The sequence below is a fragment of the Chanos chanos genome, chromosome 9 (genome assembly GCF_902362185.1).
Source record: "Chanos chanos chromosome 9, fChaCha1.1, whole genome shotgun sequence".
Classification (NCBI taxonomy): Eukaryota; Metazoa; Chordata; class Actinopteri; order Gonorynchiformes; family Chanidae; genus Chanos; species Chanos chanos.
Window position 1 is genome coordinate 2,762,972 of NC_044503.1, and position 72,089 is coordinate 2,835,060.

At 43.8% G+C, this 72,089-nt stretch overlaps 3 protein-coding genes across 3 annotated transcripts; all 3 read right to left on the reverse strand.

Annotated features, from left to right (window-relative positions):
* Positions 1-14,580: 14,580 nt before the first annotated feature.
* Positions 14,581-17,255, reverse strand: LOC115821186 (mpv17-like protein 2). Its single transcript, XM_030784949.1, has 5 exons — positions 17,039-17,255; positions 16,713-16,874; positions 16,224-16,300; positions 15,012-15,140; positions 14,581-14,814 (listed from the first exon to the last, which is right to left on the reverse strand). The coding sequence occupies exons 1-5, from the start codon at positions 17,223-17,225 to the stop codon at positions 14,725-14,727; spliced, it is 645 nt and encodes a 214-aa protein (XP_030640809.1). The 5' UTR covers positions 17,226-17,255; the 3' UTR covers positions 14,581-14,724.
* Positions 17,256-18,391: 1,136 nt separating this feature from the next.
* On the reverse strand, positions 18,392-21,264 carry ifi30b (IFI30 lysosomal thiol reductase b). The gene is made up of 7 exons (XM_030784234.1): positions 21,121-21,264; positions 19,930-20,118; positions 19,592-19,660; positions 19,381-19,470; positions 18,839-18,991; positions 18,617-18,685; positions 18,392-18,451 (listed from the first exon to the last, which is right to left on the reverse strand). The coding sequence occupies exons 1-7, from the start codon at positions 21,262-21,264 to the stop codon at positions 18,392-18,394; spliced, it is 774 nt and encodes a 257-aa protein (XP_030640094.1).
* Positions 21,265-25,212: 3,948 nt separating this feature from the next.
* On the reverse strand, positions 25,213-50,924 carry mast3b (microtubule associated serine/threonine kinase 3b). Its single transcript, XM_030783549.1, has 27 exons — positions 50,822-50,924; positions 50,572-50,663; positions 48,360-48,448; positions 47,747-47,819; positions 46,357-46,435; positions 45,081-45,238; positions 40,987-41,062; positions 40,173-40,382; positions 36,618-36,719; positions 36,368-36,500; positions 35,922-35,992; positions 35,500-35,591; positions 35,033-35,241; positions 34,653-34,791; positions 34,310-34,442; positions 33,044-33,209; positions 32,190-32,291; positions 31,951-32,073; positions 31,653-31,765; positions 31,296-31,486; positions 30,960-31,081; positions 30,091-30,291; positions 29,095-29,315; positions 28,677-28,799; positions 27,929-28,065; positions 27,008-27,204; positions 25,213-26,476 (listed from the first exon to the last, which is right to left on the reverse strand). Exons 2-27 carry the CDS (start codon positions 50,652-50,654, stop codon positions 25,431-25,433), a joined length of 4,389 nt encoding a protein of 1,462 aa, XP_030639409.1. The 5' UTR covers positions 50,655-50,663; positions 50,822-50,924; the 3' UTR covers positions 25,213-25,430.
* Positions 50,925-72,089: the final 21,165 nt, after the last annotated feature.

Genomic DNA, 72,089 nt, shown 5'->3' on the forward strand with positions numbered 1-72,089 from the left:
ATGGGTCTGGTTCCATTTCACACTCATTCGAGGCGGAAACACCACGGTCACACAGCACAACAAACAGACCTGGAATCAAACAGGCAATTAAAGTATAACTGAGGCCGCGTCCCAATTCTCCTCCCTGTTGCCCTTCCTTGTGACCTTGCACTCCTAATTAACAGAACAAATAGCAAATAGTACACACAAGCACACGCACACGTACGCGCGCAAACACACACACACCACGCACACACAGACACACAGACACAGACACACACACACACACACTTTCTGGACCAAGTGTCACAGAGAACAAATCCATTCTACAGAGGTTTTAGTTCCCTGATGGTGACAGGCTCTGTTTATTGAGGACAGGCTTCCCAAAAGACTGATGAGCGTGAAGTAGAGCTATCGACCCTCTGTCCGTCTGACTTTACCATCAGGCGTCTCGCGGGTTACTCCTCTCGCCGGGCTGTCGTTCCGTATCGACGTTCTGCCTTTATTTTAAAACCCTCAGACCCTAGCCGTGCGGTGGTGCAGGAGTGCAGAGTCACTCCGCTGACTTTCCCATCAACAGCCAATTACAAGGCGCCTGTTCTGGGAGCCCCTTCACAGGCAGTGAGTGTAAAACGACCTGTTACGATTCTCAAACAGAGAGGGCTCCCAAATCGTCCGAATGAGTTTATTTAGAAACACGACAAAGACTGTGCTCTGACTCCACACGCGAACCAAAAACGCTGGTCAATGTGGCTGTGTGACTGACGCCAAAAACGCTGGTCAATGTGGCTGTGTGACTGACGCCAAAAACGCTGGTCAATGTGGCTGTGTGACTGACGTGTTTGAGTTATACTGATAGATTACAACAGGTAGAGAATTCAATCAATAATCAACCAGTACTAGAGGAAGAGTCAGTGCAGTTTCTGGGTTACGCTGTGTGTTAAACAAACACACACACACACACACACACACACACACAATCTTAAGTGCTGTGGAAAGAGGCAGTATAAAGAAAGTAATTTTCGATATGAGCTGTTGTAAAGTGTCTGAAGAAACAAGACTCACAGTGAGAATTTTTGTTAATAGAATTATCGGCATTGAGCTGAATGTGTCATAAAACCACATGATGACGGTAACACATGAAAGACAGAAACTCATCTAACGCAGATGTCAGACCTTTCTCACCAGACTGAACAACATGCAGTGGCAGCAGGAGAGAGAGAGAGAGAGAGAGAGAGAGAGAAAGGAGAAAGGGAGAGGGATAGAGAGAGTGAAAATAAACAGAGATAGACAGAAAGGGACAGAAAGAGGGAAAAAAGGGACACAGAAGAGAGGGATGGAAAGGCAGAAAAATAGAGCTAGAAAGAGAGACAGAGTGAGAGTGAGAAAAAAAGAAAGGAGAGCAGAGAGAGAGAGAGAAAGTGAAAGAAAGAGAAGAGAAGATAAGAGAAGAGAAGGAGGGAGGAGAAGAGGGGACAGAGAGCGAGAGAAAGTGAAAGAGAAGAGAAGAGAAGAGAAGAGCAGAGAAGAGCAGAGAAGAGCAGAGAAGAGAAGAGATGCAGGGTGGAGAAGAGAGAGACAGAGAGAGAGACAGAAAGAGAGAGAGAGAGAGAGAGAGAGAGACAGGCGGTGACAAACACGATGATTAGGACCAGTGTCGCTGCTTCCAAAGCCCCGGGCCCCTCACGCTGTGTGATTAACACTAAAACGCCATTCTCAGCATAAAACTGTCACTCCTGCGAAATGGGAGCGTAGCTGCTGCCACGGGGAGTCGCTCGCTCCGTAACGCAGTTAGTATTTCAAACGCGAATGAGGGGGCTGATGCCGAGGGGGCCATCTCCCCACGAGCCGCCGGCCGCACTTCACAAGGAACGCTTAGCAATTAATGCCAAAACCCCTCTGTGACTGGAGAGCAAAACAAACTCTTCATTGATGTGATAATGGCTCCCTCTTAATAATCACAGCCTGAGATGATCAGAACAAAGCAAATCTCCCCACACCCACTTTCAAAAAATACAAACGCAAATCAGACTACATTAATATTAGACTCAACATGAGTATTTTGTTTATGAGTTAGCGCGAGGTGACTGGAGGGTCTAAGCTAATTAAGTAAAGCAAAATGATAAATCAAGCTACTTACTCCAAAAAAAAAATATATATATATATAACTGAATGAAGGGTATAATGAGAACAAGACTGAAAATAGAGAGAGGGGGAAAGAGAGAGGGAGAGAGAGAGAAGGAGAAACAGAGAGGAATGGAAAAGGAAGACAAAGACTTAGAGAGGGAGAGGTTTATAACAGTGTAAATCAGGGTGTGTGTGTGTGTGTGTGTGTGTGTGTGTGTGTGTGTGTGTGTGTGTGTGTGTGTGCATTCAGTGGATTCCTGGCTTTGACCTGGCTTGCGTTCCGTGGTCTCTCTGTCTCAGTACAGGACACACACTTCCTAACAGGCCTGCTGAGGAAAAGCTGTCAGGACCAGGGTTTGGCAACAGGAGAGCTGTCCACACTGTCACACTGTTCCATCTGTCAACTCTCCCATACAGGCATGCTCACACACACACAGAACCACACATATATGCAAATACATGAACGCAATCACACCCACACACACCCACACACACACATACACACACAAACTCTCTGTCCCTCCCTCTGTCAGACACACACAAACATACACATACACACACAAACTCTCTCTAACACACACACACACTTTTAGTTTCTGTCTTTCTCTCTCTCTCTCTCTTTCTCTAACACACACACACACACACACAAACTCTCTGTCCCTCCCTCTGTCAGACACACACAAACATACACATATATACACAAACTCTCTCTCTAACACGCACACACACACAAAAACATACACATACATACACAATCTCTCTCTCGAACATGCTTTCATTTTCTGTCTTTCTCTCTCTCTCCCTAACACATACACAGACACAAACATACACATTAGCAATCAACTAATTGTCAAACACACACACACACACACACACACACATTATCAATCAACTAATTGTCTCTAATCAGTCTCTGAAAATTAAACAAATAATATTCAAACAATGAAAAGCCACATGTAGCAGCTCCCTCACACCCTCCCCCCCTCCCAAAACAATCCTCCCCCCCTCCCAAAACAATCCTCCCCAGGACTGAAGGGCCAAAATCCTGCTGTTGTTAATATCAGCCAACTGCTGTGGTCTGTGATTGGCTCAAGAGTCTACAAGCCTGCTTTCCAGCAAAGTCCCAGCCTGTAATTATGAGGCGAGGGAAGAAAAACCAGTGGGAGACTGAATCATACAGGGCTTGCTTCAGAATATCTGAGTACTCAATTCTTTCCTAAAGCCCAGTCGTTCCCACCGCACTGACGCTTGAATTGTTTCCTCACTTGTAAGTCACCCTGGATGAGAGCGTCAGCTAAATAAATGTACTGTAATGTAATTCAATTTAACCCATGTCAGAGAGAAGACAGAGCTGGACTACATAGAGAGAGTCAGAGAGAGATGGAGAGAGACGGAGAGAGAGAGAAAGAGAGAGAAGAGAGGAGAAGAGAAGAGAAGAGAAGAGAAGAGAAGAGAAGAGAAGAGAAGAGAAGAGAAGAGAAGAGAAATGTCTATCCTTTCATTTCTTTGGTCCTATTGGGAATAAAACACAAAAAGGAAGTTAAAAGAGGACAATGGAATCAGGGTCCCTCGAACACACAGAGTGAATCTTTAAACCACCACCACATACAAGACTGAACGGCCACCCACTATCATCAGTCAACCAGTTAAGCCCAGGACAGTTACCACACACTCTAACTGGTCAAACCGACAGTTCAGAGATGGCAGTCAATGGAATCACTAAATATCTTCCATTAGACATCATGTGTGTGTGTGTGTATAACAATGTCACAGACAATGACATGACACAGCTATTATTCTATTCTAACGCTACGACCCGTACTTGTGTGAAAAAGTATTCTTGGTATTTATGGACTGGGCTTTGTCCCAGTGGCATTATGTTCCTCTTCTTCTTCACTGTTCTCCCGTGGAGATTCAATTGTAACAGGACCAAATGTGTTGAAGCCGTCCTCAAACAAACCTCACATGAATGCCTTACAGAGACAAAGACAGTATCGCGGTTTCCCTTACGCAGTAAAATCAGTGGCCAAGGGAGCATTGTCACAAGGGAAGGGAACATTGAAGAGTATTGGAACGGGACCAATCAGTCAAATACACCACACAGACGTTTGTCTTAGGTGTGGCCTGATTGGGCTGTCCGCCAGGTCGACTCCCACCTGCCAAACCACTAACCTAGCATTCTATTACCCACAATCCTCAGTGCCCGTTAAATCACAGAACAACACTGTTTACTATACCATCTTATAAATACATTAAATCCTCTGCCTTTAATCTGATCTTAGTTTTTCTGCATTCAAATTATAAGATGAATGTTTGTTATGTATGTTTGTTGGTTTTTTTGTTTTTTACTAAATACAAGTATGTTGCTAAGCCATCTTCAAGGAGACATTTTCTGTCTGTTTTCTCTTGGGGACCACTGACATCATATTAAGGGCTTTTGCTGTCTCTGTCGTATGTGTGTGAGAGACCGTGTATGTATCTATGTTTATGAATTTGCGAAGTTGTGTGCATGTGTGTATGTTTGCGGGTACTGCGCAGTTGTGTGTACGTGTTTATGGATTTGCGAAGTTTTGTGTATGTGTACGGGTACTGCGCAGTTGTGGGTCACGGCACCAACGTTACCGCTCTGCGCTGTGCTCTACACTGGGCTCGAACTGGCGACCCTCGGGATGGGAATCAGACGTGCTAGCATGGAGGCTAAAACCCACGGGCGCTAACATCAATCGCTAGCGCGCCTCTTAAGGTGTTAGGGGAGTGAGATATACTCACTGCGTAGCACTCTACTCGCTCGCTACCGTTACACGCACGTTGTGTGTATATGTACATGTTTACGGGTACTGCGCAGTTGTGTGTATGTGTATATGTTTCTGGGTTTGCGCAGTTGTGTGTATGAGCATGTGTGACTTGGGGCTTTGCAGTATCTCAGTTAGCACTGTTGCCTCAGAGCGAGAAGGCCCTGGGTTCGAATCCCAGCTGTCCCACATCCTTTCTGTGTGGAGTTCACATGTTCTCCCCGTGTTTGCGTGGGTTTCCTCCGGGTACTCCGGTTTCCTCCCACCATGTATGCTAGGATTAATACTCCTGTCAGTGACCTTGACCCAGGAACTGGCAAAAAGACCTGGAGTTGGTCTCCGGGCACCCGCAGCTGCCCACTGCTCCTAGCTCCTAGTGTGTGTGTGTGTGTGTGTGTGCTCACTGGTGGTTAGGATGGGTTAAATGCAGAGGCTGCATTTCACTGCTCACTGCTCTAGTGTGTGTGTGACCATCAAAGTATTTCTTCTTCTTCTTCTTCTTTTTCTTCTTCTATGCGTGTGTATATATATACATGTGTGTGCGTGCCAGTGTGTGTGTGCCTGTGTGTGTGTGTGGCCAAGGTAAGAAGCTCTTCATTAAGTGTCGGAGAGGAAACCGACAGTTTTGATTTGGAAACATCACAGAGGAACGCAACAGGCGTCAATACCAGAGCTCACCAATGTAGAATGTTCATTCTTCTTTGTTGATTTGAGACAGCGTTTCCTAATTAAACCCCATTCTGACTCAATCCCCTATGTCTACCCTTGATTGATCTGAAATATTCTCACACTCACACATACCCGCGCGCACGTACGCACGCAAACACACGCGCACACACACACGTCTCCTGAAAATGATTCACTTTTTCTGGTTTTAGTGGTATAAACATTTTATTGAAGACTATAAAATATGCATGTGGTTTTTCCCCCCCGCTGGGCTTGGTCGGGAATTTCATAATATAGACGTCGAGGATGGAATGGCATCCCTGAGGATTGTCATATAACCCCGCTTGCGCTCACAGCGTGGGCTCTCGCGTAATAACCACGGACTCTTAACCGTCTCCACTCAAAACAAAGCCGAACCCGTGAGAATGCACTAGAATGAGTAAAGACCATTAAAGTCAAATCCACTGAGGGAGAGGTCACACTGTTTTCTCCAATAACCATTTATGGGCATGGACCCACTGCTTAACACACAACGTCAATTTCAACGTACTTCAAGCTATAACATTTGAAATGACTCTTGAAAAGACTACTTATTAACCAGTTTGTCAAAGACCGCCGGAGAGAAAATGAACACTATTTGAGAAGTATTTAGAGAAAATGAAGGCAGAGTGAGATATCTTGACTCGTTAACGACTCTTTTCACTCCTTTCACACTCACAGATAATCACCTGCTTTCTCCAGCAGCGATAATTATTTAGTGGGATTCCGACAACCTTCATACTTCAATCAGTATATTCTGATAACGCATATCAGCATATTCTGATAATAACAATAATAATAATAATAATAATCATTATTATTATTATTCTGTGTGCACCCGCTTGTGTGTGTGTGTGTGTGTGTGTGTGTGTGTGTGTGTGTGTGTGTGTGCGTGTGTGTGTATATAAGTGCGTGTGCGTGCGCATGTGTTCTCATGGCAATACTGGCCTATATTACTACTGCGTGAAAAATGTCCGGGAGCCTGATAAGCATTTACAAGTCACAACCTCCTCCCTGGGCCACCCGTAAATACTATTAAAGAGCACAGTTGTAAAACAATTAAAACATAAAAAAACCTGAACGTGCACTACAATGAATGCAAACTTTGCAGACGCTGTGAAATTAGTGCTAAGCCACGACTGAGTTACTGCGCTTATTTACTCTGTTTGGTATTAAGAGTTAATGTGGTCATTACCTCTACCGACACCCGGGACATTGACGCTGAATCTTCGCTCCCTCTCTGTCGTCTTCAACTGTCACCGCCTGGAGAAAGCCGCTGGGCTACAACGGATAATAAAAGATCGGGTTTAGATGGAGAACATCGTCGTTTATCAGTTGAGAGCAAAAAAAAAACAAAACAAAAAACAAAAACAAAAAAAAGCTCCGACTGTCCTACTTGTCATAAAAAAAACAAACAAAAACAAGCAAACATGTGTCGTTGGCAAGATCATCGCAGTTGATTTGTCAGTACCACAAATGGCCAATTACTCATGTTTAATGATCTCATGATGCTCTCCTCTTTCAGTTTTGCTCATTGTGAGACAGTCAGGGCCTATATGCATCAAACTATGTAGTGTCACGCTGGTGATCTCAGATCAGCACCCTTTTGTCCACACATTGTGTTTATTGGGATCATTAACTGGTTCCAGCTGGTTCCATCTTCCCCTGCGGGTTACGCAGAGAGCAATAAGGTAAAGAATTCGGGTCAGACAGCTTAAGAGTTGACCAGTTTGGCACGTCTATCTTGTCATAATTTCTGTGTGCATTTTCCACAGACTGCTCGTGGTTCTCATTGCGGTTAACTCGTCATATCACGTACTTCTAACGAAGTACGAGGTTATTTATCTTGTCAAACTAACTTATCTCAGGCTTTTAAAAACCTCGGCATTGTGTTCCCTCTCAAATATTAACCCTCTCTGACTCTAAACCGTGTTACTATACTCCACCGATTGGCACTTATCAGTCCCTGCCATAAATGTTGACTGTACAAAGCTTTGAAGTGTCCTGCGCTCTGACGCAGACTCTTAACGGTGTCCTGCGCAGTATAGAAGTTTTAGATTTTCATGCCTGTAACCTACGTGTTAAAGTCCTTCTGTTTATGACAATAAGCAAAGCCAACGTTGCAGCCAATCTTGAAAAACAAGTCAAAAGTCCAGATCAAATCGGCATTTTTTTTTCGTTTCCTCTTCTCTTTTCTTAATGAAACCTGGCTCTGTTCTGTCGGAACGTCAGCGTCTGTAATTCGGTTAATTCAGCGCGAAGTGTTTGATTTTTACAATGGCTTTAAATGTTAATGTTGATCCCGTCACACCTGATGAGAGATATGAAGGATTTTCTCCTGTTTTCTAATGACTAACCCACTGCTGTGCTCAGTCAGAGGCCTTGAAGACATAAAATAAACGCGCTGGACCATTCACATTGCCAAATGGGTCAAATCTTAAATGAGTGCAATGATTTAGAACACGTTATAGCCTAGACTCTAGCCAGATTCGAATGACTTTGTATTAAAGTGATATTTAAAAAATAAAAGCAGATGTACCATCTGAAAAAAAAAGTCTCACTCTCCTTTGCAGAAGAACAAATGGAAACAGAAAAATATAATAAAATCTCATGCGTTCATTTAATTTTGTTATTTGTTGATACATCCTGTTTACATATGCGTGGTCACCCGTCAGAATCAGACGCCACCAAACCCCCCTAAACATTTTCATGTTCCATTAGCAGCTGATGGCCTCACGGACGGTACTGGTTGATTTGGGTGCCTCAAATGTTTACGAAATGTTACGAAAATTAATCTTTTGTAATAACAAGAAAATGAGACACCGTGCTGAGATATGCCCTAGTCAAAAGGAGAACGATGAGGAAGACGGTCGTCACGGAGCTTGACTAATTTCATTTCAAAGCTGGGCAGACACTGACTGTACTTTACGAATGAATCCTGAGGACAAACGATAGAAATCTAGACAATGCGTTCAATAATTGTATAATTTTATGCGCTGCAGTTGTATATCTGTACCTCTTATGTTCACAGTGAAGTCACGTTTTAGCTTAGGGCATCGACCTGGACATCAAAATTCCTCTGCTTACCAAAACATACATGACAGATTTAACAGATTATCAGACCAAACGGGTCCTGCTGGTAGAGACGACACATTTGTCTCTCTCAATCATTCCTGTGCTCACTTTAAAGCATTGCTCTGTTGTGGGCTGTTTTTCACAGTAGGCTTGTACTGTAACTAATGATCCACAGTCATCTGAGTGAAGGCATATTTGAGAAGAGATTAACATGTTTTTGACGGCCTTGTATTGGCAATCGTGGCCAGTGAAACTTAGTTTAAGTGAAAATGGGTGTCAATTTGGCTACAGACTAAAGCGATTTTGAGTATGGTAGGGGATGAAGCCTCAGTCGATCGCGCAAGTGATACATATCTCGTTTTTGTTTTGGGTTTTTTTTTTTGTTTTTTGCGGTCAGTTGGCTATCTACCCACAGGTCTGCATGCAAGGCAGCACACGCGCTTTTGCACCTTCAAAGCCATTAACAAGCTGTCTTTCCGTTCGAATCACCCGCAGGATATCCGCATCAAGAACAGAATTGGGAAATTTGCCAGTAATTTGTAAATGAAACACATGGGAGCACAAAGTAGAGGTGAAGATGTCGTCCGAGAGAGACGTTGGAGAAAAGATGTGAAAAGAAAGATTAGACAGATTCTGAAGTTTTTAAGTTTTAGTTTCGTCTTACATGCGAATATTGTCTCTCAGCTGCGCGTCCTCTTTCAGCTGTCTCTGAGGCTTGGACGAAATCTTGCTGAACTCAGCGGTAACAAAACGGGTTGACACACAATGAAAGTCATACGCGTCTGAAACACTCGACTGGCTTTTATTTATCACAGCGGCCAGTACTATTTCAAACTCTTAACCATGCATATTTCGTCATGTGTGACGTTGTTAAGTCACATGGCAGGAAATGCAGTTGGACATAAACATTGAAAGCGTGCGTTGAAAGTTGGGGCAGGTCGTGTCAAACAGAAGGTCACGAAGAGACGCGCTCGTGTTTCGTGTGGTTTGCGTTATATATGCTTTTGAGTCTGCTTAAACAGAGGATAAAAATGGTTCACGAGACCATACTGCTCTCTTAGGAGGTTGCGTGTGAATATTAATTTATCCTTTAAGACGCTATTACCGATTTAACACGTATTAGACTATGTCCTTCGCTAATTTACATTATGTAATTTCATTGCAGTTAATTTAGTATGTTTGACTCTTTGCACGCGTGTGCTTCAATAACATTAACTCAGCAGTATGTGCTACAACAGATGTGTGTATAGCCATACGCAACTTTGACTTGTAGGTACGTTTTTCCCCATGAAGATTACGGTGCCCCCTATTGGTCCTGCTGAAATTGTTATTAAACTTCATGTTAAAATCTCGGGATAAAACGGTTTCTTTAAATTTCACTGTTGTGAAATCCTTTATTTCATCCATCAAAATGTAATCGACAAAAAATGATGAACGTTATTGAAATGGTTTATTCTTAGTTCAGGTGGCAGCCACAACACACATACAGGTAATCTATTGCACGACAGGTGACGTAGAAGTAATTCAAAGAACAGTAAATCTCTTAAGGCATGTCTACATTACAATGAAAAAAGAAAAAAAGAAAAACTTTTTTGGAAACCTATCAACCAGACACGAGCCATAAGGTTCATAGCAAAAATCCCTCCCGCCAGTTTGGACTGGGCCGAACAATCGTTTGTAAGCATTCTGGTTGTAAGATCGTTTATGTAGTGTGGCATTAGGTGTACGTCTCATGAATTTCTCAGTGTGCAGCAGTCTCAATCAGCCCTCAAGCGCTAATAACACGTAAATAAGGTGCTCTGCTGGAACAGCTCTTGGTACAATTTACGAGCACACCCAGAGCGGAATGTTTCTTATTCTCTGTCCATACACCAGTCAAAAATCGTCTCAGCTGTGGACTGAATAAATAATGAAGACGAGTCCTCTTGAGCTCTCGCACCGGATTCACCGATTTCTGTGTTATTTTGGAGGGTACCGTGCAAATGGTGCTTCCTCAGTCATCCCGCCCTGAAATATTAACGAAGCAAGGAAGAAAGGTAGGAAAAAATGTACCACCGAAGTTCCAACTTAACATAACAACCGACCAGGAAAGAATAATGGCTTTTATGTACACAAAAGACGATGTGTAAAAATATAGGTGCAGGGTGTGAACTAAGCAAACAGAAACTCACCATTGGTAATTCGTCCAATCTCTCGAAGTGTGCGCCTCTAGAAGACCTGATGGCTTTTACTATCACAACGACCAAAAACAAAGTCAAAATTATACCGAAAATACACAACACTGCTACGAGGCCCGGGTTACTGGACAAGTCGTTTCCCAATTTATCGGCAAAACCTGGAATGAGAACAGCATAATAAGGAACAGTTGCACGTACACGCATTATGTTTATGGACCATTCAGAATGAATTAAGAAATCCAAGTTATCTTTAAAAGCTAACTTATTCATAATAAAACATAATGGGAGATATGCGGTGCCTCCAGTGTGTTCCTTAACTAAACAAGACACAGAAAGAGTATCAGACAAAATCCACCAGTCTAAGATCTAAATTGACCTCCTTCAGCCTGTTTGCTGATAATAATTTTATAATTGTTGATCTAGAACGATCTTTGGTTGACAGAAAAAAAGTTCTTTTCTATAATTTCTCATTGTTTGAGAACCGACTACCTGCGTTTGTCGTGTTCTTCTCTCCGTTTATCGTATCAGACGAGGTTGTGGATGCAAGAACGGTCGAGGCCCCGGAGACCCTGGTCGAATTTAGCGGTGCTGCGGTTGACCTTGGCGTGCCGGTGTTTGCGGTGGTGGATTTTGGCGTGTTTGTCGTGTTTGCTGTGGTTGATTGGTTAGAGCTGATTGCGATTTGCACTGGCGTAGTGAACCCGGCCGTGTTGCTTTGTGATAGGTTGGCTTTTGAGGTCTGAGTATGCGGAGAACCTGTTGGGTCTGACTGAGTTCTGTTGTGACTGGTGGGTTCGGGTTGGTGGCTTGCTGTAGAGTGTTCCGTAATAGCTGTTTGCTGAGTCGTTTTGTGCACCAGTTCGGCTGTAGTCTGGGCAGATGTTAACGCAGTGACCCGCGAATTTGCTGGGCTCACTGAAGAGTTAGACTCTGTAAGGGATCACAATAAAATTAGTCTCACAAAAGGCTATGACCATTCGCTACAATCATGAAAGTGATGAAAGTTGCAGTCTATGAAAATATAAATCAGTTGAGTTAAGTTTGACCTTAAAACCACTACCACTGTAAATTTATGTCTGAAAACCCTCATGTCACTGGCATGGTTACCTTTATTAGGAACATGGCTTTGACCATAGACACAATGCATCTAGTCAGAGCGCTTGGTCCTTATAACAATTCGTATATAGTCTCAACAACCCCGTCAAAATGCGCAGGACGGCGGCCCTATGGACAAAGCTAATGGGTTTGATACATGTTTGCAGCTAAACGTCTATAATTTTGATATTATAATAATCACATCAACATATAATACAGAATCACCTCAACGTCAAATACCTATCTTACGTCACAGCCTTAAGTGAACAAGCAAAAGACCCCCCTCAAAACCATCCTCAGGAAAGGTAACACTGTGCATTCAGCAATAAATGACAGATTATAGTCACTTTGTCGTTTATACACTTCTGGCCAATCAAAGGAGGTCAACCAGTACAACCAGTCTACCCTGCTCATTTCATTTGCCTATATTTACTTTAGAGTTAATGTCTCACCGTTGGTTATGTAATTCCAGCATTGAATCAATCGAAATGTTTTTCATTTTCTTACCTGGAGAAGCTGCTGCAGCAATCACAGAGAGAAAAGCTATGAGATGCTTCAGAGAGGCCATAGTGAAAGGAGGACAGAACGCTGCAGCGTTGAGAAACAGAGCTGACTGATAAAATGCTCTCTCACAAACCACATCCTCCACAGCAGGATGTAGAGAGCTGACTGAGGCGTGGTTTCATCATCGCCGGGCTATCAGGAACGCACTTAGTCACTGTTTGAACAAGAGCGTACATTCGCCCATAAAGCAAAAAAAAAAACAAAAAACCACAAAGGTTATATTGGCATAAATTACGTATGGATAGCGTACTCTTGAAAATGAAGCTCCTCCTGGCCAAGCTGTCGTCCTGATTGATTGAGAAAAAGAAAGGGCCAGGGTTTCCTTTAGATCTCCGGTGTCTCTTTAGATTGATGGGCAGAAGAAAGAAAAGAGAGAGAGAGAGAGAGAGAAGAGAGAAGGGGTAGAATCCTCCGTTCCTCCTGAGTAAGGCAAGTCTCACAGGTTTGTACTCTGACCACACACAAACACACCTGAAACAACTGACCAGCACTCTGAGGCCTGTCTACTGCATGGGCTCAGGTTTGCCCTGACGAGGACGGTTGCTCAATCTTATGGGACTGAAGGAGGACTGCTGACCCCTGCTGTAAGGGACGGGACATGGTTTTTTTTTTTAACTAGGCCAGGCACTTAGGGTGAGGTTTGTGGGCCAGACCAGTGCAGAGAAGCTAATGGACTCTGGCAGTGTTCTCTTGGCCTGAGCGTGTTCCATTAGCCCCAAACTGACCGCGGCGAAACTAGAGACAGGGAGTAGTGCTATGAGAGAGGCTGGTGAATTAAAGAAACAGTTCAGAGAGTGAATATATACGCGCCGCAATTCTTCCTTGTTTATTCAGGACACATCTGACACAGAAATACAAATACAAGAGAGAGAAAAAAAAATGGGTTTTGCAAATGAATTTCTTCAAAATAATTATGCCTAAAATTTAAGCCAACAGTGGAAAAAAAAAACAAAAACCCAAAAAACATAAAAGGAAACGATGTTTCCTGAAATGTCAGTATTATAAAATGTAATCATATAGGCCTCATCAATATTCAGTAAAAACAAATTGTACAAAAGTTGGAATTATACAGAAAATCAGAGTCATTTATTAAATAACTTCATACATAATTTTTTTTTTTTCCACTCAATCCAATTAAACATGAAAAGCACCAGGGTCAAGCCACAGCCTGTTCACACTGAGATAAATCAGTCAGACACAAAAATATAGGTTTCATATTTTATTATAAAGGCACTTGACCCGTACCTCCTACTGAGTTTTACCTCTGCTTCTTAGTCATAAAAATAATCAGGATGAAATAAATAATCATGACAAAATAAATAAGAATTGCTGTCATTAACATCTACAACAGATATTAGAAAAGACTGACAGGTTAAAATTTAAAGCTTTATCGGCAAGAATTTCTTTTTAAACAGAGATGTCCAGTGTCCGTCTGGAAAGCTTTCAATGAAACAACAGGCAAAAACCAAATTGTTAAAACATTACATTTAAGAGGAAACATTTTAAATCTAGACGACTTATAGGGATAGATATGTTACTTAGTGCAAAGATATTTAGATTTTATACTATTATTATTTTTAGACTTTTTTTTTTTTACATTTTTTTCTACACAAGATCAGTCTGACTGAATCAAATTTATCACGGCTAATATAAAAGTACACCGTCAAACTTAAAGGGAAACAACCCTGAAGTTTCTGAGACATTTCCATTATTTTATAGAAAATAACAGGCCTACATAATTACAGAGATCTTGGCTGAAGAAAAAGAAAAGTAAAAAAATCAGTCAAAATGACAAAGTAAAATTTAATCTGCAAAAAGACAAAAGTCTTACATCATGAAAAAACTAAACAAAATAAAAGTCGAACATCGTCAAAAAACAAAACAAAATAAAAGTCTCACATCATCAAAGAAAACAAAACAAAATAAAAGAAAACAAAACAAAAGTCTCACATCATCTCTGGAGTGACAGTAGTCTTGACAACCGCACCGAGGAACCGTGTGCAGGAGAAATACGACTAGAAATGTTCTGGGAAAAAAAAAAAAAACACGTTCAGGAGATAAAAAAAAGTGACTGATCGTCAAAAGACCCCGTGAGCCTGGCTGTGCGTTTTCAAAAATTCTTCCAAAAACTCTTACGAAAAATAAGAGTCCAGAGAGGTGACATTCATTTGAAATTTTGGGAGTTTTCCCAAAGTCAGCGCAGAGAATGGCTAGAGTTTGTCGTCCAAGTTTTTCACACCGGGAATGGGCACCACGGTGGCAGGGCTGTCCATCTCCACCTCCTCCACCTGTTCATCCACCTGCCGAAAGACACAGGGTACACAAACACTAATGACATTTGGAAAAAAATGAATCAAAGAATAAAGACAAGCATTTTGCATTTACTGTGATATAAAACCATGACCTGACTGTGGTGGTAAAAATAGAGTGACAGAAAAAGGAGAGGTAAGAAGAAACAGTAGAAGTGAAAGACGCTGAAGTCAGCTGTCTGTCTCACCCTGTGTTTGAGGTACGACAGGTACGTGTCCCATCCCAGAGTGATCGTGTTCACGTAGAGCACCCGGAACTTCGCCGGCACGAACTGGAAGTTGATTATCTGAGCCGTGGGCCAGACACACCAGTCTGCCTGATAGAACACATCACACACACACACACATCACACGCGCATACGCACACATCACACACACATCACGCGCACACGCACACACACACGCACATCACAAACACACACACACACACACTAATAAACATTAACACACAAACCATCACTCCGGCACACGCAGGGCTCCTAAACGTTAAGGAGCAGACTGAGGACAGGTTGAGAGACCGGATGCTGCAGCATAGTCAAAATAACTGGTTAAATGGACCTCATGACACATAGAGCTGGTTTATGAAGCTTTTCTGATTGACCAATCAGAAACAATCTCAGTATATGCAAGTCTCTCTTGCTCTCTAACACACACACACACACACACACACACACACAGAGTAGGATACACTGGGAATTACTATATGGGGCTCATTTACGTTATTAAATGTTGAGTATTACTACTGAATCATTAACCAAACATCAGAAATACCAGAAAAGCAAAGCTGAGGAAACTGCAAGAAAAACACAATGTTGTGTTTGCATGTGAGTGTGTGTGTTTATGTGAGTGTGTGTGTGTGTGTGTGTGTGTGTGTGCGTGCGGTAAGAGGAAACAGTAGAAATGAAAGATGCTAAAGTCAGCTGTCTGTCAGACTCACTTTGTGTTTAAGGTACAACACACACACACACACACACACACTAGAAGACACTGGGAATTGCTATATGGGGCTCATTTACGTTATTAAATGCTGAGTATTACTACTGATTCATTAACCAAACATCAGAAATACCAGAAAAGCAAAGCTGTGTGTGTGTGTGAGTTTGTGTTTGTTTATATGTGTGTGTGTGTTTCTATTGATTCACTAGTGCTCTGGTATGAAAAGAGTGGTGTGAGTGGTGTGGAGTGTGTGTGTGTGAGTGTATGTGTGTGTTTGTTTATATGTGTGAGTGAGTGTCTGGAGTGTGTGTGAGTTTGTGTTTGTTTATATGTGTGTGTGTGTGTGTGTGTGTGTGTGTGGTGTGAAGTGTGTGTGTTTGTTTATGTGTGTATGTGGAGTGAGTGTGTGTGTGTGTGTGTGTGTTTCTATTGATTCACTAGTGCTCTGGTATGAAAAGACTTACCTTGTAGAATTCCCAGAATTTATCTCTGAATTCTGCACAACCTTTGGCCACTGAGTGTCCTTCCAAAACACCCATGCCTGTGAAACGGACGGTCATTTTTTAAGATTACATATCATCCGTTATTTCACAACAGAGCCATAGACAGACTCCCAAAAAAAAACTACAAGCTAGTGGCCATGCCAGAATCTCTATGGTAACGGTGTGTCTTAACACAGTATTTCAAACCAGACCTTCGTGTCCTATTTAATAGTTTACATCATGGGAGCTTTTTACCCACTTGTAGTTCAGCCTCTTACTTTTTCTTCAACATTCTTATACTTGTATCTGGTCTAATACTAAACTTGGCTGTCACACTTACACAACAGACCGATCCTTAATGGCTATTAGCCTGGTGTGTATTCTGCCTGTCTTGGATAAAAGCGTCTGCTAAATGGCCATGTAACGTAAATGTAATCATCGAATATCCCATTCAGTTCTCAGAGCCAGTACCTATGAAGTACCACGCTCCAAAGAGGGGTGACGCAACCATCTGGTCAATGAGCACTTTCTTGGCCACAGTCTTCAGCGCTTGGCCGACATAAACCCCGTCCAACCAGTGATACCAATAATGCAGAAAAGGACCCATGGTACACCCCACAGCGAACATACGACCTACGAAGAAAAAATACAGTTCCGTAACAATGATATTATGACATTACGAGTAAGTCGGTATGAACTGTGTTTCACATGAAACGTCAGTGATTTTGTAAAAGGTCTATGGCGCCATATGAACCACAGTGTTTTTAATACGTTGATACGATCCGTATCGGACTTACCTGTCCTGTACCAGTCGTGACGTTTCTGTGAATCTTTTCGCTTGTCTCGGCTCTGTTGGATAACGTCTCCTAACGCAAGCATACCACCGCTACACACAGTATTAGTTACAATCAAATACTTGCCCCCAAAAAGAGGCTTCCAGTAAAAAGATATCCGCACAAGGAGGTCCTTACTTCGAGGTATCATCTTGTTGTTAAGTCTAGTGTAGACGCAAGAGACGCAATAAAACAAACAAACAAACAAACAAACAAAAAAACCCGAATATGGTAAATTAAGAAGTTATCTGCGGCAAAGTGAACTTATCTAACTTTACCTTTCAAGAAGGAACATGGTAACTGAACAATCACCTGTATGAGTTATACATCAGCTTCTAACTCGCTACCCTTCGGTCAGTCTAATCTTGTGACCTCTAACTGTCCCAAAACCGAAATGACGCATTACAGCCAAACTGTAACACTCAGATCTTGAAAAACTGATGACAGTCGAAAAGCTCATCCACTGTGCCGACTACCATTCAGAAATGTTCGAAGGTCAAAGTATTTTATATCCGGGTCGAGACGTGCGAGATATCTGTCAAAATTGAAGTCTCCCTCAGTTCGGTAATAAGAAGTTCGAAACTAACATTTCCCCACTCCTAGTGATGACAGTCTAGATGACGGGTGTCAGACTCTCGCGACACAGGTTTTAATGCAATCGCGCATATCACCAGCTAGTTTCGCGAAGTGGCTCCCCTCCTTCGTCCTGAAGGTTTACTAATTAGGGAAACCAGGTGACATAATTCATGGTTTGAGGCCTGTGACTGCCCGAAGGCCGATCCGTGCCGCTCAGGAGGCCGCCAAGGACGGAAGTTTAAACGTGGTCAGAGAGAATGGGGTGGAGGCGCGAGGTCCGCAAAGGGTCCCAAACGAACGTGACATGAGCTGTACTTATTCTGAGTTTAGGACTTAAAAAAAATGTTTGTTTGCTAGTTTGTTGAGTGAAAAAGATGGCTCGGTAAAGTAACGCTGCCTTTGTTTAGTAATACAAGCGGCTAAAGCTCATTAATCCCAAACTACTAGTTTGGCAGCCCGTGGTCTTATGTGTAACCCGGTCGCTATAAGGGTTTAATTATTGCATTGATGCGTGTCCCCCCCCTCCCCTTTCACTAATGACTAAAACGATCACTTATGAACACAGTAAAACCACCACTAAATTTCCACTCAAATAACACAAAGGATATTCAGATTTATTGATTAAACAATAACAAGAAAACAGTATGTACTATTCTTTTATGGCAATTAGTCTATTAAAGGCAATAGAAAACAAATCAATAAGCATGACAACATTGATGTATTTAAACATGCGTAAAAGCCTCAGCAAAAACTTCGGTTCAGTTTTTTCAGAGCTCCGGTGCAGGCGGGCGGCTTGCCTCCCTACGAGAGAGAGAGAAAGAAATCAGCGGAACATGTTAGATCAAATGTGTGAGTTAGCAGCAGAACAGCTGATCAGACACGGCAAGGTGAAGTGCAGCTTAAACTTTAGGAAACCCTGTAAAACGCACACCTCACCGGACTGTTTCCAATGATAAAAGAACGTACTTTATATAAACTGCAGACCAGATTGAAGAGAGTGGACATTGCTCTATCTTCCCATTCTTGAGAATATCCCTGAGGGTTTCAAATATGAGAGAGAAAAAAAAAATAAAACAAAACCAGGAAAAGTCAGGACACGAGCATTTATAATCCATATTTATCAACGGAATTTCTGCATTTAAAAAAACGAAACAAAAAACAAACAAAAAAACAGCCCCCCTCTCTCACCCCATTGAAGGTAACCCATGGCACGTGGGTATGAGCGGGTCTCAGTGCCTGGGTCTTCAGGGCGTTCGCATGCACCAGGTTGTGGCCTGCGTTTCCTCTGGAACACGACTCAATGGTCTCCCACTTCACCGAGGACGTGTGGAGCTGCAAACACTACAACACACACACACACACACACACACACACACACACAGAGAGAGAGAGACAGACAGAGAGAGAGAGAGAGAGAGAGAGAGGAACCAACACGAAGGGATGGTCTCAAAGCATGAAGCAATTAATCACCTCAAAAACATCAATTAGTAATGTGTAATTTTAAGTTAATTGGAAATTCTTTTTTTTTTTTTTTTTTGAGGCAACCAGCTGCCTGAAGTTGAGTCATCGTAAATTGTTCAGTTTGCACTGTATCAACCACTCACCCCACAACACCCCACAACGCACAGAAATGCTTCACAATAACTGATTAAAAACAGGACCAATGAAATGATACCAGTGAAACACTGCAAAACACTTTATATTTATGGGACAATAACAGCGATACACACAGGCTGGGCTGCTGCTAAGACATCAGAGGATGACTCCATGCAGTAGATGATGGGAAAGGCCATTTCGTTTGTGGCGTTCAAAATGCAGGCCTGGAAAACACGATGATAGCGGCCATGAGTGCACCCGTAAACCTGTCAACGCCCTCAGAGGAAAGAGCAGACCAATCAAAACAGGGCGAACGGAGAACCAACACGCTCCGTCACTGCTCACCTCCATCAGGTTGGCCAGGCACTCTGCTTCCCCGTGCTGGCAGGCAAAGGAATTCGAACCTGGAATTTCCTGCAGCCAGACAGCCAAGACAACATAAAACGAGTCAGATTATTGAAGTAGGGTGAATTCAGGTATATTGGGACATCAGGTAAATTGGAACAGAATTACAATATAGTCCCAATATAGCTGAATTTACCCTATAGCCTGTCTGGTTGAACACCGTTTGATGAACGGACGAGCTTAGTAAAAAAGTACCAGTTTTATAGTTTTAAATGTGAACCTTAAAACGTGCTAATGATAAGAGTTGCAGAGTAACTTTATAAGAGACTGTTGTGTACCTTTGCATTGCCGTATGGCACCAAATTGACGGTCATAATGTCGCCGAGGAGGATCCAAGTCGGGTACAGTTGCTGGGTAATGAAAGCCCTACAGCCCGGACAGAGAGACTCGTAGTACAACGTCACCTCCACTGGGGGCACACTAGGGTCGGGTCGCGTAGCGTTCAGTTCCATACACTGCTTTTGAACCTAATGACGCAAGCATTTAACACAGAACATTGCCAATTCATGAGACCTACCGCGTGAACACCTGTATGGCCACAGCCAATGGCCTTGACCCAATATTAACCTGTGTTTTAAACACCGCTGTCTTTAGGGCAAAGTGTTTTATAAATCAGAGTGTTCCTTGAAACTCTAGCATAACAAAGGCGCATCGAACGGTTAAACAAAAACGACATGAATTCATCAGAGTTTACTTTGTGAATGCGGCAAAAGGGGAGTACGGCAAGGCGAAAATGAGCTGATAAATTTGCTTATCCGTAACTGATCACTCATCACCATTACACGTGTATGCTTGCACACAGAGCGAGATGTGAAAATATAGAGAAACACCGAACCCTTACAGAGAGGCTGCCGCGCAACCGTTTCTCTCTCTCTCTCTTTCTTTTTTTTTTTTTTAAAAAGTTCATCTTAATTGAGAGCGGAGGGATACCACATGCTCGTCACAAATTGGGAGCATACCGTTTTTTACTTTGAAAAGCGTGATCCTTATTTAACTGGGGGCAAACAAAAGAGTCTTTGAAGGGGGACGTTGAAGCTAGAACAACGGCTTCTGCTATCGTAGCGGAGAATAACAAGGCTTGTTAATTAAAGTACCATTTAAAGACTGTAATAACATGTCCCTAAAGAAATAACCTAACGTCAGTTTGAGGGTAGATAAACGCGATTCACAGCGAGTGCCCCGAGGTTGTTGCATTCGGCTAAGGCGAACAGCCTTGGTGAGAAGTTTAAAAACTGTGTGAAAACTGACCTGTGTCTCACGTAAAGATTGGAAACTAAACACATTGTAATATAAAAATAAATTTAAAAATTAGTTCACGCGAATATCCCAACACCTTTTTCCCCCTGAAAATAATCAGAATACATTGTAATTGATCTCAGTTAACATTTTTATTCAAACAAGCAGTTTAATGAAAACATAGACTTTGATTTTGGCGTAAAGAGACAAATAAATAAGTAAATTGTACCTACCCCACATTCAATTGCAATCTCCAGACTTCTACACCACTGAGATGGAGGGTAACCACATGATGGTTTAGGATGTGACTTGCCCCAACAATATCTTTCAGATATTAAAGACAAGACCACTAGTGTTAAGAACCTCAGTGAATCCATACTGAATCCCAAAAACACTGACAAACGGCACAAAACCATCAGCATTACGACTGGACAGGCTGTAAAGAGCAAGGGGACAGAGCTCTGAGGCCCCTCCTCCCCGCACGTGTATGTGTGTGTGTGTGTTTCCTCGGACCTGCAGCAGATGATTCAGTCATTCCTTTAAACAGCTGCAGTGTCCTCAAGTTTTCTTCAAGGCCTGATCCAAGATCAGTTTCCCCATCCCTAATAAGCACATGCTCTGTTTGAGGGGTAACCTCAAATTCTGCTCCCAGAACCTGTGCATCAGCCGTAACCTCCGCTTAAAACTTTGGGCAAACTTCAACACCTTCCCTCTGATGGACTCGAGAGGGGACCTTATTGCTTGCACCTGTGTCAATCCCAACGAATCAGCGCTCATTAAAACTCTTTATTTGACAGGGTTTGTTTGTTCAGGAGTGAAATTGAGTGCTAATGTGCAGTGTGTAGGAGTCTTCGCTTTTCTGGAGGAAGAAATAAAAAAAATACAGTGATAATATTATCACTGAATTAAGCTTCCTTTACTAATAAAAGTGATTCAGAGCTGTCTAAATGGGCTCAGATCTAATCTAAAACTGAACCTTCTGCATGTGTCTCTGTATATAGAGAGGACATACATGGTCTCATTGTTAACATAAATGCTTAAATTAATCTATTCGTAACAGGTTAAGGTCACATTATGGATCAAGAGTTGCATTTGTGAATAAAAGCTTTTATATAAAATCAAACAAGTCTTCAGGGCTTTATTTGCCAGTGTACAGTCAGCTGTCAGCAATCTATGGCACAGAATGGGTCTGTCAATCAAAGAAGAGATAAACAAACTTGGTACACATATTCCAGTGTTTGGTCCAATGGAGCATGTTTTATTATAAAACACTGATGGGAACAGCAAATAATAACAATAATAATAATGATGTTAAAAAATGAGAAGAAATCGAACAAAATGACCAATAAATAAACTTCACCAGTACTGTCATAGACGAAACTGCCAAAAACAAAGGCAAAAAAAATGATTCACCATGAACGGACACCATGAAAATGTCTAAACCCACCAATGTGAAGGAGAATAAGGGAAGGTTAAGTGGACTAGCTGTACGAATGACACTTGAACTCTACAAATGTGAACATTATGGTCCGCGGAATGTAATGTTTAAGGTGCTAAATAAATGAACTGAAAACAAATGCATCATTGGAAACGCACTGAAACAAACAACCAAAAAAACAAAAAAAAAAACAGCAAGCCTGTGTTTTGTTGTTGTTGTTGTTCTTTAACCCTCTCAGAGAGCTGCATGGAAAATGATGAACTGCACTGAATGATCACAGGGACAGGAGGCAAAGATTAACAGGCATAAAAGATTTAAAAAAAAAAAACAAAAAACAAAACTGGATTAGACAGTTCTGTTTTTCACAGGTAATAATCTTAATCTGGTCTAATCCAAATAAAGTACATCATTTTTGCCCCTGAGCTTATGAAATGGAAAAAAAAAGAAACATAAGCCAAAATGAAAAAAAATAAATAAATAAAAAAACAAGAGAGAGAAAAACAAACAGTGAAGACAAACAAAATGAGTGTACGTCTGACCGTGATATAAGGTAAGTGATACAGGTTTAAATTTGTGTGTGTGTGTAAAATTTTAGTGCATCACTGGACACACGCTGGAGATCACGGCACATGTCAAAGAGCTCATCACATCATGCTCCATCAACATGCAGCATGCAGAACACACACCACATGAACGAACACACCCACCCCCCTTACACACACACACACACACACACACCCCTCTGTTAAATCACCAGGAATGTTTTAAAGTTCCAAAAAGTACTCATAAAACCTCCTGAATACTACAGCAAGAGACACACTCACTCACACACACACGTGCGCGCGCACGCTCTCACACACACACACACACACACACACACACTGTAGTACGGCAACCACATTATTACAAAGTATCAAAGCAAAAAAAATGGTTTTAAGTAGAAATACCAAGCTTACAAAAAAGAGAAACGTTTTTGTTGAACCTTACAAAGCAGGGGCTTTTTCACAAAAGATCAAAAAAACGATGTAAACAATCGTCGACAAGCCCTAAAAAACACACACACAAAACATTGGTTTATAATCTTATCCCATCATTTGTCTCGTCAAGTTTGAAACGGTGCAATTCCATTTAAAAAAAAAAAAAAAGTCCTTTTAGTTTCATTGGACGTTTGGAAGTAACTTGCCTTTCTTTTTGCCCTCAAAAGAAAGATGGACATGTCTACATATTGTTACGCTATTGTACATCGCACGGGTACACACAATGAACACAATCACTGTACGTCCCATTTCTGTGAAATTCATTTCGGTAAATATACAGGACCAATGAAAAGATCCACAGGTTTCCACCGTATTGACTCTGAATGAAACGGAGTTTTAAATCAAACGGAGCTCACGTCCTGGCTCAAAACCCATAGGCAAGACCTGGAGAGTGCATTATTCAGAGCATCACAAAAAAAATAATAAAAATAATAAAAATAAACAGTATTAAAAACAATTATCCCGTCACATTACGACGCCTACGTTGTATATATATAAAGAATCAAGAGAGTAGGTACAGACGTTAATCCGAGTTCATCCATAAATACAGAAATGCAGACAGGAGGAGTACAAAGGGATATAAAAATAAGTTCTGTAAATATGGGAGTCGAACTCAGTTGTGACTACACTACTACACTGGGCATTTATAAGTAGCTGTTTAAAAAGGAGAAAAATAGAACGAACGTGTAAACATTACCCCCATAGAGGACACTTTGGACAGAACAGAGGTGACTGGTTCACCAACACGTCAATCAAACCCTTGGTCACCATGGTGACATAGGAACGCCATCCAAGACACTGGCAACGTTTTGGTGTCAGCGCAGACACGCAGAGGAATCCAGGTTAAGCGGTTACACGCCGCCAACGTTGAGAAAAAACGCAAACGGTCGTCAGCGTAGCAACTCCAACGGAATACGCTGTATTCGCACAGTTTCATTTGCATAATAAAAGATAAACGCAAATGAAAAACTGAAATGCATTCCAGTGAAACGATTAGGATAAAAAAAATCCTCTGTTATTTAGCGCGTTTGCTTGGTTACAAGACTGTGTAATTAAAGTACACGCAGGAATTGTGCGTTGAAGCCGCTTCGCTGACCCGTGTCTTATGCTAGTCTAACTTACAAATATGGCTTACATATTTTATACCGGCGGCTCACTGGTGCATGCCAGACATAAGGAGACGGAGTAGTCAGGCATGCATTTCGATAAAACTCAGTAAAATCACCATAGACTCAAAAACAAAGGGGCCTTACAACGTACAGATTTGACTTTGTGCATTGAATTTACAGGTTTGATTCTGTGCATCGTAAATTGTCCAAACACCCTGTATCCTGCGAGAACTTAAAAGCTCTTGTAATGTTGTGCTTTGCTGAGTTTATACAGTCAAAGCCAAGAACACCACTGCATGAATATTGTAAAACATTAACAGTACATAAATACTTGTCCAGATTTCTTTAAAGCATGTCTTGGTCAGCTCTCGAACGCACACAGGTATCAAGAGTACAAATGGAACGCGTCGCTTGTGAAATCCGCCCGACGCTAGCTTCAGCAAATCGCATAGTCATCCCCAAAAAATCTAATTCTGTTCTCTGCTCCTTTGGTTCCGTGTTCTTCATGTACACGGTTCTTTAGTTTTACTAGTGTTTCTTTCTCCCCTGTTCACTCATCTTCAACTTAAACCAAACCTTCCTGATCAAAATAAAGTAACTTCTAGAAAAACCAGGTCTTCAGTGTTCGCTCTCTGATAGGTTTAAAAGCATCCCCCTGTTATCCCCCTTTGGCTCCAACAGGACTCAGAGTCGCCCATAAAAAAAAAAAAAAAAAAAAGTCATAAATAATCCCTGCAAAATATCACGTTTCCCTTCATTTCTCATATTTACACATAAACACACACACACAAAAAAAAACCTACATTTCCACTGAGTCTCAGTTTGGATACTGACCAATAAGGATGCTTTGTCCACCGTACAAGTTGAGCTGGCTGCATTAACGATATGATCAACTACATCATTAGGCCAAAACAATAACCTGTGTAAAATGCCTGTGTTTTTCTTTTTCTTTTTTTTTTTTATTTGTCTTTTGTCCCTTTGACTGGACTGGAACTTGCTGATTGGTTGGAGACTGACCAATGAGCAGTGGGCCCGTGTGAGTCAGCCCCGCCTTTCTCTGTCCTGCTGGAGTCCTTTTCAGCCCGAGTCTCCTCCTTCCTGGGCGTCCCTGTGGGCGGATCTTCCTGATGACCTTCCTGCTCTTCTTCCTCATCTTCATCGTCAGAACAGGGCTCCCAGTCATCCATTTCCTCGCTCTCCGACCCCTGCACAGCAATTTGGGGTACGAGGGGGCAACGGCGAACCACGGACTCCTCTCCCGAGCCTCCTTGCTGTGACCCCCAACCTGCTTGCTGTGACCCCCAACCTGAGGTCATGGCAGAGGTCGTCGTGGAGGTCACGGGAGCGGCGGCAGGACCCGGCGCGGCCTTTTCGTCCGGCTCGTCGAAGCTGACCTCCTGCACCGCCTCCTGCTTCTTAAAGGAGTCGCGTCGCTCCGACAGGTTCAGCTTCCGCATCACCACGATCTGCTCCGCCCTCTCGCTCGGCCAGTCGCGGACGCGCTGGGCGCCCAGGTACCCGCCCACCCGGCCCGGCTCCTCCCCCTCGCTCTCCCCCACCACCACCTCCACCTCGCAGTGAGGCACCTCCAGCGTGTGTCTGCGGGGGGTGTAGCTCTTCTTCTCTCCGTGGAGGCTTCCGGAAAGTTTCTCCGCCGACTGCACGCGCTTGAGGAGCGGGGAGCGGGGGGGATCGGCGCTGCGGGGGCGAACCACGTGGCGTACGATGGTGGGGGGGGACAGGGTTTTGCCGTGGAAGGAGTGGAGCGTTTTGGCGATGCTGGGGAGCGGAGAGGGGGAGCGCTGAGGAGAGAGGGGCTGGGCGGAGGAGGTGCAGGCTAAAGGAGAGGGCGGAATGCTGCTGGTGGATTTACGACGGCCCACTTTAGCAAAACGCTGGCTGCCCAGTTTGGGCCCCAGTCCGTGCAGCGAGCTGGGCCGGATGTGTGTGGCTGGTGAACTGGGAGAACTGGTACATGGGGAGGTGCTCTGAGGAGAGGCAGAATCTGAAAGTAAAGGAAACAGATGTTAAATATAAAGATGGTTAAAGACGCCATGGAAACAAGCCACACAGTCTCCAGAACCATGTCTAGCTGCCTTTATAATCAAATTCAGACAGACCTCACAAAGTGCACACAACAGGCTCAACAGTGTGTGTGTTTGACTGTCTGTTATATGTGTGTGTGTGTGTGTGTGTGTGCGCACACGTTTGACTGCGTTATTTGTGTATGTGTGTGTGTGTATGTGTATATATATATGTATGTGTGTGTGTGTGTGTGTGTGAGACTGTGGGGGTGTGGGTGTGTGTGTGTGAGAGAGTGTGTATGTGAGACTGTGTGTGTGTGTGACTGTGTGTGTGTGTGAGACTGTGTGTGTGTGTGTATATATATATATATATATATATATGTGTGTGTGTGTGTGTATGTGTGTGTGTGAGACTGTGGGTGTGTGTGTGTGAGAGAGTGTGTATGTGAGACTGTGTGTGTGTGTGTGTGTGTGTGTGTGTGTGAGACTGTGTGTGTGTGTGTTTACAGTACCTGTGGGCTGGTCCGGCGCGGGGCTGCAGCAGGGTGTGGAAGGCCCAGGTGAGAGGCTGTGTGTGGGGGAGCCAGGTAAACTCTCACTGGAGGACACAGAGTGATGGAGGCCAGAGGAGAAACTGCGACTGCTGTGCAGGACCGTGCTCTGCATCACTGTACTCTGCTTCGACAGCTTCTTCAACACACTCCTCCGCCTGAGACACACGCACGCACACGCACACATGCATGCACACACATGCACGCACGCACACGCACACGCACGCACGCACACGCACACACACGCACACGCACACACACGCACACGCGCACACGCATGCACACGCACACACACGCACGCACGCGCATGCATGCACACACGCACACGCACACAGACACACACACACGCGCACACACACACACACACACACGCGCACACGCACACACGCACCGGCCAAAAACAGTCAGCGGTCAACACCAACTACACTACATAATATGTATATATATCATCTGTAAAGAGATTCCATTTATTCTGTGAAAAAGGGATTGTGTTATTAACAGGATAAAATATCATTTTTTGGACTTAAGGCTTGGGACAGTTTTTTTTTTAAAATAACTCCTCAAAAACGAGCAATTTAAGATTTTCACAGATTAAGCTCTCTAACTGTTTGAGAAGTTACGTGGACTCGTAGCCCCTGGTGAAATGAACCGTGCTGCATGTCATGGTGTAAATAAGTCACTGATTGAAAATGGGCTTCTTTCCTCATCATTAAATAAGGGTTTGTCAAACCAGCGGGACCCTGGACCTCCAGGACCAGATATGATGAACCCTGTTTCCCCTGCGTGCTGGCGTCACAGTAAACACTTTGAGAGGAGGAGGAACTAAAAGCCCTGTGATTATAGTTGCTATGGGGTGTCGGCGGCGTGTGAGGAGAAACGGACCGGTCCTGGTTCTCCCTCCTCCTGGCCTTCTTACTGCGGCGTGCCATCTTCCCCTTACAGCTGCTCTTCCGCGCCGGGCCCACCTTAATGGACGTGTTCTCCAGAGGCGTGGTCTGTAGCGCCACCTTGTTCCCGCTCTGTGTACAACACAAACGCACATCGTGCGTCAGACACAGGAAGACCACGTGTCCACTCAGAGCAGTCCACCGCACAGACTTCGGTTAAGAGTCCACAGTGTAATAAGAGACTGTGGTTTAATTAAGAGACTGGGGTTTATACGTATGTTTGGAGTAAACTGTTGGTATATCAAGAAACACAATGTTCCAATGATTCCCATATGTTTACATCATTACAATACAGTAAATGTGTGTGTGTGTGTGTGTGTTTTTTTGTTTTCTGTTTAATAAAGAGTTTGTCTAAGTTTGAAATCCAACAGGTCTATGCAAACTGAGCAGTGAAACATACACACCAAAGCTATAAAACTAGATACTGTCAACATCAGGCTGAAGAGGTAGAATCTGTGTTTAAACGTGTATATAGTGAAAATCACCCTCTGTGTGTGTGTGTGTGTGTGTGTATGAGTGGGTGTATGAGTGTGTGTGTGTTTGTGTATATATATGAGTGGGTGTATGAGTGTGTGTGTGTGTGTGTGTGTGAATGTATGAGTGGGTGTATGAGTGTGTGTGTGTGTGTGTGTGAATGTATGAGTGGGTGTATGAGTGTGTGTGTGTGTTTTGGTTGACCGTACCTTCAGCAGCAACTCCATCATCTCCATGTGAACCAGGCCCTGCACAGATTCTCCATTAACGTGAGTGATGAGGTCACCGGCTCTTAGCCCCGCCTCGTGGGCAGGGCTTCCCTCCTCCACACTCTAAAACCAACCAACAGGGTCACAGACAGTCCGTGAGAGCCAGTCAGAGAGAAGCAAACGATGATGTTAACACTACATGAGGATATTATGGGTTAAAAATGTCTTAGCCTGTCAGAAACAATCATAATCCAATTACTGTCTGCAAAGAGGCTAAACTACAAGCATGCTGCCTCTTATAAAATGATCAAATACAGACTTTCACTGATAGAGAGAAAACAAGTGTTTTTTTTTTTGTTTTGCTTGTTTTAAAGGCCCAGTCTGAAGTCTGTGTCTCCCCCTGCTGGTGAGGACTTACAGAGACGACGTGATGTACGGTGTAGACGTCAGTGTCGCCCAGGTACACGCGGATGGCCTGCAGCGTGAAGCCGTACTTCTTCCCTGAGCTGTGGATGATGATGGGGGGGCGTAGACTGCTCACGGACAGAGACAGGTCCCGACTCGGAGAGGAGTCCCTCGACGACGGGTTGGACGACAGGGAATGAGGGGAGATGGGGCTGGCCTGCAGGGCGCCGTCATCTACACACACACACACACACGCGCACACGCACACGCACGCACACACGCACAGACACACGCACACGCACAGACACATGCACACGCACAGACACACACATATACACGCACACACACACATATACACGCACACGCACACACACACATATACACACACACACACGCACACACACATATACACGCACACGCACACATACACACACATATACACACACACACACACGCACATATACACACACACGCACAGACACACACACACACAGATAACAAAAATACAGAGAATCTATTATACAGAGAGTAACAGTGAGGTCTGATGTCTGACATGTGATTAGTAACAGTGAGGTCTGATGTCTGACGTGTGATTAGTAACAGTGACGTCTGATGTCTTACATGTGATTAGTGACAGTGAGGTCTGATGTCTGACATGTGATTAGTGACAATGAAGTCTGATGTCTGACATGTGATTAGTAACAGTGAGGACTGATGTCTGACATGTGATTAGTGACAGTGAGGTCTGATGTCTGACGTGTGATTAGTGACAGTGAGGTCTGATGTCTGACATGTGATTAGTAACAGTGAGGTCTGATGTCTGACATGTGATTAGTAACAGTGAGGTCTGATGTCTGACGTGTGATTAGTAACAGTGAGGACTGATGTCTGACATGTGATTAGTAACAGTGAGGACTGATGTCTGACGTGTGATTAGTAACAGTGAGGTCTGATGTCTGACGTGATTAATGATTAATCCTGTGATTAGTCATGAGGTTGGATATGCTACCTGCGGTGATGATGAGAGAGAGCGCAGAGACGGATGCTGACTTGGGCACTTTGCCACCGGAGGAGAGCCGCTGTTTGTCAGGAGTCTCCAGCTGGTTGCCAAAGCGACGAGATCCCCCATGTTCCCTAGGCGACGAGTGTTTGGCTCCCGTGCTGTTGCTACGCAGTCGGATTCGGTGCAAGTTGGAGACCACCACTTCAGCTGCAAACAAAGGTCGACGCCCATTAGCTTGGGAGTTAAAATAAACGGAGTGTCTGTACTCTTAGTGTCTCAGGCTTTGGATAAAGAAAACGATGTACCAGCTGAACGGAGCACACACGGTTTATGGGGACTGTGTGCTTGTATGCAAATTAGACTGTACTAGTGTGTATGTGTGTGTGTGTATGTGTGTGTGTGTGTTGGGTGTAGGCTGATAAGATGCTGTTGGAGGCTGCTACATGGAGATGTAGTCTGTGTGTGTGTGTGTGTGTGTGTGTGTGTGTTTGTGTGGTGTGTGCTGTATATGTGTCCGTGTTGGGTGTAGGCTGATAAGATGCTGTTGGTTGGTGCCCTGGTGGAGGCTGCTACATGGAGATGTAGTCTGTGTGTGTGTGTGGCAGACAGTTGAGCACAGTTGTGGATTGTGTGTTATGAGCTGTGTCTAGTTGCAGCTGTGGACTGTAAGGGATACATGTGTATTTGTATGAGTAAGTGGAAGGAGAGCGAGTGTGTGTGTGTGTGTGTGTGTGTGTGTGTGTGTGTGAATGTGTGTTTCACCCTCTTCACCAGCTGACATTCATTATGGCATGGGCATGCTATGCGTGTGTTTGTGTGTAGGCAGTAGGCACAGTGTGTGTGTGTGTGTGTGTGTGTGTGTGTGTGTGTCTTACCCTCATCGTCAGTAGACAGTGTGAAACGTGGCATGGTTTCCAGGCTGTGTGTGCTGGAGATGACCAGCGGACTGGCGCTGCGTTCAGACTGGGATGAACTGGAAGCTGTACGACCACGCAGGCTACAACACATCAACACGCATTACTGATTACACATTAACAAACTCAGACAGCCCTTCTCTGTGACACAGCACTCTGCTTCCTCAGCTTACGACAGGTACGCAACTTAAGATTACAAACTGATTACTGCATTAAGCACTAAACGGGGGTGAGTCACAGGGGAGTGGCTGATCACTGCTGGCTGGAGCAGATGACACGGTGACATCGCGGTCACACCTTGCTCTCTGTCCGGAGTGTCTCCTGTCAACGGCGCCCGTGCTGCTCTGACGACGAATCGCCGCAGGGGAGTAGCCGCTTGGCCCCTCCCCCCCTCCGTCTCCTGGCTCCTCCTTCTCCTCGCTGTGGCTGCGATCTGAGGAGAAGCTCAGATTGGAGGGCGTGGCCAGGTACTCAGAACTGCTATACACCTGAAATAAGGCCAGAGCTTCCGTTAGAGAGAGAGAGAGAGAGAGAGAGAGAGAGAGAGAGAGAGAGAGAGAGAGAGAGAAAGCCAGAGGTGGGGGAGGATGTGCTAATGTAATAATCCTATTCTGGGAAAAGCAATTCTCTGGAAAAAAAAAAAAAAAACCTAACCTTGCTGAAGCGGTTTGACCAAGAGGAAAACTGTCGGATTTCCAGGGAAGACTCATCGTCGTTAGTTTCGTCATCTTCATCGGAGCCGAGATGATGGTAACGATCCGAACGAGCTGGAAAAAAAGAAACAAAAACAAAAACAACAGAAAACCAAACATTAGCGCGAAACCGACTTACAGAAAACGGTTTCAGCAACGTTTAACATTTACAGTTTTCTCAGAAGGTTCAGCACATGTCCAGAAACAGACAAGGCACCGAGCGAGAGCCAAGAGACCAGTAGAGACCAGTTCGCACTCACTGTCGAAGTAACTGGTGTCGTCCTCCGCCTCCAGCTGGGGGATGAACTCGGCTTTCTGCCTCAGGAGGCTGTTCCAGTCCAGTCGGCTGAAGAAACTGTGCTGCTTCACCTCCCCTGCTCCACCTGTCAGCAGTCACACAGCACCGCCCGTCAGCACCACCCATGGACAGAGTCCGATTTACACACAGAGCACAGCTGTCCGTGCTATAAGGGGGAGAAACTGGAGGTTTACGCTGTACCTGTCCCCAGTCGCTCCAGTGGGCTCTGTCTCAGCAGACGTGTTATCAGGTCCTGGGCGTCGACGGGCAGGGCGTCGTCCCCCTCCGGCCACACGATCTCGTCTACGGGCAGAGCGAAGATGCAAACACACACACACACACACACACACACACACACACAGACACAGACACACACACACACGCACACACGCACGCACGCACACGCACACACAGACAGACACACAGACAGACACACGCACACACACAGACACACACACAGACACACACACAGACACACACACACACACACACACGCACGCACACACGCACGCACACACGCACGCACACACGCACGCACACACGCACGCACAGACACACACACAGAGACACACACAGAGACACACACAGAGACACACACAGAGACACACACAGAGACACACACACAGAGACACACACACAGAGACACACACACACAGACACACACACACAGAGACACACACACAGAGACACACACACAGAGACACACAGACAAAAACACAGAAATGATTCAGCAGAGGTTCAGGGCAGTGAGGCACATCTGCACGGTGCCGTGGGCAGGAAGCGTGTTTTCTGAACGGAAGATTTGAAACTCCTCTACAGAACACAAAAAACAATGCACTGCTACACAAAAAACAATGCACTGTCCACAACCATGAATGCACCAGCTGTCTACCGCATCTTCTGTTTCTGCTGATCCTGCGTGAGTTGAACTCATGCATGAAACCCTCTTCTGTGTGCCTTACATTATCTATACAGATAAATATCCGTCAAACACGAACCATTCAGTTCAGAACGGACCCAAACCCGATGTGGGGCTGACTGAGACGCAGGCTTACCACTGACCACCTGTCCGAACAGCTCTTCGGGCGTGTCCCCGAAAAACGGCACGCATCCCACCAGGAACTCGTACAGGATGATTCCCATGGCCCACCAGTCCACGGGTTTCCCGTAGCCCTGTCGCAGAATCACCTCGGGGGCGATGTACTCGGGCGTGCCGCACACCTGCACGAAGACCAAGGTCAGGTGTCACAGCTGAATGTGAATGCAGAGCTCACGGCAGTGAATTTCCCGTATTTCTCTCTTTACGTCTGAGAGAGAGGAAAGACCCTCAGACCCTAACACGTCTCTTCTGACATGACACCCCCCCCATACGCTTCTCCTCCTCCACTTCTGCCCCTCTCTCAAATACCCAGAGATAGTTTAAATCCCACAGGCCCTGAGTAGGCGTGTTTGAGTCCCATTATAGATTTATGGTAGATTCTTGTTTTTTTTTTTAAGTGCGTTTTTCGTTTTTTGTACTGATGCTTTACACAGTGGTGTATGTGTGAGATCACCAATTATCCCTTCACTGGACTGTGTCAGTAATGCTGTACTGTATTGCAGTGTGTCAGTAATGCTGTACTGTATTGCAGTGTGTCAGTAATGCTGTACTGTATTGTAGTGTGTCAGTAATGCTGTACTGTATTGCAGTGTGTCAGTAATGCTGTACTGTATTGCAGTGTGTCAGTAATGCTGTACTGTATTGCAGTGTGTCAGTAATGCTGTACTGTATTGCAGTGTGTCAGTAATGCTGTACTGTATTGCAGTGTGTCAGTAATGCTGTACTGTATTGCAGTGTGTCAGTAATGCTGTACTGTATTGTAGTGTGTCAGTAATGCTGTACTGTATTGCAGTGTGTCAGTAATGCTGTACTGTATTGTAGTGTGTCAGTAATGCTGTACTGTATTGTAGTGTGTCAGTAATGCTGTACTGTATTGTAGTGTGTCAGTAATGCTGTACTGTATTGTAGTGTGTCAGTAATGCTGTACTGTATTGCAGTGTGTTATAACTGTACTGTACGTTGCTGAAAGTACCTAGTATTTGGTTTCTGCCACGTTTAGCTACTTAGTGTTTTGTTTAAGGGCATACATGAGTGGAGGAGGTGTGTATAGGAGAGGAGGTGCAGTGGCGTTTCACCTGAGCGGAGGTGGTGTGTACGGGAGAGGAGGTGCAGAGTGGCGTTTCACCTGAGCGGAGGTGGTGTGTACGGGAGAGGAGATGCAGTGGCGTTTCACTTGAGCGGAGGTGGTGTGTATGGGAGAGGAGGTGCAGTGGCGTTTCACCTGTTTGTCGATAAACTCCCTGGTGTCCTTCTCCGCATGGCCCTCGTACAGGTTGGTGGTCATGTTCATCAGGCCGATTTTAGACAGACCGAAGTCAGTCAGCTTAATGTGGCCCATGGAGGTGATTAAGAGGCTGAGCAGAGGAGAAACAGCACATGTTTAATCCACACATGTCTGTGTTAGCAAACCTTCTGTGTGTGTGTGTGTGTGTGTGTGTGCGCACGCGCGTGCGTGTCTGTCTGTCTGTCTGCATGTGTTTGACTGTATGTGTCTGTGTCTGTGTGCGTCTGTCTGTCCGTCTGTGTGTGTGTGTCTGTGTGTGTGTGTGTGTGTGTGTACTCACTTGTCTGGTTTGAGGTCTCTATGGACGATGCCGTAGTTATGGAGATATTCCAAAGCCAGGACGGTCTCGGCAAAGTACATTCGGGCCATATCCACGGGCAGTGGACCCATGTTCTTCAACAGGTTAGCACAGTCTCCTCCTGCACGACACGACACGACACAAGGGTCAAATCATCGGGCCTGGCACACTGCACTTCTGTCAGCTGGCTCGTGTGTGTGTGTGTGTGTGTTGGCATGTCTTCCAATAATCAATGACCATGCAGAGGTGTGTGTGGCCTGGTTTGAAGAGTCTCACTACTACTGCCATGAAGTAATGGCAGCGTCTGTGTGTGTCTGTGTGTGTGTGGGTGGGTGGGAGAGAGGGACAGAAAAAAGCCTTACCTTCCACATACTCCATGACCATGCAGAGGTGGCGTCGGGTCTCAAACGAGCAGAACATGCTGACAACGAACGGGTTTTCGGCGAAGGTGAGAATGTCCCTCTCCACAAACACCTGCTGGATCTGGTTCCTCAGGATCAGGTTCTGACGGTTGATCTTCTTCATGGCGAAGCGCTGACGGGTCTCTTTATGCCTGACCAGGTACACCGCTCTGACCCAATACACAAATGACACACACGTCATGCTGATGAACGCCACTCTGACAGAGACATAGCGCAGCAGTTACACCACTCTGACAGAGACACAGAATAGCGGTTTCACCACTTTGACAAAAACACAAATTCAGACACAGCAGGCTGATGAATGGAGAAAGCTTGTCAGACCACGCTGATAAAACACAGGCCATCAGGAGCACCGCGCTGACAGAAACAGGACGGTTTGCAGTGAGAACACAGAATGACGCATTTACCCATAGGCCCCGTTGCTGATGAGTTTAATGGTCTCGAAGTCACTCTCCAGCGGTTTCCTCCGTGGTGGCGTGAGCAAGGCTCTGTTCTGCTGCTGCGAGAGAGGGCAAACAGGAAGTCAAGTCTTTCTCACTGAGGTTCAGGGGTCTGACCACACCGTGTCGACGTAAACAAGCGCTCATAACCTCATACACAGTTGGACAGAACACGGGACCTTATGTTTTGCAAACAACAATAACACATCTCTGCCATCTGATACACTATCTAGGTCTTAAAGCAAAAATTACATGTTACAGTGTCTCCTTAACAAAAACCGCTACTATTTAAACAGCTCCAAATCAACTCATCCAGACTAACCGCTGGCGAGGGCGGGGGGGAGACCTGCAGGGGTCGCACTGGGTTTGGGTTTTACACACGTGCTTACCTCTGACTGGTCCTCAGACTCCACTGTTAGTGTAGGGCCAGAATCGTAGTGTTCTTCTAACTGGACCATCTCTGCAGAGAGACAGAGAGAGAGAGAGAAAATAAACACAGGTTCGAGATAACTGTCGGTATTGCACCCCCTATATGCAAGGAAAACACAGAGCATAAGGCTCAAGCTTATCTTTATTGTCCCACTAGGGGAAATTCGTTATGCAGCAAAGGTTCACTTAGTGACAGAATACAAAGGGACAACATGAACAACAGCAACAAACAATAAAAAAAAAAAAAGGACAGATAGAGGGAGTGACAGATAGAGAGAGAGAGAGGGGGAGAGAGAGAGAGGGGGAGAGAGAGAGAGAGAGAGAGGGGGAGAGAGAGTGTGTGGATGAGGAATGAATGTGATTAACCAGTAGCGTACTGGTTCCAGAGGAGAGAATGATGGCGTACCGTTGAGAGGGTCCCGGTTCAGGCCCAGCTGGCTGATGATGTAACGGGGAATGTCTGTTTTGATGCCCTGGCCTACCTTGGCGTGACCCTCCGCGGCCTCTAGGAGGTGGTAGAATTCCTCTGGGTCAAACTCCTGTCAGTCAGAGGCAAGGCAGGGCAGGGGGGGGCAGGGTTAGAAACTAAACGACTTGATTGGCTTGAAGAGCATGATTCATTTGCATGGCAGGTGCTGACTGGCTGCAGGTCTTACCAGACACTCCAGGAGCCTGGCGGGCCTTGAGATGATGATGAGAATCTTCCTCACGAGTTGGGTTATGACCGTCACCTCTTCACTCTCAGATCTCTCAAAAGCCTGACAAACAGAGAGACAACTCAGCATGAAATCAACTCACACGCTCATTACTGAGCACTGAATGTTCCAATTCAACACTCGCACTCAAACACGCGCACAAACACGCACACAAACAAGCGCACAAACACGCACACTTTCCTTATGTAACGGTCATCTTCAAGATGAAAGAACTGTAAGACTTTCTCACACAGTTAGGCTAAGTGGGAATTTTAACCGTTATGTGTGTGAGTGTGTGTGAGGTGAATCTCTTACACAATCCGTGGGAAAGTTTTCTCTCTTAAGTCAGATTACAGAGATACAGCCAATGTGACTGCTTTAAGGAAGATTTTTTTTTTTTTTATAAAGGTCACTGAAAAATCAACATCAGCATCTCCAATCTCTTTACGATTTTTCCATGGCGGCAATAAACCAAGACGGAGGCAGGGCTACAGTCATTCTTTTGGCTTTCCCTGGTCTTGGCGGTTCCTGAGCGAGTTTCTTCATTCCTGGGTACCAGACCAAGAACCCCTAAAACTAAAAGATGGAGCGTGAAGCTGTGTATAGTTACAATCTGTAGCTTTTAAAAAACATTTGCCCTGGTTTGTCTCCTCATTTGCATAACCCTAAGATCTGATCTTTTTTGAATAATTTGGAGGCGGAGGCGGAGGCAGGGCTGACCCCCCCCCCGCCAGACGGTTCCTGTTGGGCAGATCAGGCTATTTTTTTTGTTTTGTTTTGTTTTTTTGTAAAAAGGCAGTGTGGTTGACGCTTGGTACTGCCGTGTAAATGGAACCAACAGGTCTTCTTTTCATGACACGGCAGGGCAGGGTGGAGGGGGTTGTGTCAGATAGTGACAAAAACAGTGACCCCCCCCCCCCCCCCCCCCCAATCTAAGGTCACAGGTCTGTGTTTGCGTGACTCACCCCTGAAAACGACTTTTAACAGACCTGCCTTTAAAACCAGATCTCTGAGTCACCACATCTGAGAAACGTGTAAATAAATAAATAAACAAACAAACAAACAAACAAGAAAAGAAATGAATAAGTAAAATAAGCAAAGATAAAGAGTTTGAGGGGAAAGAGGATCATTACGAATTACGTCACATGATTTTAACCACGCTGTGAGATCCAACCAAGTGGAAAACATGCATTAAGAAAAGGGGGGGGGGGGGAGGGGCATGAAGGAGACTGGAGGGATGGAAGGGCCTGAGAGCAAATCAGCTCCTATAAAATCAGAACTACACTTCACAGCCTCGTCTCCAAGAGCCACTGACTCACCGCCTGACAATAACAGGGAGGAGAGAAAAAGCCTGCGCTCCAAAAAGATAAACCTTTCCCAGAGACAGCGGTGTGGGGGGGGGGGGGGGGGGGGGGGGGGGTTAAAAAAAAACAAAACAAAGACTTCATGCTTTCCACACAGAACATTCTGAGGAAAAACGAGGTCGTTCTATTAACGTACGCAACACTACGTGCTTTACGTCAAACGAACGTATGAATCTTCCGCCGACACGCTCCCTCGTTGTCCCGTTGAGTCATCTGGCCTTTGACTGTGTGCTTCACGTACGCATGGAAAACACCAGGCTTTCTGTTCTGAGAAACTTCTGCACCAACTCGCCAATGTTTACCATGTCCAGCGCAACATTAAACACGGAACATTTGGCGTGGAGATGAGCGCGGAAAGGCTCCGCGTTCTGGCTTCCGCCGCCTGAGGCCAGATCCGAAGCGGGAAACAGGGGGAGTCGTGCCATTACTGCGGATTGGGGGGGGGGGGATTTGGGGATTTTTGTCGCAGGCTGTGAGGACATCCCTGCTCTCCGCAAAAGCAGAAATCTGGACGACCGTTCCACAAAAAAAACACACACACACACACACACACACTGCAGGGAAAGAGGAGAGGGGTTGCCATGGAAACTGCCGTATTTTTTATTTTTTTTTTTTATAATTCAGATAAGCCGGGTGGCAAAACGACAGAGCTGCGTTCTTAAAAGGCACCTGTAGAGGGAACGATGCCAAGGATCTCTCACACACCTACACACAGAAGCTCAGAGGAAACTCCAGCTCTTCAGACCTGGGACTGCAACTCATACAGATCAACTTTCAGCTCTGTATTTTTCCATCTCTCTCTCTCTCTCTCTCTCTCTGTGTCTGTCTTTCTCTCTCTCTCTCTCTCTCTGTGTCTGTCTTTCTCTCTCTCTGTGTCTGTCTTTCTCTCTCTCTCTCTCAGTCTGTCTTTCTCTCTCTCTCTCTCAGTCTGTCTCTCTCTCTCTCTCTGTCTGTCTTTCTCTCTCTCTCTCTGTCTGTCTGCCTGTCTCTCTCTCTCTCTCTGTCTTTCTCTCTCTCTCTGTCTGTCCATTTGTCTGTCTGTCTTTCTCTCTCTTTCTGTGTCTCTCTCTCTCTCTCTGTCTGTCTTTCTCTCTCTCTCTGTCTGTCTTTCTCTCTCTCTCTGTCTGTCTGTCTTTCTCTCTCTTTCTGTGTCTTTCTCTCTCCCTCTTCATGTCTCTCACTCTGTCATGTGAACAGGACTGTTAACTTTCAACACCAATAGAAGAGTGCCAACTTTTGCCTCTGCAGCGGACTTGCAGCCAGATGAGGAATGTGAGCACATGTGAGAAACGCCTGAGCAATTCTCTATACGATATCAAGTATATCACAGACGGTGATATTGAGCTGGTTTAGGGTACGCTGTGTTTGCAGGGCTCGGGTTTGCTCTGTGCTCATGCAGTTTGGTAACGCAGCCTTTTTCAGAGATGAAAGGGAGTTTGGAGCTGAGCTCTGAGGGAGATTTTTTCACACGTTTGAAGAGTGACTCACAGTCTCAAGTCGACTGAAACCCGTCTGAAATGCCACTTCCTGTTGAAGGTGACAGCAACTGATTGGGCAGTTCTCTCTTCCTGGGCTGTGACACGAGCTTTTGCTCTCACTCGCGCATGCCACACACACACACACACACACACACACACACACACACACATTGTGTATGTAGAGTGTGTGTGTGTGAATTGTTTGGCTTTGTTGTGTGTGTGTGTGTGTGTGTGAGTCGTTCAATGCCGGAAACAGGGGCTACAGCCTTGAGGATTGGCAGTAAGCTTTTGACTTTTGGTACTCTCGAGATGTACTTGTGAGTAATTCCTCAGCCTCACTGATCCACAAATTCTCCTCACTCCAGTTTTCTAACAGGATTTTCAGTGTCCCCCTGGCTTGTTTCAGTTGGTAGAATTATTATTAAATAATTTACATTTATTTTTATCATAAATCAGTGTACAAACCATGGCAATGCTTGCGCGCCTCTGAGTGATGAATGCTAATTTCTAACAACTGCGTAAAGTACTACGCTGTTTGCAGCGTTGCAAACTGGTGGGATGAGAGACAAATAAAATGTCGTCCAGAATTCGTCCAGAATAAATAAGGGGGGGGGGAGTCCCAGTAGCCAATCACATGCTTCGGTGTTATTTGCTCTAACCAATCACGTCCTAACCTCATGCAGCAGCTTCTCCAGTTTCTCCTGAAGCTCCAGAAAGTAGCGGGAGGTGATGAGGCCTTTCTGGGACTTGTCGAGGCAGTCTCTGGCTAGCTCCACCAGCTGGTGGTGGATGAAACCCAGGACTCCGTCGCTCAGAGGCAGCGTGCTGTCGGGAGAACAGTGCGTCACAATGTCCAACAGCCTCTCCTCCATCTGAGCTGTGGCCTGCGGGGAAGAGATTATAATCTGGTTTTAGGACAGGATTAAGGTATTTAAAAAAAAAAAAAGAAAAAAAAAAGAAAAAGAAACCACACACACAAACACAAACGCACTCAAAACAACCTTTGTCTGTGTACTAATGTCTACAAAACCTAATGCAGTTAAACTATGGTGTTTGCTATTAAATAAAAGGACTAAACATTTCAAATGTTTTTGATAGAAACTGAATCAAAATGCCAGATGCGCTTAACAATGTGATTTTAAAAGACATTATCTGTTGAGGAATGGGGCAGACTTGGGGACGTATGTGAATTTGAATGTCTGGCCATGTTCCAATACTTATCAGTCCCACTGAGAGCTGGCCCCCAGCCCCTCAACTTCAAATGCCCACATTACTAGCCAATTACACGATTATTATAAATAAGAGACTTCTGAAATAACTAATATTATTCACTTAACAAAAAATGACACAAGGTCAGAGAACCATGAGAACAGAATTGGGATGGAGCCCAGTGATTCAAATACTTCCACTCAATTTTGACAGGTGTGTAAATGAACAGACAAGGAAAGAATGAAGCAGGCAGACACACACACACACACAGGTGGTTACCTTGGGAAATCTCTCTTTATAAACATGGTTCATCATTATGATCTCGTTGTCAAACGATCCACTTGTCCGTCCAGGGCTGAGGGGGAAAAAACATGAGAAGATGAGTATAGTACGGATATAGTACAGATATAGATATAGATACAGTATAGTACATATATAGTATAGCATAGCTATATAGATACAGATATAGTATAGTATAGATATATAAATATAGATATATAGATACAGATATAGTATAGTACATATATAGTATAGCATAGCTATATAGATACAGATATAGTATAGTACAGATATATAAATATAGATATATAGATACAGATATAGTATAGTACATATATAGTATAGCATAGATATATAGATACAGATATAGTATAGAGATAGAATACTATAGATATATAAATATAGATGTGTAGATACAGATATAGTATAGAGATAGAATAGTATAGATATATAAATATAGATATATAGATACAGATATAGTATAGAGATAGTATAGTATAGATATATAAATATAGATGTGTAGATACAGATATAGTATAGATGTATAAATCTAGATTATATAGATATAAATATATAGATATAGATGAGTAGAGATTTGTGATTAAATCCCATGAAATCATTTGAGAAGTCTAAGGTCAGACATGTCATTCATTTCTCCTGAGAATGTCTTTTCTTTGAAGATGTTATGATATGTAATGTAATACTGAGATCTCACACCAGGGTAATGCACAGATGACTGTCAAAAATGAATTAAAACAAATTAAAGGTTTGAGCAGATGAGGGACACACGGTGTTGTGAAAGCAGTTGCTGTGATAGACATGATACATGTGCTCATTTAGGCATGTGATGTTTTTGTTACGTTTTAGGGTCATGTTTGATAAAACCGAGTAAATCAAGCGGCCTGTTACTTTGGTGACCACAGCTGGAGCGAGAAATCTGAGAGACTTTGAAACAGGGCTTGTTATCGGGACAAGTTTAGCAGGACCCTCGAGCGATGTGAACCGCTCAGGTTCGCGACATTCCGTGAGAAACACTGGCTGAGGTGACGTTAGCACGGAGGGAAACGCATCGTCGGCTGGAGGTCAGCCGAGGTCAGATGCAGAGACTTCTCCGACCGTGATGTTCGCGCGTCGACCCGAGACGCAAAGCAAAGCAGATGACTGACTACGAATGAGTCATGATTCGCCGACATCGAGCAGAGAGGCAGTTTTCGCACGAGCGTTCCAGAACACGAACAGAGAGGAACGTTACTGCCGCGGTGCAGCGCGTCCACCGCTTATTCTGCCTGAGAGCGTGTACACGTGAGGGGGGAAAAAACCCCCCCCAAAAAACTGGTGCAGAGTACAAAAGCGGTGGTCTTCTGAGAAGGGAGACAGGGAGGAAGATGAGTCAGCTTCCACTGCATTCTGAACAAACAGACGAGCGAAAAAAAAAAAAAAAGAAAAAAAAGAAAATCACAGAGGTCGTTTCCCACGGCGCAGGGTTGTCTTCTGTGGCATGGGGTGCATTTGGCTGGTGTGGTTTAGGTCTAATCGAACCCCTCTAAGAGGGTAAGGTAAACACCACTAAATATCAATACAACTCTGTTTGGAGAGACAACCTCCATCCTCCCACGCTGTACATCGGCCCGTTGGAATGGTCTAATTCCAAGATGACGATGCCTACACCCACAGCGGAGACACCAACATGAGGATGATGTAAACCACATGCCATGGGCACCTCAAGATACCAGATCTTGACTCAGCTGTTCTCTTACGGAAGATTCTGGAACAAAGCCTGAGAGAGCATTTTTCCGCTGCCGTCGTCAGACTGCTGAACGATGGAATGTCTTCTGGAAAAGCGGCATCATCACCCTTTTCCAGAAATTTCAAGAACCTGTGCTGAGGCAACACTGAGACTGTTGATGCAGTCTGAGGTGGCGTAATGTCCCATTGGCGCATTTTGTGGTGGAGTTTCCTTATTTTGGTGTTTAACCTGAAGTGATTCTGGACAAAACAGGATATGAGCTTGCAAAACCTGTGTTGTGTATACTCCACTCCCAAACATTAACAACCAACATAAAAACAGCTCTTTCATTTTTAGCGAAATGAATCCTTGACGTGACAAAAATATCAACATCAAGTCATTAAATTAATCCTGAGAGACTGAGACTGAAATAGTCTGAAATTAGACGAAGGGGTGTTTCCTCTCTCCTAAAATAATCTGTAAACTTGGAGGAAATTTTCAGAACGACTTTTTTTTGGGTTTGTTTTGCAGTCACAGGTGGAACGGGGCTCTGCTGAATGTGAGTGGCGTGTGGAGGCTCGCCGGGTCGGGCCCAGTCGCAGACCTGCTGAAGATCAGCCTGCCTGGTTCTGAACGCGAGAAGGAAAAGAAAAAAAAAAAAAAACCAGTGGGAGTTTTTCAGCCAAAATGTCAAAGCAGAGCAAAGCCCACTGCTTCTCCCCTGGCTGTCTCAGACCTGGGCATCACACTGTCTGTGTGTGGGACTAAATGTCAGCTGGATGAGGGGATTTTTTGGTTTTGTTTTGTTTTTTCTTGGTTTTTTTTTTTTTTTTTTTGGGGGCAGAATTTTGGTGAATTTGTGAGATTTATAGCCATTTATAGCATTTAAGAGGAGAGAATAAGTTGTATGGAATGAGCTTACAAAAGACCTGATTACTCTCTCTCTCTTGTTTAACCAGAAGGAAAGGAAAACAGAAAAATGGAAGTTCGAGAGAAGGACGGACCAGTCTGCTGCGGGCAAACTCGGCGGTGTCAGGTAGAGAGGAGAGAGGAAGAGATGAGTAACGGTGGAAAGATGAAGAGAGAAGGCTGAGTGGCAGCAGGGTGGCATGATGCCCGCCACACATCCCAGACACCCCCCCTCCCTCCCCCCCCCCCCCACACTCACTGCCTGTCGTCCACAGCTCAGCAGGACCCTGCTGATCGCAGGCTCCCCACCCACACACTCTTACACACAAACACACACACACACACACACACTCTCCCTACAGACACATACACACTCACACACTCTTACACACACACTCTAACCACAGATGCAAACACACTCACACACTCCATACCCACACACACACGCTTACACACACACACACACACACTCTCCCTACAGACACATACACACTCACACACTCTTACACACACACTCTACCCACAGACACAAACACACTCACACACTCCATACCCACACACACACGCTTACACACACACGCACACACACACACTCTCCCCACAGATACATACACACTCACACACTCCATACCCACCCACACACACACTCCATACCCACACACACATACACACTCTGTACCCCATACACACACACACACACACACACACACACACACTCCATACTCACCCACACACCCACCCACACACTCCATACCCACCCACCCACCCACCCACACACTCCATACCAACACACACACTCTGTACACCATGCACACACACAGAGATGCACTCATACACACACAAAAGCACTTGGTACACCTAATAAAACACACACACTCTCTGTATCCCAAGCACACTCAAAAACACGCATACGCTTGGCCCTTCATGAATAAACACAAACACTCATGGACTCATTTGTACCTCATGGACACACATGGTCTCACACACACACACACACACACACACACAGGTCCATATATACACACAACCCTCAAAGAGAATTTGCAGTGAAAGATGATAGGGCTCAAGGCGAAAGATAAGGCTTTATACTGTGCTCTTCATGTTGTTTATTATGACTCATGAAAACAGATGATCTGGGTTAAAGTCTTCCCATGCAGAGTTACACTAGCACAGGGGGAATTATGCTGTGGGTTACACAGTTCACGTTGCCTCATATCAGAGACAAGACACTCTGAGTGAACAATCAGCTTCACGCCAATACTCACGTGTGTATGTATGTGTGCATGTGTATTCTATGTCTGAGTTTGTGTATGTGTGCGAGTGTGTGTATGCATACTGTATGTCTCAGTTTGTGTATGTGTGTGTGTATGCTCACTGTATGTCTCTGAGTTTGCGTGTGTGTATGTGTACTGTATGGCTCCGGGTTTGTGTGTGTGTGTGTGCGTGTGCGTGTGTGTACCTGAGGCTGCGGGAGCGCGGCCGGACACACGGCGAGGGTCGTCCATCCTCGTCCGTCACGCTCTCGGAGCTGCGGAAGTGTTTGAAGAGGAAGTGCAGTTCGTCCTGAGTGGGCTGGAAGGGGAGCTGGTGCAGTCGCTCCTGAGACGAGTTGGAAGACTGCGCGACAAAACAGACCACGTTCACACTTCATCTCTCTATCGTTTTATCATTTCCATCAACCCTTCAATCACCCCATCCCCTCTGTTACGTCATCGCATAGGGAAAAAAACCCCCAAAAAGTTCAACGTCAAACGATATATGTAACAGTTATTTTAAAAAAATACATTTGCCTCAAACGTTTAACCCCATCCCACCACTGTTCACCATCTCACCATCGTTCAAAGACGTTACTCCACACACACACGTTTCATTACGTGTCTCTACCCATCTATACGACTTCATCGTAAACCTCATCACTCTAACGACTCACCGTTCAGCCCTTCAAGCCACCACGACAACTTATCACCCCTTCATCATTCTGTCAGTCGACCCCTAAACCTCATCCCTCATCCACTGTTACTTCTCTTTCACCATCAATTCATCCCTCCATCATCTCCTCAGGGCCTCATTTCTACAGTTCACTGATTCTGCTCAGTTAAAACCCACCCCCTGTGGTTTCTCTGATTCTCCATTTATGTGCATTTCAGAAGATAAACAACCAGCTACTTCAAAGCTGTGGAAAATTCCGTTACCAAAAAAACAATTAAGAGCGTTCTAGAAAGGCGTCTTGTGTTCAGCCAAAGCGTCCCGATTCGCAATCGGCGCTGACGCCATCTGAGATGTCGCCGTCCTCTTCTTCACAAAGACGTCACTGTCTGTCAACATCCTCTTCCTCACAAAGACGTCACTGTCTGCGGCGGAGACGTCCGCTGCCGTTACGAACCGGACTGAGTTCCAGACGTCTGCGCTTCACCTCCTCAAATACCTCACCGTGCCACAAAGAACGCGTTTCTGTCTAACCAACGGCGTCTAGACACGAGACTCACTCGTCTGCTCACTCACTCCTTTGTCCGAGAGAAGGGAACAGGCGCTGTGACACTCTGACATCCAAGGTTCAAACAGCGTTTTATTCTTTTGTTATTTTACTAGCAAGCAAAGGCGAATTAACCGCGGAAATAAGAACAAGCTAAAGGTTTAGAAACAGGTTCAGAAGTGTTTTTATCAAGGCTGAGAAAACTCTGCCGCTGTCACAAAGGGGGCGAAACCAGACATTTTCATTCGTCGCACACACTCACAGAGACGGTGGAGCTAGGCGGGTTGGTGCCGTAACCAGACGAAGGCAAAGAGGCCAGGGACCATCTCCTCCCCTCCGCTCTGCAGAACCAGAAAGAGAGGAAAGAAAACAAAAACAAAAACAAAAACAAAACATGAGTTTTGAGCCTGAGCAGTAACAGTATTAATGAATCACACGCTCTTACATCAGAGGCGGAGAATCCACAGCATTAAGTGCTCCGTGTTTCCCGCACTGTGCCACAGCAGTGATTCACGGCTATTGTCTAAAGACACATGTCATAATTACACCGTCATTTTACTGAACGACTGTCTAATAACCATCATGTCACAATGGCCACTGTCTCTGACACAAACAGGAGTGACTCATACTACTGTTCCCGTAAGAGTTCCAAGTAGATTCATAGTTATTGTTAACGTGATGGATTAAGTGAAAGAGAGAGACAGAGACAGAAAGAGAAACAGAGAAAGGAAGGGCAGAGAGAGAGAGAAAGAGGAAAGAGAGAGAGAGAGAGAGAGGAGCTACCTGTCAGCACGGGCCAGGTGGCTGAGAGGAAACAAAAGAGGAGGAAAAAAAGAAAAGACAGAAAGAGAAAAAACAGACATTAGTCTATTAACTGTCACATTTCAGTTCGAGCTGACATCAAGTGTTTGTTTATGGTTTTGGACAAATGGTTTCTGACAAAACAGCTAAATGTTAGGGTGAGGCTAAGATATTATTCATCCACGAGAGAGCAAAACCATTTCTGACTCAACCTCACTGACCTAACAACCTGCACTGACTAACAACTTCACTGACCTAATAATCTGTACTAACTCACAATCTTACTGACCTGACAGCTCGTACTGACAGCCTCATTGATTTAACAGCCTGTACTAACTCACAACCTCAGTGCTGTGAGTTAGTACAACCTTTCAACAGCTACATTTATTTGAAACTTTCAACTACTGAAAGTGTAAAGTTTAAAATCTGAATGAAAGAAGTCCTCTGTATGTGCGCTGGTAAGAATCACGGTAAGAGGTGACATTTTATTTCAGCACTGACCTTAGATCAGCACTTAACCTCTGAGAGATGTGAGATGTAACCCCTTAACGAGCCTTACCTCAGGGCTGCCTGAAGTTTAAAGCATTACCCTGCTTCACTCTCAACCACTGTGGCCCCTAAAGCTAACATTACATTTCAGTCCCAACGGTTCAGCCCCCAAGCAACTGGAGCTCACCCTCCCCCTACAGAAGAGTTGAGTTACCACTGACCTGAGGTCAGTGTGACAGAACAGTGTGTGAAATCGCACTTAACCCAGAGCTGGTTCAAACAAAAAAAACAAACAAAAAGTGTGAAGAGGCGTTTGAGAGTCAGACGGGGTGGGGGGGGGGGGGGGGGGGGGGGGCTGTTACCTGCGAGCAAAGGGGAAGTTGAGAGAAGAACTGGCCGACACATTTCTAGGGCTGTCCAAGGGGCTACTCGCAGCTGAAAGAAAAATAAAAATAAAAGAATATCAAAAGACGATGAACATGATAACATGCTACTTCAGAGAGTTGAGGATAAACAAACAGCACCAAATAAACAAACACAAACATGTGAGCCTGAAACCAAACAGTAAACAAATTACGATGGTGTTATCTATGCAAAAGCATGCAGAACACACAAAATTCATATGAGGCCTCGTCTGTGTGTGAAATCATGCAAATAACTCGTTTAAGTCAAGCACACGCAGACGTTATCACACGTCAGCCACGCATGTTACAATCTAATATGGGTTCAGACGTGACCAGACTTGAGCTGAACTCGCAGTATGTGACAACGCTTTTTCGGTGGATGCACCTGTCGCTATGACAACGGTGCATTTCAAACAGACAGAATTTCAGCTGCTGTCCATGATGACAGTTCTGCTGGTTGGCTCAACTTACCTGCCAAACTGATTATTCCTGCTTTGCAGAATACCCCCCCACCACCCCCTGCCCCTACACACACCCCCCCAGCAAGAAAAGCGCCTCAGGTGTGTCTTACCTGTGTGTACAGAAAGAGGGGACAGGGGTCGGGATAAAGTTGGAGACGGAGTTCCAACACCGAGGCTTTTCCTGTTGCTGCTACGGCAACTGCAATGAACACACACACACACACACACACACACACACACACAAGCACACACCAGAGATTAAAAGACAGTTTTTTAGATTAAAAACAGGTTCTCAGCCTCCTATCGGCAACTAATCTGTTCAAAGGCCTGTTTCTGCCTGATCGGAGTGCATTAAAAGTCAAACGAGATTTAACGAGAAACAACACAAGATACTAACTCTCCTACACATTCAAAATGACAAGAAACACGGAATGTGTCACAGCACGGACAAACCGCTGCACATTTAAGCAACGCCGTGAATTCAGGGTGTTGTTTGAAGAGTACAGCTTCAGACGCCAGCCCAGACGCCAGCCCACACAGGATCACATCCTGACACCCCCCCCCCCACCCATTGGGAAACGCTTTTCTGTTATGTCTCGCTCCCGTATTTCGTGAGGAATGACGCTCTGTGTCTCTCTGACAGACCAAAACATTCTGCAGAACGAATCAAGGCAAATCAAAACAGGACTTAGAAATCATTAATTCGGGCGTTCTGCTGTCTAGAAATGGGGAGGGGGCTGGGGGGGCACCTTCTGTGGATACATGTCAGTGAGATTTCGCCATTTTCTCCTAACACACTGCAATGACTGCGTGTGTTGAGTCAAACTCTGTGTGTGTGTGTGTGTGAGAGAGAGAGAAGCTTAGTCAGTCTGAGCACATGGAAGCTCTCCTGTCTTCCTGACCTGCTATGACCAGATATCACGCACAACCCACGCTGACAGTTCTAGGTCAGTTGAAGTCTTTGAGACCGCTAAGTCTTCAAATTAATTTCAACTCCGGAGCGAAACCGAACAGATTAGGAAAAAGAAAACCCCTTATCCTTAGGTGACTTGAAAGTCCTCTGCTAAGAAATGACTTTTGCAAAAAGCAGAGAATCTTTTGAGTCCCGGACATTTAACTGTGCGTCGTAGTTCCTAAGGTGCAGGACGACTTCCGGCTATAGCTTTATCCCGTCCGTTTAGACATGCAAATATCCACTTAACTCTAGGCTACACGCGACCTATTGCCTGAACTGACGTACTAAATCACATGTAACGGTAAAAAGCATTGAAAAGACACTTTACTCGCAACAGCTGCTGGATGACTGAAGCATTTCTGGCCCTTATAGAAATTCTCTCATGCATATAGAGTAGGATATGAATGGGGCGGTGAAAAAAAATCACAAACTTTATGTCTCCCTTCGCCAAAGACAACAAACTGTCCCATTGGATTGTCAGAGGGATTAAGGTCCACCTATTAAATAAACATTTCTAAACTTACACGGTTTCAGCAACAGATAAGCGTGTCTGATAGAAATGGCCTTGGTAAATCGTCTCCAGGGAAGAGGTCGCATTTAAAGTTCAATCGAGTCTAAACTGGTGACATTGGTAACACTACGTCAGTTACAAACGTGATGTACATAAACTGAGCAGAAGTTCCATTCAAACCGTGCACGCGGTGTTATGTAAAGCACGGGGAGGAGTCTTAAAATTTATAGTGTAGATGGTCAACGGTTTTATGTCTTTTTGGAAATTGAGAGTGGCACGCACAGAGAAGGAATCACCATACAAATGTTACACCTGAACAATACAGGCAATGTTCATTCACGATATCACGAGGAGAAATGATAACCATTAACAACGTGAGAATACTTTTGGTGTCATTTTTACCATAACTAGCATTGAGTTTTTAATGACATTTCAGGAAAACCCGGTGATAAACAACATAAAAAGACCATTCCAACAATGCGCAGTAATTCTTATCATAAAAATAGTAACATTACGTGTTATCAATAGTCTTAAACCAGCTAGCCCTTTGTCCGTTATCAAAGCCAATAGCCCACATTATCTGAACGTGAACGTGTTCGTTAACACTGATAAGTTCAAACTTGCTTGACGGACCGTGCTCGTGAGAAAAAAAGAGACAAAACCATTCGCCAAATACTACTATTCACTTTCTGAAAGTGAATAATCTAGATACAAATTTGCTTTCGGTTGCATCTTGTAATGAGTGTTAACAAAGAACATTTATCAGGAGCGAACGACAGGGAAAGACCAGATAACGAGCCCATGTGTTTTATGTCTTTAGCATTCAGGTACAAGTTATTTAAGAGAGAAATATTACCTTTTTGATCGTTTCAGCATTGCACCAGTCGTAAAACGAGACTTGTTACTGCTCACAGCAGTCCAGCAACTCGGATCAGACATGGTTGTACTCTTGAGAAAGATACATCAAATGGAGATCACTTGAAACCCAAAACGAAGATGAAACTCTTGGAGATAATACTAGTCAAAACTAAATAATAATAATTTTTTTTTAAAGAAAAGGTTGTATCCTCGGCACTGACTCCAATGCGGTGGAAACCTACAAATACCTAAATGAAGTTGGTCTTTTGTGTGACAACCTGCAACTTATCCCTCCAATGCTAGCTCGGCTAGCACTTTGGTGAGCTAATCCTTTTATGTTGACTGAAGCGTTTCTTGCACCACTGTTTCCACACCTCCGACATGACTCTAAATCTAAACGAAGACTCGTGCAAAATGTTGCGATCTTATTCCCATCTTTCTTATATAAAGCCTCCTGGCAGACCAGAGGGGTCTATGGCGCCTCCATCCTTTGAAAGTTTCTGTTGTGATGGTGCGATCTCGGCAACGTTGGAACATACCACGTTTCTCCTCACGGGGGAAACCTTGACAATTATTGACATACTACGACCGAGTGGTTTCTTCCAAATGCGTTGTTTATTTTATTATTCACGCGAAATCTACGGTTATTAAGGGTTGGGATATGAATCAGCTTCTTTATTTTGGGTTGAAAGAAAAGGTTCTTTCGACCTGTCCCGAGCAATAAGTGTTTGAATTAATACTGATTTATTTCCATTCCACGAACGCATTGGACCAATTCCGATTTTAGTTTAGTACAATTCGTTCAAGGCCCCTCCTACAGATACTGAAAGAAAAACGGGGCCCCTGACTCTCTGGAGTGCTAGAACTCATGCCGCACACGTCCAGTCCCAGGTAATAAACGATCCCTGGAGTAATTCAGCGTGATTTCCATATTCAGTGTAATGATACTCACTGATGAACATCCACTTCAAAATCTACTCAAATGAACACTGCCTTGCATAAGATAATACCATCTAAAGCTGATGAGTTGAAAAAAAAAAGAAAGAAAGAAAGAAAAAAAAAAACAACAACAGATGGTTTCAAACTGACTGAAACTAAACTCTGGTCTTTGACAACACAGAGGTCGTGCTGACTAACCACTCCGCTATTTGCAAATTCACAAGCCGCTGTGTCCCTGGCTTCAGGATTACATTTCATGACATCTCTTGTTTGACCTATATTTACATCTTCTTAGATTAAGGAGAGAATTAACACCAGTGAATCACTCTGACATACAACGAGTCTAACTGGAACTTTGTTCAACCACACCTAACCAAACCGTAACTCACCATTTTGTCCCTCCCAAAACCAGAAACACTTTAAACCTGTTGTTCCCATACAAAAATGAGCTCTAATTTGTTTCAAGCGGAATTGTACACGTGGATCATGATTAAAAAAAAAAAAAAAGAAAAGAAACATTTTACATTTTGCAGTCTGTGTGCTCAGATTTTCTCTAAACACATCCCCAAAGTTTGAAAGGAAAGACGTGTGTTTTTTTTGTTTTGTTTTTCTTTATGCGCATGCGTTTTCAGTGTTTCGTAAGTGAAATATTGAATTATCTCGACCATTGACAAGACCCATCTACAGCTGTTAATCTGCCACGGAACAAATCAGATTAGAGCTACATTACATTAAAGTACATAAACATCCTTTGTGTGTACAACTGAGGACCTGTATCACAGGAGCTCTGCTGGCTGGGGGAACAGGTCCACTGTTTACAGGGTAAACACACACACGCACACACAAACACACACACCAGCACATCATTTGGATATTTCAGTTCTGTTTCAAAGGATTTTAAAAACAACTCTGTGATTCGGCTTTCCGCTCAGTTTGTAGGCTTTGTAGAATTTGCAATGGAGATAAGCAACTTCCAAGTGTGTAGCCTTCTCTGACCTAGTCAGACTACGTCGACTCACATGTTCTCCAAACTGAATTAATTATAGGTGGTAAATTTCTTTTTGTTGTTGTCGTTGTTGTTCATTATTTTGCGTGTCCAGCCTATCAGTTGCATTCCCTTTTGTGCTCTGTATTGTGTATTAAAATGACACAAACCGCTGGTTAGTGACCTTGTTTGTAGAATCGTTTTCTGTGCAGTAACCTAAGAGTTGCCAAGCAACCAACACATGCACTCAATGACACACTGATTGCACCCCCCAACCCCCCAAAAAAATCTCTCTCTAAAAAAATATACTAGCATAAGTTCCTTTTATTGTAGGGGAAGGGTGGCACCGCAGCGTGAAACACAGATCACATAAAATTAACAGTTCCACTTCCTTTTACAGTTTATTGACATCAGCTTTTGAAATGGCAAACATACCATATAGATTACTAAAGGAACTATTAAAAGGAAGGGTAACTATTAAGAGGAATGAGTGACTACATGGGTGAATGTTTCCATTGCTGAAGGTACACATCTCTGCCACATTTTAGGTGTTTGTCTGCTCCAAGACAACTGATTCAGCTGGTCAAGGGCTTGATAATTAGCTGATGAGTGGAATCAGGAGTTTTAGACCGATTTTAGGTGATTTAACAGGTAAAGAGCTATGGGCCTACAGGTGCAGGACTAAGAAACACATTTATGAAGCTATTAAAACATCTAATTCAGAAGGTTCACTTGGCCACACCTGTGTCCTGCTGAACCCTACTGGGCATGATGCAGGGACAGTGTACCTCACTGTGGAGTGCTGTGACCAAAAATGTCACCAAATGTCCCCCATACGCACCCATTCGACGTATATACATAACTAAACATGTCACTGAATGTCCCCCATGTCTGAAGTGCACATTTAACATCAAACAAGTGCACACGGCTTATGCAATCTTAAAATGGTTCATCTTTAATTAAAGTGAGGTCATATCTTCATCATGTAATTTATGAATGTTAAGGCGCTCTAGAAGGAAGTGAATTGGGAATAATATCAGTGCAATGTTATAGCCACTGATAAAAAGCCCCGACATAAATGTTTTGGATGAGAGAAGATATACCTGGCACTCTCTCTCTTCATTTTATTTATTGTTGTTTTGGGTGGGGTGGGGTGGTTTGGCGTGGAGTGGGGGGGGGGGTCACTTGTTAGCGGTTGGCAGGCCATTTACGAGGGTTACAGTCGTTGTTCGTGGCGTGCTTGTTGTTGTTGTTGTTGTTGTTGTGGTGGTGGTGGTGGTGTGTGGGTCTTACCTCCAGGGGTGAAGGGTTTGAAAAGGGCTGGATGGGCTGCAGGGGCTGCAGGGACTCGGAAGGGTTGGGCTCTGGCAAGTGGGAGACAAACTGCAAGGCAAGACACGTTCACATGCATCAGAGCACAGCACTAATGCATTGGTGCTGCCTGTCCGTCTATCTGTCTGTGTTCTGTCTGCGCTGTCTGTCTCTCTGTCCGTCTGTTCGTTATCTGCTCTACCCTGTCTGTCTGACTCTAGCTCTGCACCCTTTTCTCTGCCTCTCTATGTCTTTTTGCTCCCTGTCTGTCTGTCTGTCTGCCTGCCTGCCTGCCTCTCTGCCTGTCTGTTATTAATTGTGTATGGCTGTCTGTCTTCAACTCTAACTTCTATCTCAGTCCTGCCTGTCCATCACTATCTTCCTCTTTGTCTTTTCACATTTGTGCTGCCTGTCTGCCTCTTTCTATGCTGTCTGCCAGAACCTGCAGGAGTAGCACACTTGCCTGATGCATCTGCCCTCCATCCAATCAGCACAATGGCCTAATGCATCTGCCCTCCATCCAATCAGCACACTGGCCTAATGCATCTGCCCTCCATCCAATCAGCACACTGGCCTAATGCATCTGCCCTCCATCCAATCAGCACACTGGCCTAATGCATCTCCCCTCCATTCAATTGACTCTACTCTACTGAGAATTCAGATTACAGACAGAAACCTGTCACAATATCTTGATCATGGAGGATTATTTCAAAATCTAGAAAGAAAAGTCCTGGCATTTCAATCATGTCTTGTTCTAATTCTATATTCTGTGTTCTACATTTTGCATTCTACATTCTGTGTTTGATATTCTATACACTATATTTCATATTCTGTATTTTACATTTTCTATCCTATCATAATCATTTTTCTCTGCACTGAAAGTCTTTCTCTGAACAACTTTGTGCTTAATTATTCATAACACTTCTCTCTCTTCCTCCTGATTCTCTGAAAAGACACACAGGACAACAGAAAGGGTTGTATGAAGGAATGAATGAATCTATAAATCTATGAATAAATGAGTGAATGAACGAATGAATGAATGAATGAATGAATGAACAAGCATTTTCATGACCAACTTTCAAAACACTCAGCTCACAAAAAAAAACAACAACCCTGCAAGAGAAACACATCCGAAACATAAGCTGTAAGAATTTGAAACATGCCAGCCAACTGTAGCATCATTAGGACATACATCCAAGCCTGTTTTAAGATAAAAACCGATGAAATTCACTTTCTGCAGAGTCATGAAACAGTATCAGCAGTTGTGTAACCACAGAAGGTACTGCTTGTCAGACAGATATTGATTTCTGTGTCCTGATTTGCCCTTGATAAGGACATTATCCAAATAAGGGTTGGGTCCATGTCTGTGGCCTAAATAACCTGAAAATAACCTCAAATCGATGACCACACCCCTTATTTACGTAACTGCATGAAATAGTAACAATAATCACCACCACCACCATCATCATCATCATCGTCATCATCATCATCATCATCACAAAACTATACAAGGGATGTTAATAAGGATCTGCTAATCTGAGTTTGAGTGGTAAAAATCAAAGACAGTTGTATTTGAGAGTCAGTATGTGTCCTCACAGCTGTGCGTCATGATCAGCTGCTGTGGGTCAAACTTTAAACCCGCTCGGTGGCCAGACGTCTGGGCTGAGCAGAGAGAGAGAGGGACAAACCTCTCGCTACCTGAGGAGACTTTAACAGACAGCTGAAATGTGCGCTCTGCTCCGTACATGGGCAGCCTGCCTGAGCAAGCCTCACTTAGCCACGCGATGGATAGCAGCGCTCGCAACTGAAGGATGAGGCTGTTGTCATAGTGATGAGAGACAGAGTGAGAGAGAGAGAGAGAGAAAAAGAGAGACAGACAGACAGCGAGAAAGAGAGACAGACAGACAGATGGCAAGAGAGCGAGAGAGACAGAGACAGAGACAGACAGACATACAGACAGCGAGAAAGAGAGACAGATAGACAGATAGCAAGAGAGACAGAGAGAGACTTCTGGAAAACATCCAGCTCTATAGACAGCTCCCTCTTTGATCTCTTTAATCCTATAACTTCCTCATCAGGTGTCTGACCAATACGAACCATCCTTCACAGCCTGTTTAACCAGTACCTCAGCAGATACAGTAACAAACATGGCAGTTCTTCTTGGGTTGGGGATTTAAGATTCGTATCAAACATCTGAGTGGGGGGGGGCCAGAGGCGTTTCTGGATAACTGGATAAAGTGTTAAGAGATCTTTGAAGCTCGGATGTGAGCTCCTACGCGAAACAGATGCTCGGTTAGTGTGCAGGAGTCCGCTGCTTGCGTTCCCTGAGCTCTGGGGGTGTGGGAGGACAGATCATGACTCCTGCAGTGATGTGCTTGTGAAGCACGCCAAAACCGGAGAGAGGAGCCCAAAGGAGCGCTTGGGAAAGAACATTCGCTATGGAGAGGGGAGGGAGAATGTGAACACATGCACACATACTCACTCTCTCTCTCTCTCTGTCTCACTCTTTCTCTCTCTCTCTCTCTCTCTCTCCAACCAATTACAGCAGAGCAGGTTCTATGTAAACTGTATCTTTGCATGCAAGTTGGCAGCATCTCTAGGAAAGCAAAGCTGCATATGACACATTCAGAACTGCACCCTGCACAGTAAACACTCAGAGCTCTACTCTGACTACATGGCTGTTCAGACCAGGCAGTCAGGAGCACAGCTTTTCAACACTGTGTTGACAGCACACAACATATGCGCCTGTGAGAATGACAGCGCACTTGAATTAGTTCTGGAAAAAAAAAAAAAAAAACTCTGGAAGATGCCAACCTGCTTCTAGCTGCCAATTTAATAAGATCCTGTGTTTATGATGCAATGAAGAGTAACCAAAGCTTGACTACGTCAACAGACATTAACAGACCTCTCAATATGCTTCCATTTATTAACGTGGCTGCGACACGGGATAATGGAGAAGTCCGTTTTAATTATCAGGTAATCCTTTCGAATATGAAGAACTGTCGCTTGGGTTTCATCACCATTAAAACCGTGCCAAGCAGCGTGAGCTGAGTGTCGTTCTATGAAGAATTTAATCGGCTGATCCAAGATAGCTTGTGAAAAATACGATATGACTTACATTGGATGCACGTAAACAAAGCCTACCTTCAGACGCGTTCGTATTGTGATCGTGTCTCACAACGAAAAACCAATGACTAAGACTGGCCGCGTTTTATACCATCTAGAGTTAGCGTGACTGCACCGTTGTCTGTTGCACATTGCGGTTATAGGCGAAGCAGTTGTGGGTGAAGGGAACAAACACATAATTTTGCTGGTATTTGAATTTAAATATGTAAAATCATAACTGTGTTGGAATACTGTAGTGGGCGACGACCGATTCCTACGTCTGTTGTGTGTTCGGCTGCGTGTATGGGGGAAAAAAAGGGCAAATATTCTCACGTTAGGGTTTATCAGCGTTCCTCAGATCGAATTTGCGTAAAACAGTGAAGCCGATAGATGTTGACATTTGTAATTAGGCTATCTGTTCAAACTGAGATCCAGTCCTTTAGGATTTTTGGGGAGAAAGTTGCAGATTTTCCTGTCAGATTTTATATTCTTTTCCTTATCACTCGTGCAAAAAAAAAAAAAAAATCGGTTTACTCTTGGTTATATCACATTAAGTGTTTAAGAAATCGATTGGTTAAACAGAAATTTCGATCAGAATAAACATAACAGATTTAGAAAGCATGTTGTTCATAAATGACAAATATTTGTAACCGAATATTCGTTGTTGTCGTTGTTTTTTTAACATTTTCTCAAGCCCCTCGCGCTCCGCACGCAGAAGTCGTCTCAACAGTTCATCTAATATTCAGGGGACTTCCCTCTCCCCGCTGACTCGCCGTAGCGTGAAGATTAATAATCATCATGCAAAACAGAGTGCTACCTAGTAAGCGATGAAGTCATTTAATTAAAAAATGATGCCAACTTACTCCAAAGTGAGGGAGGGGATTTTTAGCTTGTCTCTTCTCTTCATCCCTTGAAGTACCCCCGTCTGTGTGTTTATCGGCAAACTAACAAATTGTGCTGGATCACCTCAGCCGCGATACAAGTGCAGTTTCGCTCTTCGTCTGTGCAACATCTTCTGGAGAACGTTAAAAAATAACGGTCAAAAATAGCAGTCAAACAAACAAAAATCAGATTGCTACACCCTCGGTTCCGTGAACCTTTGATACAACGAGAAAGCTGTGTTATATTTATTTAATAGACTCCTCGCCTCAGAGCGTAAAGAACTCATTCGTCGATGAACACACTGTGCGCAGCACCGATAAATGACACGGCTCAACGGAGTGATGTAGTCGCCCTCTCCCATGTGACTAGTCGGGGGAGGCTGTTTAGGATGTACAACAATAAAATATCGATCACAAGCCAGGAGGAAGGCAAAAGATGATACTTCGCCGAACCAGTCTGCAGGGTTTAATGAGAAAAGCACCATAAGATGAAACATTACCGATTGTATAGTGTAACACAAACACTGCAAATAGGCTATAGTAAAATAAAGCCAACCGGTCAAAGTAACGGTTATTGCAGAACGTTGCACAGACTGTGAACTCAAAATCAGGTGTCTGCGACCTCTGATAGGGGTGGATCGGATATAGCTGACCAAGTCTCGCAAATGTTTACACCTGCACGGCTGGACTCTTCTCCGGTAAATTTGGTCCAGCACAAACAAGAATGACCTGTGCTATCGTACGACTGAGCTTGCTGCGCGGCCAATGTGGGCGCAAAGCGTGCACAGACATCCGAAAAAGAAAAAAAAAAGTTTTTCAGACGGATCTCTACTATGACGCCCCCTTTTTAACTCTTGAATTTAATTTAACAAATGACTCCTTGAAAAAAAAGAAAAATCCCATTACTTGTAAGTGATACATCACAAAATCCAAACGCTTGGATGACGAATCAAAGACACTGCCGGGAACGAACACCACATTCCCCATGATCAATTTAAGAAATCTATTAGTGTATCAGAGACTTGTCTGTTAAAGATTTTATTAACCAGGCTTTTAAGAGGTAGATCTGGTGTCTTGATAGTTAGTATTGTTCTGTTTAGCGCACCAAGACTTTCTCAGAAAGACACGCCGTTCGTCTTCAATGATATATTTAGATACATTGAGTGGAACAGGGCTTCTGTTGGCACATACGCGCTAATGCAATGCTCAGATATAGTTTAAAATTGCATTGACAACACAGCACAAAAACACAATAGAAGGGCTTCCCTCTCCCTCTGTCTCTCTCTCTCTCTCTCTCTCTCTCTCTGTTCTGAACCCTGGTACTGCAGGGGAGTGGAGAAAGATGAAGTCCCTCAGTTACCATAGCAACGAGGACTTACCTTCCCTCCTCTCTATTCTTTTTGCCAATTTAGATAGCAGAAAACCGCACAAAACAGAGTAATGCAAACACACATGCAGCACTACACACAAAGCAGCCATACAAAATACGCACATCACACTACACAGCAACACAGCAATGCAAATCAACACATGAACAAGCACACACACACATACACACACACATAGGCTACATGTACACACTCATGGAAATGCACGCATGTGTGCACACACACACACACACACACACACACACTACACAATACGCAACATAAACACACATACCAGCAAAAGCACAAACGTGTGCTCACACACACACTCACACATTTACATACACACACACACATACACACACACACACACACACACACTTGAACACATGGTACTGCACTGCACAGAGCTAGCAGTTCACTATCCAGGTGAATTGCTTGACAAACACATATTACAGAAGTCACCTGTCCATAAAACACAGTGTGACAAGGACACTGAATGGAACTCCATTACCACCAAAGAAAATTAAACCAAGATGTATTTAATGACCAAGGGGCTGTGATGTCAAACATGAATGGACCTGTTATTAGCATCCGGAATGATCTGTCAGAGAAACAGAGCTGCAGTGTTCTCAGTCATGAACCAGTCTGATACTAACATAATGCTTTTATCTGTCAACAAGTGTCAAACCTATCTCTATGAGAGCGCTGTGTACACAACACAGCCTGGCATGAGCTGAGTCTTATTCTTGTCAACATCATTAAAAGCACATAATTAATGTTTTTATATGATTAATAATGCCAGTGATGAAATGTTTATCAGTGCTTATACTCAGTGCTTATTCTAGGTTAATAACAATAATTTGTTCATGAGGGTATTGGCAGGCAAGTGAGAACTCTTTTTTTTTTCTGATGAGATAGGGAGGCAATAATGGGCGAAAATCCACTAGAGGGCGCCAAAGTGTGCGCTTTGTAACGGGGCGTATGAGGAGGATGGAAATCAACAGATCAGCTCCAGTTCGGTTCATATTTAACTGATATATCAACATATATGTCACCCGGATTATGTTAGGCCAAAAGAGATGCCGCGTCAGGGAGTTTTCTAAAATCCGAGACTGCTGTAATTTATTGTCTTGGTTTGTGCTAAAAAGTCATGAGATATGAGAATATTCTGTTTCTCAGCCAACGATGGAAAAGAACACCACACCAAAATAACACCACATCCCGCACACAAACAGCAAGAAAACAACAACATTAACAACAACAACAAAAACAAGTGACTGGATCTCAAAATTTTAAGGATCTTTTCAATCTTTTGAATTTGTATTTCAACTTCTGGACCGCATTTCGTTTTGGTGTAACTTTGAGTAAACACAAAAGCAGAAAAAAGAGTCGGTAATTTGTTGTCTTCAACTTTTGAGTATTTTGTTTATTTGTTTTTGTTTGTCTGTTTTTTTTTCGCACTGTAATGCAGAGGAAGGTTAGGGACCGGTCCAGTTGGCTCTTTTGGTGTTAGATTACAGATTACAGATTACACTTTGTGTCAGGTTAAAGTTTACACTTGTTAAGATAGAGCTCAAATTTCTCTTTTTTTGTGTGTCCCGCTCATGAAATTTCAAATCATCTTAACGTAACTAATGTAACTGAAACGTCAAGATACTTTACTAAATCCAGGGGCTTTTGATCAATGATGCAGGGGAAAGACTACAGTGAACAGAACTGAGAGAAGAAGACAGTCATCAAAGCAGATGAAGGAAACAGTGACTTACAGGAAACTTTGCTGACCCATTTACACAAAAAGAGCAGACATATCAAAACTGTTTGAAGGTTTCAGATGCAGCTTCAGTGACTTCAGTTCGTAAACAGGTGACTTGTCTTGGAGGAATAGCACATAGTTCTGCGCTGTTCTGTCTTTCCATGATCTAAATGATATCTTTGATGTAAACAAAAAAAATTCGAGAGAGACAGAACGAGATTTGAACGCGTTCGACTCTTTTTTAGTCGCACTTGTCCTGACAGGGGTGCACATACTTTAGTGAAAACAAAATCGAATGTATGCACATAAAAAAAAAAGAAACAACAGAAAAGAGAAAAGAAAACACCAGTACATTATCCTTTCACGCATCTGTCCGCGTGTGAAAGTGCCGTTACTTTTGTATGTGGGAATTCTGACCTGGGGTTTTCACAGGCAACCGTTGTAACGGACAATAATGATAGAGAATAACGATAGAGAACAATGTGATGATTTTCTAAACAAAATATTGGCACACTTAGTTGCAAATACCCACAGAAAAGCTGGTTTAAAAAAAAACCAACAACCATAATCTAGAGACACAGAAAACTGACATCTGCATTGTGGCTTATATTTGGCATAAACACAGGTGCTCTCTCTCTCTCTCTCTCTCGCTCTCACACACACATACACACACACACACTCATACGCCACTGAGATGTCTCGGTAGCCTGTTTGTATCGGTCATTAGTAATAGTCACTAATTCTGTATGCCCGTTTAACTATATGGGCAACTGAACCACGTAACGTTCAGGTTTGTATATTATTTTGTCGTGTTTCCAAGGAGCCCAAATATAATCAAAGAGGTTCACCACTTCTCGTCAGCATATCAGTAGAAAATCAAAAGTGGTACGGGCAGGGGGCTCGAAGGTGTGTTGACACTTTTAGAGGAAGTCGAGCGTTAGCTTTACGTGAGGAGCGAGAGTTATATCAGTTACATCGGTTACAGTTACATTTTCTTGTCATGGCCAAAATGCCACTTATCAGTTCAACTGGTTCGACAAACAACGTCATAACGTCTTTGTAGACAAAATTTTAAGTTCATGACAATATTTAATAGACAATATGTGCCCCCCCCCCAAAAAACGTGCCGTAGCTCCCAAGACCTCTCAAGGGTTTATTTGAAAATGGAAACTCTGCACACAGTCTCTTGTCGCGCGCGCGCGCGCGCACACACACACACACACACACACACTTCGTCACACCAATGTACAAAAACATTTAAACACACACATACAAATACTGATACGCGCGCGCGCACACACACACACACACACACACACACACATACGCACACACACGCACACACACACTTTCACAGAGGCACATGCAAATACAGAAACTGAATAAGCTGTTTGTGCAGTTCACAATATAAAAAGTAAGGTTTGGCTTTGGTTCTAAACGTAGTTATAATAAGGTTACTACACCTTCAAAAATTTTACTTCCATACTTGTGATGCTGCGTCCAGACTCACCATGTTGTAGATGTTACCCCTTTAGTCCTCCGCGAGTCACGTCCTGTAGTTGTTTAGCATTGAGTTCGTATTATGTTTGGCTAAAATTGAAAACATTTATCGTATATATGCAGCAATCCCTACGCATACGTGAGTAGAGAGAGAGAGAGAGAGAGAGCGCTCTGGAGAGAGTCCATTTAAAAACAATCATGTGTTGTGTTGTTGACAGGCCTATAGGCAGTGTTGCAAGGCAAACGCTTGACGATGTCACTGCATTTAACACCTACACAGGTCAATGACAGGGTGTAGCCTCAAGAAGTATGTTCTCACAGGAAGCAACCTATGCGTAGGTTTGGGCCAAAATGCTTTAGGGCTATGGGCCTAAGGGAACAGCAGAAGTTTCAAATGTGACAACATAAACCACTTACCTGTTTGCGGCTATTTTTGTGTGTGAGATATCGGAGTTTCGCGATATGTAGCCTGTACGCGAGCATGTCTGAGTGGGTACAGGGGTCCTTAAAATAAATACGTGTTACTTTTTGTGGGAAAAAAAATCAATTAAAAATTAAGACATTTCAAAATGAATTTACTTTTTTTTTTTTTTATTTGTTCGTTTGTTTGTTTTTCCAGCCACAATTCCAGCACTAGAGTTAAAAACTACTGTACTGTAAAACAGTTGAATCGAAATCAGGACTTTGAACAAAATGAAACAAAAATCCCCACCCTCAAAAAGTTTGTTTGTCTCTAAAGCCGAGCCGTGTTTCTACCCTACAACCCCCTTCACTCTGCGGGTGTCTGTACCTTCTTTTGAACACGGTAGATACGTTTCCTTTGCGGGTTGGCACGTGAGGGTGTATAACACAAAACGAGCTCTCTGATAAAACCTACTGCAGTCAGTGCGGTCTTTATGACTGATAAAGGTACCGCTATGTTGAGAGTGAAATGAGAGGTGTCCCCTAAAGGAGGTGTTTTAATTGTAAATGTGAGCGATTTCGCAGAAACAGGGAGTTGTACAGCTTGCTGAAAAGTGAGAGTCTAAGTTTATACGCGTTCATGTTTGATGGTTTAAGACTCATCCAGCAGTGGCACGACTTTGATATTTAGGGAAACGGAACACGATAATTTCAGGTAATTTGAGGATGTAAGAACTGAGGTAACGGTTTCAGGATTCAAATCCTATTTACTTTAAGTCATCTGTCTGATCAGAGCTCTTGGAACTATCGGTCTGTTTGATGACGATGCTAGTTTGAAAGTTACATACAATGTCTATCTATCTATCTATCTATCTATCTATCTATCTATCTATCTATCTATCTATCTATCTATCTATCTAATCTGACATATAATTTGTTCGGTTGATAAACTGCAATCGAGCGAAAAATCGAAATATTCCGCACACACCTACACTTGATGTCAACAGCGGCAGTGCAGCGTTTTTTTTTAACTTTGTAATACATACGTCACCCAATAAAATACTGACAGTTACTACTCCGAATACATTCACTGTTTTTGACTTCACGTGGTACCCCATCTCACTTTATCAATGACACTAGGACCCTCCTCCTCCTTCGTTGCCTTTGTGGCCTGTGGTCGTGCTCTTGCCTACGCGGCTCTCAGTACCTGAGAAACTGTGAAAATGTGCTGACATTATTCCCCCGAACTGTCTTCCGACTAGATGACACCAATATCTTTCAGCCGTCGCGCTGCTCTGTACGGCAGCCGGAGCCGGACCGTTCGACCTTCGCTCACCTCTCGCGCCCGACTGGAGTGATAACTTTCTGTCTCGAGCCAGCTCGCGATTACCGTTTTGTCACTTTGACGGGATGAAAGCGCGGATGATGATTGAATTGCTGATGTTGTTGCAGTTTGCGGTTCATCTCGAGACAGAGGGTATGTAGTGTTTCCTAACTTGCTTATCTTGCGCATCTGCCGTAGTAGATCTTATCGAAAAGGCACTCATTCACTGAAGACGAAGAAACCTTGCTCTGTCGAAGAATCTGTTGAACTTTGGTTTTCTTTAACACACTTCAGCATAATCAAAAGTTTACTTTATTGTTTCGAGATATTTAGACGTAAGGTGAAGCTTCTGCAGTCTGTCAAACTTTTCGTGCACAAGCAGCACTGCGGATAACCTCAGCACAAAGTTAGGACCGGGGAGTTTGATGGTTCTATGATTTAATTACAGTTAGAGTCAGGTTTCCTTTATGGTCAGACCTAAGTCAACTCGATTATATATGTATGTATACATATAGATACACAAACACATACATACATATGCACAGATAAATATGTGTGCGTGTGTGTGTGTATATATATATATATGCATGTGTGTGTATATATATATGTGTGTGTGTGTGTGTGTGTGTGTGTGCGCGCGAGCGCGCGCGCGCGTATATATATATATATATATGTGTGTGTGTGTGTGTGTGTGTGTGTCTGTGTGTGTGTGTATGTGTGCGTGTGTGTGTGTGTGAAACAATTCACCGTAACGTGCGTTGTAAAAATATATCGTAAAAAAGAACGACCAGGAGCATGGCGCCAAGAGTGCCAAATCAAACCAGTGAAATTATAGAGAAATTCAGCTATCGTGTCAAAACCCTAACATGACTGTAAATTGCCTTCAGAAAGGAACGAGTTACAAAGATTGTTAATCAACGTAAGATACGTATTCGACAGATTTTTTTTTTTACATGTAATATATCTTACATGTGATTAAAAGGTCGATATATTTTAAATCAGTATTCAAATCCCAAAACAACACATAGATTTTTTGCAAAAGTACTGCATGTAAAATATACATGCATTACATAAAATTAAAAAGAATATGTTTGTATTTTCTCATAACTTTATCATAACTTTATCATAATCTATTAAATATCAGAGAAAATGTTAAACTGCAGTTCAGTATGGTGTTTTACAAGACACTCCTTACCATTCAGGACAATAAGGAAATCACTGCAAAATTTTACTATGCATGTTCTGTAAAATTATGTGTTTTTGTTTTGCTTTAATTTTTTTTTTTTTTAGTTTAAATGGTTAAGAGTGTAAAAAGAACTGATACTGAGTGAACCGTCAGTGGTGGAGAGAAACACTCGGTCCTGAGCATTTCCTTTGACGTTAGTCCTCGCTCTGTGGTGTGAGAATGAATCTCTCCAGCCTCACCCTGTCTAAAACCTCCCTTCATACTATTGTCCACAACCTGTCTGAAGTTCCAGTCATGCCTACTACAGAGATTTGTCTCTCATTTCTCACAAGATGTCGTAAGCATGTGTGTGTGTGTGTGTGTGTGTGTGTGTGTGTGTTTGCACATATGATTGTGTGTGTGTGTGTGTGTGTGTTTGCACATATGATTGTGTGTGTGTGTGTGTGTGTGTGTGTGTGTTTGCACATATGATTGTGTGTGTGTGTGTGTGTGTGTGTGTGTTTGCACATATGATTGTGTGTGTGTGTGTGTGTGTGTTTGCACATATGATTGTGTGTGTGTGTGTGTGTGTGTGTGTGTGTCTGTGTGTGTGTTTGCACATATGATTGTGTGTGTGTGTGTGTGTGTGTGTGACTGTGTCTTCATGTAGAGTTAACTGCACTGACTGAACACATAGCGAAACGAATAATCACATGCCCAGAGGTGAGGCTTAGGCTGCTAGAGTTTGGATGCTACTCTCTTCTTCTTCTTGTCTTTATATCCACAGCTTGTAAACCCACGTTTAGTCCAGAATGTTACAGGAATACTACCAGAGATGATGATGACATCAACTGTGATTGGAAGCCAACAGACACAACACAGGCTGCAAACTACATATTACACATGAGGTGGGTTTTTATCGTACGCTACTAGTGGTGACCGGTTTTACATGCAGTTCAGATGTATCACTGAACATCTTCACTGAACCCAATGACGGTTTGTGTCAACAGGAGCAAGAGTGGCTTTATTTATGACTTGGAAGTGGAAGGAGCGTTGAGAAAAATTGTACCTCAGGAAGATATTATAAACTTTGAGGAAGTTGATATTTGGATAGAGGCTAAAGTAGGAAACACGTCCTGTGACTCCAACAAAACATCTGTGACCCTTAACGAATCAGGTAACCTACCCTCACACGCTCTCTCATCCAACCTCACTGTCAGAGAAACGATCAGCGGTCTCTTTGAACAAATGTCAAGTATTGACGTGGGGGAGCGTCAATAATTTGACCTATTTTTTTGTGGAAAAATGTCAGTATTTGAGGTCATTAAAGTTTCTGTACTCGCTCCGTTGGAGGCTACTGCATGTCTTTCATGGTTCCAATTTTCATTTTCAGCATAATTTCACGAATGTCGTTTCATTCAAACATGCCACAAACTCTCGGGTTTAGACTGGGTTAAGGCTGGAGAAGGGCTGAGGGGATCTCGGTTTAAACTGGGTTACGACTGGGGACGGGCTTAAAAAAGCTACCTCATCACACGCCTGTCTCAGTGACATTTCAGTCACAAAACATGCACTGACTCAGACCTCAAAGACTCACAAAACATGCGCTGACTCAGACCGCAAAGACTCACATTTCCTAACGCGTGTTTGAGAAGAGCACACTGTAAAAGCGCAGGGTTCCTGTTCATTTTTTCCCTCCTTTTTGTATTTTAACACCATTCTCTGTTTACGAGTGCTGCTGTACTCTCCAGACCCCTCTAAATGACCCTCAGAAATGATACAGAAATGATAACTGAAACAGTTTTTCTCAGCAGCCTTTATGTCTCTGCAGCTCCGTGTCCTGTCCAGTCCAGCCTCTCTGAGATTCACACACATTTCATGTTGAGAGATTTATCAGGGGCTTTAGACATCATTTTGTTGATAGTGCAGAAAACTACCTGTCCTGTCAATGACACCATGTTGGATGAGGCATACTCTTCTACACCTCATTTGACATGAGGGGAGGGTGTCATTACATTTGACATGAGTGGAGGGTGTCATTAAATTCATTTAATGAGATAAAAACACATCAGGAGGCATTAATGAGAGCTGGTAATGAATAGCATGTGTTGTCTGTTTTTGGGGTGCTCACTCTCTCTCTCTCTCTCTCTTTTTTGCGTTCTGCTTCAGTCAAATATTCTCCTCCAAACATAACCGAGATGAGGAGGTCGTCAGGGCAACTGGAGCTGTTTTGGCCCAAAGCGGAAGATGGAAAAGGTGCTGATTATGAGATCCAGTTTAGAGAAGTCTGGACTGAGCTAAGTAGCAGAACCAGAACCAGAAAACCGCCTGAAGAAAATGCTGGATTGGAGAAGAATAGGGACAGATGGCAAAAAGTACATTTATACTCCAGAACTCTCTGACACACCATCCTAAAAACTCGCTCCAAAGACACACGATTAAAGTCAAACATTAGAATATTTTACCCCACTGTAATATTTTCGAGTTGATTTGTTGCTGTTTTAAAATATGTTTCATTAATGTGGAGTTTGAGTGACATTCTTTTGTTTTTTTTGTTTTGTTTTTTTTTCTTCTCATATTTTAGAAAAAATTTAAAACGCATGATGGCATGAGTTCAGGTTTGTCTCACATCATTTCCATAACCCTGATATTTTCTGAAATACGCGTGTATGTGTGTGTGTGTGTGCACGTACGTACGTGCGTGTGTGTATGTGCATGTGTGTGTGAGTGTGTGTGTGCGTATGTGCATTTGTGTGTGAGTGTGTGTGTGTGTGTGTGTGTGTGTGCAGGCGTGTGTGTATGCATGTATGTGTGAGTGTATGTGTGTGTGTGCGTGTGTGTGCGTGCGTGCCTGTGTGTATGCGCATGTGTGTGTGAGTGTGTGTGCACACGTACGCGTGTGTATGTGAGTGAGTGTGTGTGTGTGTGTGTGTGTGTGTGTGTGTGTGTGCGCGTACGTGCGCGTGTGTGTGAGTGTGTGTGTGTGCGTGTGTGCGCGTGTGTGTATGTGTGTATGTGAGTGAGTGTGTGTGTGTGTGTGTGTGTGTGTGTGTGTGTGTGTGCGCGCGTACGTGCACGGGAGCGTGCGTGCGTATGTGCCCGCGTGTGTGTGTAGGTGTGTGGTTGTGTCTGTTTTTCGGACCCAGCTGTGTAAACTTTATTGGTGATGACTTCTGTGCAGAGTCGTACACGCTCCGGGTTAAGAACCGCTCCGTGTACCAGGTCCAGCTGCGGCGCCAAGCCGTTGGTAAAGTGCTGTGGAGTGAGTGGAGCCCTGTTACACTTGTGCCTCTGGGTGAGCTCTCCGTCCCAACCACATTTACTCACCTTACAATAAACGACCATTTTACCCATAACACCTCTGGGCATAATTAAACCGTTTTGCTAACAATATAGCACTAAAACATTCACGTTGTCGGGCTGAGGGCTCTCAGGTTAGTTTGGGAAGGATTATCTAAGAACACATAAGTCGTGGAAAGGTGTTTCTGGAATATTCTGGAAGTTTTGTTGTCTTATTGACGTGACTTCTGAGATGTGTTGTTTGTTGCAGAAATTCCAAATTCTAAGCCTTCAGTTCGCAACAAAACCAGCACATTGAGTGGTGTTAGGACTCTCACCCTGACCTGGGATGTAAGTAGACACTGACAGAGACCTTGTGCTGTGTTCTTTGTTGGAGAGATGTCACTCAGAGTGAACTGCATAGCTATTGGCCAATTTCTAATTTTTTTTTTTTTTTTTTTGCTTTTATCATTCCCACTTCTGTGGTGGTGAACAGTGATGTGTGAACTCACTGTTTTAGGCCTACATTTCCCAGAATGCCAAGCACGCCCTTACCTAACACGAAGACAACAACTGAATACAAGTTCTGTATTCTGTAATGATTAGTGCAGTCTAATCATTTCAAAGTGTTTAACCAAAAAATGGGTTTCCACACCACGGGCCCCATTTTAGGTCCTCATTCTCTCTACAGCTTGTACGGGACATTGTTGCTTTTTATCTTTTTTCTTACCACTTTCCTTGCATGTCTTAGATTACTCTTAGAGTTGAAACATACAAAGAATCCCCTGACGTCTTCTTTAAACAGGATATTCTGATCACATGATGTCTTCTCCGAGTGAAGAGTTTGATAAAGTGACCAGTCAGGGTGCGTTTCAATGTATCCAAGTTGCTTCGATAATCCCTGAGGTTGCTAACGGGTCACTGTTATGATTTTTTTTTTTCAGCCCCTGCCCGGGGGACAGTCTCTGGGTGAAGTTTGGTACAACCTCTCTCTGTGGGCGTGGCCGTGTGCCAGCCAGCCCAGGGTGGTGTCGGTGCGAGGCACTAACTACAGCGCCTCCATCACTCTGTCTGAGAGCAGAGTCAACATCACGGCCGTCAACAGCGTCAGCAGTTCTCCCATTCGCTCCCTCACCATTCCTGCCGTCCGCCATCTCCACAGTGAGCGGTGTCTTTTTCTGTTTCTCTGTGTGTGTGTGTGTGTGTGTGTGTGTGTGTGTGTGTGTGTGTGTGTGTGTGTATGTGTGTGTGTGTGTGCGTGTGGAAAGAGAGAGAGAGTGTTAGCATATGTCAGCATGTCTTCCTCCACAATGGGTGTTACTGGAACTGCATGTATGTGTGTGTGTGTATCTGTGTGTGTGTGTGTGTGCGCGCGCGTGTGCATCAACAAATGAGGTAAAGTCGGAAATTACTTCAGTACTTTATTATTTAAATATGTGTCCACTCACTTATAGAAGACAAGAGAGAGTAGCGTGAGTGAGACAGAGAAAAACAGAAACAGAGAGATTGTTGAGTGTTGAGTGTTATTTGGACTTTTATATCACAGAGGAATGATCCCCGATCCTTCTTTCCCAGGCTGCCCGAAAAATCAAACGTTACCGAAAACAACAAAGAATATATGTTTAGAGTGGTACAGGCTGACAGATGGAGAGAATCGAGCATCCGCTGCTAACACTTCAGAGTGCAGACTCAGCAAAAGTGAGACGCGAAACTCATACCTCAACATACAAGTGTAACTCATCAATCAGAACGGTGCATTTACCAGTGCACATATATGATGGAATTGATTCCACGTTTCAGATCTGACGGAACATCTTCACCCCGACATGGAGGACTTTGTGCGTTATTATTATTTCATTCACATTGAAAACGGTGAAAACCTTCGCACTAGAGCCAGGTGTCCCTACTATAAAAAAGAAGGCAGTAAGTCTAGTTTGATTTCTCACTAATGTCAGCAATGCTGAAATGCATTAAAATAGAACTTCACAAGGGCATGTGGAGAAATTTGAGTCAACTTGTTTGTCTGTGTGTGTGTGTGTGTGTGTGTGTGTGTCTTAGAACCGGCTGCAGGTCCATCAGAGTTGACACAGTTGAATGTGACCCATAATTCAGCAGTGGTGAGCTGGATGGGAATTCCAGTTCAGAAACAGAGGGGATTTCTCCAGCACTACGTCATATGGATCGCCGGCCCAGGTTTCAACGGTAAGTAAGACAAAACCCAGCACCGCATGACGCTAACAACCAATCAGCATCTTACCCTGTGGTTGCAGTAAAGTGGAATTGCCCTATGCTGTTATTAATGTAGACAACCTTAAACTGTTATGTTTTTCACAGAGGACGATTACACTTTAATTGCAGTCATTTTTTAAAAAATAATTTCCTATAGCCATAATTCACCATAATTTCTTTATATTTTACTGGCAAAATTTTTGCTAGTAATTTACCAGTAAATTCTACAACAATTGTTTTGTGTGTGCTTGCGTGTGTGTGTGTGTGCGCGTGTGTGTGCGTGTGTGTGTGTGTGTGTGTGCGCGTGTGTGTGCGAGTGTGACAGTGAATCTGTCTTTGCTGCAGTGTTTTGTATGCTGTTCCTTAATGCTGTTAGAGTTGGTCTGAAATCTGGTTTATCAGGACCCCGTGTTTGATCCAGTCAGTCCTGTCTCAGGAATCAAAACAAAACAAAAAAATATGTCTCTGCAAAGCTGGAATGAGTGTTACGATTCACTCTTATTGCTTGTCTTATCAGCAACAACTCATGTTAACACTGTCCATGCACGCAGGGTGGTTTGTATAACAGGCATCAAAAGCAGGAGACAGACAGATGGCAAATGCCGTTGTTCCAGAAACAACAATGTTCATCACTCAATAAGAGCAAGAACTATCCAAACCAACCAGAACCATCCTGATCTCTTCTCCTTTAGAACATTATCAAGTACCAGCGTCGCAGACGAATTTCACCTTCCGGAACCTCAAGGCGAGATCCCCGTACGTTGTCCATGTCGCTGGGAGAACCGTGGCTGGGCTTGGACCCAACACAACTCTGGAGCTCCAGACGGACAGCCCAGCACCACTCCCTGCAGATGGTACGTTACACGGCTCGGCCTGTAGGGGGTGCTGCCTTGCAATGCTTTGCGTTTGTATGATTCCTGTGTGTTTGCTGTTCAAATGGCCTGCTCAGTCGGTCAGAATGGTTCATTTAGATGATTCGGGTGAATCAAGACTATTCAAACCGTTCGTACTGCATCACATAGTTCATCACATTGGTTAAAATGATTCATATGGCTCAAAGCATTCAGATTATTCAAATGTTTCATGTGTATTTGGATGTGCTCAGGTGACTCAAATTATTCAAAAAAACTTACATTTTTGTTTATTTAACGGCTGTTCTTTTCTAGATTGACTTATAAACTATCCATAGGGTCAGAAAGATTCAGAGCCTTTGAGATTGTCCTTATGATTCATTCAGGTGACAGACACAGCTCAGATGACTCAGATATATTAG

Coding starts and splice junctions, on each gene's coding strand:
- LOC115821186 (XM_030784949.1), bottom strand. CDS start 17,225: ATGATACCTCGAAGTAAGGACCTCCTTGTGCGGATATCTTTTTACTGG. Junction 16,301..16,712: donor TGGAGCGTGGTACTTCATAG/GTACTGGCTCTG, acceptor TCCGTTTCACAG/GCATGGGTGTTTTGGAAGGA. Junction 14,815..15,011: donor TGTCGTACCTCAAACACAGG/GTGAGACAGACA, acceptor GTCTTTCGGCAG/GTGGATGAACAGGTGGAGGA.
- ifi30b (XM_030784234.1), bottom strand. CDS start 21,264: ATGGATTCACTGAGGTTCTTAACACTAGTGGTCTTGTCTTTAATATCT. Junction 18,686..18,838: donor CATGGGTTACCTTCAATGGG/GTGAGAGAGGGG, acceptor TGAAACCCTCAG/GGATATTCTCAAGAATGGGA. Junction 18,452..18,616: donor TGGTCTGCAGTTTATATAAA/GTACGTTCTTTT, acceptor TCTCTCTCGTAG/GGAGGCAAGCCGCCCGCCTG.
- mast3b (XM_030783549.1), bottom strand. CDS start 50,654: ATGTCTGATCCGAGTTGCTGGACTGCTGTGAGCAGTAACAAGTCTCGT. Junction 47,820..48,359: donor CCCTCTTTCTGTACACACAG/GTAAGACACACC, acceptor TTTTTCTTTCAG/CTGCGAGTAGCCCCTTGGAC. Junction 31,766..31,950: donor CGACACCAGTTACTTCGACA/GTGAGTGCGAAC, acceptor CTTTTTTTCCAG/CTCGTTCGGATCGTTACCAT.